This window comes from Lissotriton helveticus, chromosome 10, assembly GCF_964261635.1.
Source record: "Lissotriton helveticus chromosome 10, aLisHel1.1, whole genome shotgun sequence".
Lineage (NCBI taxonomy): Eukaryota > Metazoa > Chordata > Amphibia > Caudata > Salamandridae > Lissotriton > Lissotriton helveticus.
In genome coordinates, this window is record NC_136071.1 from 807,631,021 (window position 1) to 807,703,109 (window position 72,089).

At 42.0% G+C, this 72,089-nt stretch overlaps 1 protein-coding gene across 1 annotated transcript; it reads left to right on the plus strand.

The window, feature by feature from the left end:
- Window positions 1-6,827: 6,827 nt before the first annotated feature.
- Window positions 6,828-47,578, plus strand: LOC144784538 (patched domain-containing protein 3-like). The gene is made up of 4 exons (XM_078663401.1): window positions 6,828-7,923; window positions 26,410-26,531; window positions 38,903-39,048; window positions 43,188-47,578. The coding sequence occupies exons 1-4, from the start codon at window positions 7,171-7,173 to the stop codon at window positions 44,879-44,881; spliced, it is 2,715 nt and encodes a 904-aa protein (XP_078519527.1). The 5' UTR covers window positions 6,828-7,170; the 3' UTR covers window positions 44,882-47,578.
- Window positions 47,579-72,089: the final 24,511 nt, after the last annotated feature.

Here is a 72,089-nt window from a genome sequence, read left to right on the forward strand (position 1 = left end):
GAATGGGGCGTTTGTCTAACCTATGCAGTAGCCCTATTGGCCATGCACACCCGGTCTAACGATACTACAGTTATTAGCAAATTTACACTTTTTTTCACGACCCTTTAAACTGTGCTCACCCTTGACGGCAGATATTATATAAAGTTCCATTTGTAAACAAGATATGCCTGGAGTCTAACAGATTTGATGCAAGTTCATGAACTGCGCTATAGTAGCAGGCTAATAAAAAACACATTTTTAACTGTCGAGATATACTAACAAATGTAACCCTTTGAAAACCATCTGACACATTTTTCAAATTCTAATATGCACAAAAACTACTGAATGGATTAAAGTAAAACAAGCAAATGCACTCCAATGAATAAAGTTCTGGCTTCATGAGAAATTTAGTGTAACGCCGTTTCTCAGATGTGTTTTCGCCTTATGTCATTGTTTCATTGGTATTTGTACAGCAGAAGAAGAATATTTATTCAATCAATCACTTGACCATTGCAAAAAGGAATACAGTTTAAAATAATAAAAACTTCTCATAAAACAGCGGTTTAAAAATACTAGTTAAAAAACATTTGATCCCAAGACCCTTTAGCAGCAAACTTAATTATGAACAAATCAGATAACAGACATAATTCATCTGTCAGTGTGTACTAATGTGGGCATAGTCGGATTCAGAAAACAGTTACAATACATCAGCGTCAGTACAGACTTATATAAACAGTATCGAGATCATAATCTACTCCCCAGAGCAGATTTTATTATCTTGGATCTCCTCCACAAAGCAAATAACAAGTATCTGGAAAAAGCAAAAGCCAACCACCTCGTAGTGTCAGATGAGAATATTCTAAATGCCTCGGCTGGCCTACTACAAGACAGTAGCCTACAAACTGGTACAATCCATTGTCTACAGCAGAGGAGCGGGGGACCAAATCTTTTGGGAGCACTGGCTGAAACCCATCCTTCCAGGCAGCCTTGTTGACCACTGGACACCGCGCCTGCATCCTGCCGCTCTCCCCCGCCGCCGCAGTTCTCATCGCGGCCGCCGAGAGGGGGGAGCGAGTAAAAGACTACATTCCCCAGCGTCCCTTGCTGGGACAACGGGACGCCCACAGCAGCGCCACTTTCCCGCGCCCGGAGGCGCATTTAAACGCGGCGCTCCTCCCGCGTCGCGGGACGCGCGCGGGCGGAGCCCGGGCAGGGGGCGGGCCGTCTGTGGATGTCAGGGGACGACCAGGGACGGGACGGGCTAACCCCCTTGGATTTGCTTTTTGAAACTGAAACTGAAAAAACTTTCTGACTTTTGCTGGACCTTGGTATTGTATTAACCGATAGTAAAGCGATCCTTGATATAGGGGCCCATAATCTTGATTTGTTTAATAACACACCCCACAAACTATTGGGGAGGGTCGGATATGGCTACCAAACCAAAAACTCGCTCCAACAAAGGCAACCCAGGGACCCCATTGTCAACAAAACATGGAGGTTCTGAGATAAGTAATGTAGCGATGCATAAAAATACCCCGACTGTCCTTGATTTAATGTTACGGAAAGTTGCAGGGGAAATAGAACAAACGGAGAGCGTATCTCAACCACTTTAATAAATTTGCCTCTGACTCCCATACAAATTGCAGATTTAAATCTTAGCGATACCCCAGACATTGGCCCCCTAGAAAAGTCAGCTGAAACGATACCCTGTGCTCAGCCAGAAGTAGGGAATAATGATCAGAGAAGAAATGGGGGAAACAAAACTCCCAGGAAGAGAGGAAGAAAAAGTGGTAGCAAGAGTACACGATCAAACACGAGGAAAAGATGTAATAGAGGTAACGAGTGTAGAACGGTGGAGGATGAAGAACTGATAATAGAACCTAGATTCCCCTTAAACCCACCAGTATGGCTTGATGCCGTAATCTTAGACCTGCAAAAACATCTGGAGGCATTCATAACCAATCAAATTAAACCCTTAGTAAGCAAGTTAGATAAAATTAGCAGTGAACTGTACAAACAGGGTAAGGCCACTGATACTATACTTGCTAAACATCTAGATAAAGTAATGCCAGCAACAACTGTACCAACCCCTGCAATTAACAACTGTGTTAGCACTGAGCAAAGCATTACTGTGCAGGTGCATGCAGAGCCTAAAAGAGCTACAGAGTTGGGGGAGGAAAGGGCACAAGCAAATGGAAATGTGGGCGGGAAAACAGCCCAGGGACAAATAACACAAAGGCAACCACATATACCCCCCACAAGTAATCAAACGTATACTTCACATCTGAACAGGGAGCCGGGTGGGATACCACAGGATCCTTTACCCCGTGTAAACTTACCACCAGAAGCAAGCCCCTATGTTGTTATCTTCGCGGGGGTACCAGAACTTAGAAAGGGGCAGAGGGAAACCTACACAGATCTCAAAAGCAAAGTTACCACTTGGTTAAACATACACAGACCACTGCAGGGGGGGGAACCAGGAGAAATTTTACACCTACGTAGGGCAAGTTGGGTTGGCTCCAGAAGAAAGGATATAGAAGGTAACTGCATCATTGCAAACTTCAGAAACCCTAAGCTAGTGGAGTACATTGTAGACAACCACAATAGAAATGTAACTAGCACAATAAGGACAATGCCACTAGGGTATTTCTATCCCAGGAAATCAGTTTTACAGCAGTCACCATTTAGACAGGTGGGAAGGGGAAGGCCAATTGAGGGACACTGGGCAATGCTTAGGGAGAAAGGTGCCCAACCATTATTAAATCAGGGTGGGCCTCAGTGGCTAAATAGATTTAGTCCCCTACAATTCTTGAACGAGAATGATTGACTACAAGGAAGGGTACGAAGCAAGAAAAATGATCGGAGGGGGGCAACTGCTGAATGTGAGATAGAAGCGCTAGAGGGGGAGCAAACTAAGGAAGTATCAAAATGTACTCCCATTGGGAAGGTGGAAAGAGATAGGGATGGGCAAGTAAATAGGGCTAACCCCAGGCTAACTGAGCTGGATGCGAAAAGAGTAATAGGATTAGGTGGAAAGCTGAACATCATGTCATGGAACATAGCTGGCATAGCAGGCAAATTTGAAAACATAGATTGGCGGAACCAACTAGAAGGGTTCCATATAATAGCCTTGCAGGAGACATGGGCAGTTGATCCCTCGCATTATCAAATTGAAGGCTATAAAGGCTTTTTTGTGCCAGCAAAGCAAAGCAGAATGGGAAGAGCAAAAGGGGGGCTAGCCCTCTACGTCAGCCTAACCTTAGAAGGTAGATGGTCAGCCCCAGCATGGACGTCACAAACATTACAGGCAATAGGGTTCCAAGGTAGAGGGCTGAGGTTATTTGTACTCAATGTTTATAATTCAGGACCCGTAGAAGGAGAGAATGCTGTCCTGCGGGAGATAGACAAAAGACTGATTCAAGAGTCAGAACAGGAGACAGGAGGGGGAGGACCAATAGTAATATTAATGGGAGACTTTAATTGTCACCTATGCCAAACCTTGTCATCTGCTGGCACAGGATGGGACTCCTGCCCTCTAAAAAATGGTCCGCATTTTGAGCATAATAGTGAAGGTTCACTATTAACTGCACTAACAGAAACCCACTTATTAGTTCATACCATTGACCTGATTGTCCAAGAAGTGGAGGGTACGTACGTCCCAACATTTAAAGGGAGAGGTTGCTCCACCATCATAGATTACATTATGATATCTTCCTTTTCTAAAGCGAGGATTACTAAGGTTAGCACGGATTGGAGCACCTTCAGTGACCATAACCCCCTAACCATGGAAATATCTTGTAATATTGAAGGGGGTAAAACTAAACCAGGGGACACTAGCCTGCAGCCAACAGATCGGGGAGAAGACTCAGGTGGGCAAAAATAAATCCCCAGGAATTTTATAAAACCTTAATTCAAAAGGGTAGCAAAAAAGTTGAGGAGTGTTTGGACTTCCAAATTGAAGGACCCACTTTAGTGGCAGTGTTCAGGACCCTGACAGAACTGGCCGACAAACTATTGAAAACTAGGGGGCCAAGAAAAGGCAATGATCAACCAAGATGGTTTGATGCTAGTTGTTCAAAAGCATTGAGGAACCTAAAACTGTCCTTAAAAACTAAACCGAGGGACAAGGCTGAAGTGGCCAAACTCAGGCAAACCTATAAATCGAAGGTGAAAGCAAGAAAGATCACCCTACAAACAGAAGTCTGGGCAGACCTGCGAGAGGCAGGTGAAAATAGGGATTTTACTGAGTTCTGGAGGATAGTAAATAGACCATGCTTTCAAGATCACACTGCCCCGGTGATAAGTACAAACATCCTCCCGGAACAATGGGTTGCTCATTTTAAGGGCCTTTATAGCTACCCTAATGCAGAAGTCAATGAAGGGGCCTGGGAGGGTACCCGGAACTCTGAATCATACCTCTCATTAGAAGAGATAGTAGTAGCAATTAAGGGGCTAACCCCAAATAAAGCACCGGGGCCTGATGGTACTCCACCAGATCTATACAGGAGTAATATAGATCTCTAAGCCCAGATTCTAACAAGGGTTTTGAACGCAGCCATTTGTTCTGGTCTACCACGCTCTTGGTCCACCGCACTGATCGTTCCGATATTTAAGAAAGGGAGCAAGGACGACCCAAAATGCTACAGACCGATTTCATTAATTGACGTGTCTGCTAAAATACTTGGCCGTGTAATTCTGAATCGGCTGATGGATTGGACAGAAGAACACCGTACCTTGGTGGACGTTCAGTACGGGTTCAGAGCTGGTAAGTCGACCAGTGATCAGTGCCTAAACTTATACCTGTTAACTGCTAAGTATACTAAAGCTAGCAATGGTACGATTTACATGGGTTTTATGGATCTAGCGGCAGCCTTCGACAATGTAAATAGGTCAAAACTGTGGGCAATGATGCTTAATATGGGCATTGAGGCGGGGCTAATAAATATTTTAAAGGAGCTACACTGGAATACGACGGCTGTGGTCCGCTATAATTAGGAAGGGGAATGTACAGAACAATTTCCATGCACAAAAGGAGTAAGGCAGGGGTGCATCCTTGCCCCCTTCCTGTTCTCACTTTATATTAACGCCCTGGAAAGTGCACTAATTGCCCTAGCGGTGGATTGCCCCAGAATAGGATCTCGTCAAATCCCTGTACTATTGTACGTGGACGACGCGGTCCTGCTCGCCCGGACACCAAGGAGCTTACAAAAATTGGTGGACGGATTTGCTCAGTTTATGGCCAGTCTAGATCTGTGCGTAAATTTGAAGAAATCATTCGTCATGATGGCCGAGAAAAATCCCTCAAAAAAGTTTGTATACAAAATAGGGACATATACGCTGGAATCAGTGGACACCTTTCCGTACCTGGGCCTTTTGATGGATGGTAAACTCGAATTTAATCCTCTTGTGATGGAGCATTGCACAAAGCTAGTTTCCTCGAGTGGTGCAATATTAAGTTTTGCAAGTAGGTTAGGACGATGGTGCCCCGAACAAATTATGACCATGTATTCCTCAATTAGTGTAGCAAAAGCCCTATATGGAGCAGAAGTGTGGGGTTTCAGGGATCCTAAAAAAACTACAACTGGCAGAAGACACATTTTTCCCCAGAGTATTGAAAGTCCCACACTCCATCCCTGCTGAAATAGTGCACACGGAACTAGGGACCCAATACATCTCAGACCATGTCAAGATGAGGCCAATTATGGCATGGATAAGAATATGGTCCAATCCAGAGGCAGCACTGACTAGGGAGATTATTCTGGATTGCCTGCATAGAGAGAATTGATTAAAAATCCCGTGGCTAAAATATGTTAAGAACGCTCTAGAAAGTATAGATGAGCACCTACTCTTTAATGACCCTGTACCGAATTCTGCTGGATGTAAAGCAAGGGTCAAAATGCTGCTTGAAGAGAAATTTAAAACTGCAAGACGTGATGCTGATATGTTGAAAGGATCGATTGCAGCTCATTGTCGAGTCAGCAACGGGGAGGGTATGGAAGCTTATCAGTTCCTGATATACAACCAATATGATAGATTTTTATTATGTCGTTTTAGGCTCAATCTGTTACCCAATATTTTAGCGTATCCCTCAGTCACTGTTTAGAGTACTTGAATGTTACAGAGAAATGCTGAAACTCTCTCATTAAATATATTGCAGCACTGCTGAGAGTTGCAGGTAATCTCCCATTCAAATTAAAGAAGACCATGTACTCAGTACCAGACAGTGCCTGCCCATTCAAGCAATGTTCATACTAATATGCAAATGCTTCATCGCCTTCCAGAAATTGCATGTTTCTACCCTGCCACTAATGTACATTGCCCCATGCATTGCACCCTGCCATCTAACGTCATACGTTATTGAGGATCTACTCTTTGATACTCGCAGTACATACAGCTGTCACAGGTCATAGTCAGAGGTGACTCGTCCTTTTCCAGATATGCATCAGGTGTGATCTGAAACGTGCCCACTGTTGGTTTGTGTAATTATGGTATGAAACGTGTAACTAATCCTCTGTGCATCTAAATGTCAAAATGGCCATGTGGTTTGTGTGCACAGCAGCTAGCTTGTTGTGTCACTCTGTGAGTGTACCACGCAAGGGCCAGGCCTATTAGCTTTGACAATGCATGTTATTTGTGGCTTAAAGCGGGCACTCCAGCTGCCTGTTAAAGAAAATGTAAATGAGCTTCTTTTTGTTATGAACAAATGTGACCTTACTAAACCTGTCATGTGCACTGTGCTATAAAATTAGGAAGATCGATGGTTAATTACCCACGTCATCCTTATCATTGCCTCATGTCAATGGCTCTCTAAAAAAAACAATCAGCTTCCAAAGAAAACTGGGCGCCGCCCACTTCACCACAGAAGGGCTTAAGGTCGCTGGGTGTGTTTACTTTATGTCGCCACCGGGAAGATCTGCCGCTTTATTAACTTCCACTTTCCACAATGAGCTACTTCTTTTCTGTTACTCTGCCTAGTCCATATCACCCTGACTAGCGACCATTGAAGCGAGATTTTCTGATCAGATTTTTGTAACAGAGTCCCGCTGTTTTGTCTTTTTTCCTGTTTTATATTTATATATATATATTAAATTTGTCTTCTTATTTATTCAGCGTGCAGTCTGCGGCTGTCCGCATCATTCTGGTGCTCGGTGCTGAGGGTCACCGCCTGGGTGTGTAACCCCTCACCCCACCATGCCCAGCTGCCACACGGACTGCCTGGAGCGGCCCCTCTCCCGGGCCTTCGGCCGGCTGGGCGCACTGATCGCCAGGCATCCCTGGTGGTTCCTGCTGGTGCCCGTGGTGCTGGCTGCAGGGCTGGGAGCCGGGTTCTACTTCTTGCCCCAGAGGCTGTCCAATGACATCGAGGAGCAGTTCACTCCCGTCGGGGGGCCCGCCAAGAGCGAGAGGGCTGTCATCATAGACCACTTCCCCACCAACGACTCTGGGCTCTTCTCGGCACAGAGGCTGTACACCGAGGGCACTTACGCCTCCCTCATTGCGGTGACCAGAGACAACAATAACATCCTGACCCCTGCCGCCTTCGATGAGCTGCTGAGGCTGGACCGGGTGGTGAGAGCTGTGCGTGCGACCAGCATGAACCTGACCTTCGAGCAGCTCTGTGCCCGCAGCGGGGACTCCTGCGTGCCCCCCAACCCGCTGCTGCAAGAGGTGCAGGGCAATCCCGCTGCCATCCAGAGCCTCAACATCACCTTCCCCATGTTCCGAGGAGCATCGGCTCCTGGGCCGCAGTTCCTGGGGGCGGCGCTAGGCGGCGTAGAGCTGAAGCCCCAGTCTGACCTGGTGGAGCGGGCCAGGGCCCTCCGGCTGGTGTACAGCCTGCGGGAGGACGCGCCCGGGGACCGGGAGCAGAGCCGCGAGTGGCTGCAGAGCTTTCTCAGTACCGTCCCGGGCGAGCTGAAGACCTTCCAGTTCAAACACATCGAGGTGAGGAGCGTACATTTAGTCCTGTATCCCAAACGCGTGCTTGTGAATACAGATGCGATCCATTGTGGTATTCTACAGTGCAGAATAATGATGCTTTTTTTGTCGCCGCTATCTGATTGTACAAGTATTGATGACATTGTCTGATTCATGAATGTTTGCAAGCCATGTATGAGTTGTAGGTCTGTCACAAAGTCTATAAAGTAAAATAACACACTGTTTGAAAAGCATACACGATTTAAAAGACTGCGTCAAGTTGGGTAATTTTCAAATCACCTGTCAGTCACCCACGCTCACTCGAGTAAGGAAGGGACGACATATCTATAAGTTAAGCGCCGACAGTCCAGTAAGAGCGCTCACTTTACAGTGCGCATCGCTGCATATAACCAGTACTCCTTATCGTCTAACCAACTTTACAACACAGCGTGTCACAACACAAGCATACGCTCGCATGGACGATATTTTCATATTCTCATATAGTTACAGTACAGTAGTATTAAATCAGATTTCCTAAATCCGGGCTGAGTTGTTATGGAGACGTTTGATCACATCGCTGTCGCTCAGAACGACACTGAGAAAGGCTATTTTCAAGCAGCGATTCAAACCACACATCTGCAGTTTCAACGCGTTGTAAATCACAGGCGGCACCATTAACTAATCTAACAGTACTGCGCCCAAATGTTAGATTCGCCAATATTTCTTTGAAGAAAGCATCGCGTTTCTGAACGCGACTGAAAACTATGATCTTAAAAAGGGTCACTATTTACTATAATAAAAGGTTCAAATCTCGAGCGCTTTATTTTCCTTTTCAAGCCACAGTTAAGAACAACGATCCGCAAATCATTGTGGAGTGGTAATGTGTTCTGTTGGATAATATATAGCGCTTCTTTCGCGCTATACACAAAAGAAAATGTCGGGGCAGTTGTATATAGCGCAAACTCTACCCGAAGGTAGTGGAACGCTTTACATGAGCACCAGTTATTTTACACAAGGACACCTTCATTTTTCGGTAGGCAGAAGGAGGCCAGAATCACAGGATGTTGAGCCTTAGACCGAGACTCGAACATGGGTCCTCAGCTCCACAGTCGGCAACTCTGGCCGTTAGGCCAGACACTCTCAACCGTCCTATAAACATTTGCACTTATTCAATAGAACTGCATCTTGAGAATAGAGCCCATTGTTCCAAAGATCCTGCAAATAGTTCATGTATTTATATTAGAAATTAAACTGCAAAATAGGGGCTCTGCAGACTGCACATTTGGGAAGAATCCATCGTGCGGTATATGATTCCAAGACTTGCACTTGTTATATGAGCTACTCACCAAGGTCATTTAAAATCTCTTCGGATAAAAATCAAATATCACCATCATTTCAAAATTGCCTTGCACTATATGATTGTTTTATCTTTCTATTTTCAAGGAACACAGAGTCTGATATATCATCCGGGTTCATCAGGTTTGTGTCTATGGGAAAAGCGAAGATACAGAAGGGCCAACATATTTGGCATGGATTTAGATGTTTTTAAAGTCCCCGCGCATGAGTCAAATGTTGCAGATTGAAAGACACCTGCGTACCAATAGATGTGTCGCAGCTGAAGTCGCCACGTTATTTTACGTCACGTTCCAGTATCGACGAGAAGGCCTCATCTGGACCAACAATAATCCGATCGTAAATGAACAGCGAACAGGGGCACATATAATTTTACACATTTGCTTTCAAACGCCCTCACTTTTGTCTGCAGTGCACATTGCCAGCAACACTTTCTTTAAGGGTCTAACCAACACGTCATCTGAAGGTTTGCCACTTGACTTCAATCACTAACTCATCAGACATATTTTGAAACGATTACTGGCTAGACCAGAATGCCGCTAGACACTAGCCTTCACCGATCTGGCCAGTATTTATTGATATGTTAGCCTCTCCCCAATCTGTCCATGTTCATATTGTGCTCATGAGCATGAAATAAGTATTTTATATGTTTTAAACCTCCCCCTTTTTCCAATCACTGCATAAAATAAAATCATAAAAGATTGAGGTGCATTGGCAGAGCAGCAGTGGGGCTTACAGACCCAGCTCTCAAGCTATGCTCCACCTAAGTGGCTATGTCCTTGCTTATAAAACTATCTTAAATTAATAAAAGAAAGAATGAATAAATATCCCTAGAAACAGTAGCGTTTTTTGTGGTACATTGTCAATTCATAGACTCACAACACTCACAGTTACAAACTCATCGAGTTGAATTAGTAGACAGGTACAGTTGAACTGAGTACCATCTTAATAACACATAGCTCATCAACGTGCACCAAAAATAAATTAGATATTACATTGAGCTTAAATCTGTATTCAATGCTACAAAAATTCCTATTCATGTTATGAATCATTTAAAAATATACAAAAAACTGGGAACATTTTACTCAAGTTTCGCAAACCTTGTAGAACATTTTTTAAACATTCGGAAGATTTAAAAAATAATATTTTTTCTACCTGGTAAGGGGATTTAGAGTGTTAACCACTCCCTGCTAACATCTGCCCGTGAGGCTTGGGTTAAATGTATCGTCACAATCTGAACATTTCATCTTCGAAGGTTTGTAAACTTAGTAGTATTAAATGAGGCAAAAGTAACATTTGTTCGGTATAGTTCATAGAAATGTAAAAAAAAAAATCAGCTAATAAGTACTATATTAAAACAAACAATGATCATGTTTGTATTGATACATCATGCGGATAACGCTGGGTGTACACCCCCATTTTGTTAATATGTAAAAAAAAAAGGGAACTCTGCTTGCACCCAATGAAATTATTTTAAGAACGTATTGAACTGTAACTTAGTATCATAAAAAGAAACCAACAGAAAACATTTTTTATTTTTTTAAATGTATGCCGGGAACAGTTAAGATTCCTTATTGCGTAATTGATAAAAACATTGGAATGTAATGCTCAATAAAACACATACATGCAGGGAGCAGTTTTTATAATTATGAATTCCGAACGTCAAAATGTTTTCCAATTTTATTTTCAAAGTAATATATTAAATTAATTGAAAATGTAGTTCCAATTCATTTTACTCTGACCTTTATTCGGTGAGAATGCGATTCTCATGTTAAATGTTCCAGTTGATAAATTAGCAATTGATCACATTGACTTCATGGGTTTGTAACTCAATGACTTATAGTCCAAGCAAAAACACAGATCAGTTTATTTGTTAAATGTATTTCTACCCAACAGTGACATACGAATTCTAGGAGTTCAGTTCAGTTTAAATCTTTATCCGACTATCAAAAGAGGTAGCTATAAAAGTACAATCATATTAAATTTAAAAAATAGGTTTAAAAAAGGCAGGTACAATCACAGTTATTAAAATCATTTCCTTTTTAAAACTATACCAAGACACATTCTCATGTTAATAGGATCCATAAATAGACATGACATTATTATTGCTTAAAGGAAAATCAACGACGGAATTAATAAAATCAATTCAATTGTTTTATTCTTTAGTCGGATCATTTTTCTCACATTAATTGATTTCAAAATGAACAGGGCAATGTTGTAACATATCAGGGGGTCAACAAGTGTCACCAGAAATTTCATTGCTACTTTATGTGACCTAATGTTATGGGTGACAAACAATGGTTTGAGATAAAAACGCCTAAAATTCTGATAAAAGTTACAAAACAACAAAAAGTGCAATGTGCTCTGTTTACTTTTGTTATCGCACGGACATGGTACCTCATCAGATGGATAGGTCCTCATTTTTGGAAATACTACAAGGGAATGAACAATGCCACATCTCAATCTTAGTAGCGCAAAACTGTGCCAGGCATAGGTCACATATGCCAACTATTTATTGACTATGAGTTAAAACTTGAAATATATTTGCTAGCTGGACAACTTTTAGGCATTTGTTTTAACAGTTTTTCAGATTTCGCATAAACTTGCGAGTGCCAACTCCCCCCATTCCGGAATGCAATTCCTTCTTTTGGACCAATACTCTATTTATTCAAGAGTTTACATTTTTCCACCGCCTTTACCCTAAAACAAGCGTGAAAAATCACCTTATGTTTAGCACCAGATCTCCTGTTTTAAATGTTGCGCATAATAAGCTGGTCGGTATAAACACCAATTGGTTCTGTAGGGTCTTTGATTCCAATCAGTTTAGTTCCTTATTTAATTCGGTCTTGCCTCCTCTTTGGCTAGTTTTCTACAAAAATCAATTTATACAAATTGTTGTATGTAACAAATCATTGACAGCCGAGACGGTTAGAGAATCAGGAGGTATGTTAACATTCATATACCATGAGTGCTTACACCAGCCCAAAGAGCCATTGGTTTCAGATATACACTGAGTGAACAAGCAACAATGAGTACAAAAAACACAATGGGTGCAGAGTGTCACAAATATAACATTTCAATAAAAATTCAATGGTGGTGTCCGGAAGTTTGTTCAAAGAGATTCAAGCCTATGTCCTTATTGCTAGGATGTGGGGAATGCTTGATCACAATACGGAAGTGGCAGGACATCCAGGAGGTCTCTTGGCGGTCCTCACATCCTCCTGCCACTGGTACTTTCCAGATTGTGTTGTGGACAGTGTTTCAACGAGGAACAAGGAGTAGGAATAAGCTGTTGAGGGTCACCTGGTAAGATACAACCACCACCACTGTAGCACCCTCCAGCCACTGAGGATAGGGATCTTTCCCATCCCCACCTGTTTCCAACATTTTGAACTGGAACTGGACGCGCTTGGAGATCCTACCATCCGCCCTCCACCAGTACTTTGGGGATCTTCTCTTCAAGGTGGCACATAGCAGTGCATTGTGCACACACACCATGCAAAGTTCACCAAGTGCATTGCACTTGGGCCTTTTTGCTGGATTTCCCTGACCACTCTTCCTACTCAAAGTAGCACTTGCACCAGAACTGTGTGCCTTTTTCCCTCAAAGTAACCAGAGATAACCAGTGCTCCAGCAATCCTTGTCCCACTTTATGCACTCCGTGGCCTGTAAGTCACCTGTATGTCTGGTGCATTTTCATGCCTGCCAACTCAGACCGTGCCACCCTGTGACACACAATATCGTCACTCATAACACGGGTCTCCTGGTGAGGAGCCGATATCACACGGTGGCAGCGAACACAAGCTGAAAACCATTGTAAATAGTGGTTTTCCAGCTCGTTTTCCGAGGCTTTGAACTGCTAACATCTATTAAGAGGTCGGACAGCACCCAAGGGCATGGGCACTAGCCTCAACAAGCTTTTTTCTCTTTTTTAGTTGGGATGAGGGGTTTTGGGGGCAGTGAGGGGTTCAAAAGGGCCTCACAGGTACTTCTCAGCATGAGGCTCCTCCCCCTTCAAGGCCCCACCCCCTTCCTCACACAGTGAGATTGTTCTTCAAGTTAGCAGGTATGCATTTTAGTATTCTTAAAACTATTCGCTGTGAGATTGGCGCCTGGGGAATGTGCCTGTGTGATCCTTGACACTATGTTCTATGCGAAGTCTGCCCATATGCACCCAGAGTACAGTGTTATATAAAATAGTTCTGGAACATGGTGGGTGTAAGAAGCTCTCCACAAAGTTTTCAAGCTCTCTATTTGGCTCAAATTCCGACTGCCATTTTGAAAGGAATTAGTCTAGTTTCTTAATATGTCAGCAGTGATTTTAAGGGGCGGATACTCCGGTATTGGGTACCTGCTCTTCTTAAACTTGAAAGGGGGTGTTCCAGCATTTCTCAAAACGAGTACAAAGCATTTAGCAGGAGAGTACTGGCACTCCTCAGTCGAAAACAGGTACTCTGGACACTGAGTATCTGTACCTCTGCATTTTCACTTACAGCACAGTGGGCCAGATTTATCAACAATTGGCGCACCGCACCAAGACAACTTTCTTCACTGCATCAAATGGAGAGAGCAGGAATGCTACATAATTACTAACATATGGCGCATTCCTGTTCTATCTCTCTATGCTGGCACACTTGTGGATTCCAAGCGCCAACACAGGCAACCTCCCGCCATGGTGCAAGGGCGCTTGCTTTACAGGTAGGATTGTTTTTTTACAGGAACAAGCGTCAGAGAAAGAGGATATAACCAGGAGAAATAAACATAATTCTCCTTGCTATGTCTTTGTTGGAAAGATGTACCATTTTAATACATTTATAGGTTTACTAGTCTTAGTAAATCTGGGAATGAGGTAAAAACTATGGATTGATAGGTGGGAACACCATTCTTCATCAATGGAACTCCTTACCAATGTAGAGTAATGCAAGGCAGCGACTTGTGCTACATTGCATTACTACAGATTTACTATGCCATCTAGAGCCATGTAAAGTTACTCTGCGTGGCAGAGTAAATCTGAGTTAAGGGTTTGTGATGTCTTGGGTTGCCTTGATTGATGCAACGGGTACTCAAGCCCTTGATAAAACTGGGCCTCTGTATCAGGGACCACAGGAGTATTTAAACAGGTGGTGCTCACATCGGCACAGCTGGCGCACCACTGGTGCACTTAAGGCACACCTAAGAGAAGGGGCACTTAAGAGAAGCCCATCTGCACCTGTCTGCACCTGAATGGGCCCAGATGTCAGCCACCCACCATGCCAAAATCATTATCTTTCGTCCCAACAGCTGAAGACTTTTAGACAAGTAAGTCATCTTATATCTCGGAAAACTGAAAATAAAGTAGTACAACATGGTTTTAAAAACTCAAAAACATTTGACTGTATATTCCTTAAGCACTACCACAGGGAGCAGAACTCATGAGAAGAAGCTTGGCATAGCTTATTTTAATTAACCCTGGGCAAAGTACTACGCTACGCTCGCGTAATTAGCGAAGTTTGCGCTACTTCGCACTATGCAAATTTCACATTGCACAGTGCAAACAAGCGTAGCGTAGCGGTAATTGTTTGCTTGCTCGCGGTCCTCAATGTCAATTGGCAACCGCGAGCGAACAAAATGACATCCCGGTGAGACTTTTTCCTCGTTCGCGATCAGCAATATCAAGTTGCCGATCACGAGTGTGGAAAAAAAACCTCCCGGCGAGATTCTCAACGCGGGGAGGTCAGGATTCTCATTGCGAGTGGTCGCGTATTCTCACGACTGCTCGCGATGAGACACTACCAGTCCACGTTGAGAAAGCTGCCGCTCGAGTAGAAAACTACTAGAGCGGCAGAAAACGACCGCTTGCACTGTGCAAGATGCACTGATTGCACAGTGCGGACAAGCACCCGGCATTGTGCAATCAGTGCGAACAGGATTTTGCACAGTGCACTACGCAGTTTGCGTAGCTCGCGTAGTACGAAGTGGACTTCGCGTAGCTACGTGTAGCACTAGTACGCGAATTACACCCATGGTTAATTTTAATGCCCAATCTTTAGTGAAACAAAGATAGAGCCGAAGCCAAAAGCGGCAGCGGAGTGGGACTTCCAATGTCCTTATTTTGGGTAAATCACATAAAAGATATTGACGTCCAGGCTGGAGCCTAGAAATGGCTCCAGAACCATTCTCCTGGCTTACTAGCTCCTCAAATGTATATTGGAATTTGATAAGCAATGTATGAGCTGACCTGTTGGTAAACCATTCCTGATTAGCTATAATTGGAGATTCCAATTATTGGACAGAAGAACGTGAGTCTGGGATTACGAATATCACATTTTTGGAGTTTATGACTTTGCTTTGTGATTGGCAATTCCAAACAAGATCTAGCAAACTCTGCACTTTCGGCAATCCTCGTCCCAGCAAGTGATGTTGTGTTGATAGATGACAAGAGCAATACCCGAAGAAACCTCCAGGGCTGAACGTTGAGTGATAGGTACTCTTGTGTGCTCTGTGAGCATGGCCCTTTAGATTGAGGGCCCTCAGGGCCCCGTGGATGCTAGGCACCTAGAAATCTGCATCCATAATGGCAGTTTGCCCTCTGCACTCACAACATATTGCACTAAAAAACTGTTACCTATGTGAGCACCTTTAATGGTGTAACTTATGACTTACACACTCAGCAATTCGTATCTTTCTAGTTATATATCTGCAGTTTCACATAACCCTTATCAAAAGCATTTCCAATAACTCTCAAATAAGGGTTTCCCTCTCACAAGCTTACCCTATGCTTCCTCTAATAACCATAGTTTTTTTGACCTATACCTCTCTTGGCCACACTTCATCACACCACTAATAAACACTAACCTCCCCACAGTCTCCCTGCTAACCCTCAACAAACACCATAACAAGTTTTCTTCCAACAATTTGGCAACACAGCACATACCCATCCTACCATGCTACCTTTGAAACTCTCAATCCGTACACAAAACAGTCATTTACCCAACTGATTTGACTCCTATTTCCCTACACTTCACTTTATTGCTATCACCAAAACATTGATTTCCCAGAAAGGGGCTGTTTTCCTAGTTGCTCTTTTTGTCTATCTTGGTCAACCTCCCATTCCATGTCTGTAAATTGTTGAATACAAGTCTGTCCTAACAATCTCCCATTCTTTTTCACCTACCTCGGGCAAAAGATAACTATCCTCCAATCAGCTCCACTCTTGCCTTCTATACAGTGCTTTGTACCTTCAATCTTGACGCGAAAACACCCTTGGTTTCCATTCTCTTCAATCAACATCTGTCTGACCAATCCCTTTGTAACAAGCACATGCTGTCATTAGAGGGCAAAGCAATGGACTTTATTCTTGTCTCCACTTCATTAATATAATCAAGCCATTTACCACTGACTACTCTCTAATACCCGTTCCGATCAAGATGCTTTCCTTAATTTCTCAACTCTGAGGGGAGGAGTTGTGACCCAGGGACTAGAACTTCTGACCTTGGAATAAGGGGAAACAGAATCAAATCCCAGTCTCAGCTCAACGTCTTGTGATTCTGGACTGGTCTCTTAATCTCCATGTGCAGAAAATAAAGGGAAAATGGGTAACATAGTTTGAGTCAGTTATAAGGCTCTGTAATGCCCATGGGCCGGGTTTGTACTATAAAAACTTCCAAAAAGATGACAATTTACAGGCAGAAAAATCCCATATACACTCCTGAATATATGAACCACATACAGAAAGACCAGACTGATTTTCGGAAAGCCTCTCTTTTGACCTGTTCAATAACACCTTCCTGGCAACACATACCTTATATTATCTATGCCATGTACTGGGCACCTCTTTCCACTGTTCCCTATGTTAAACCCCGCCAACCAGCCAGGGCCCCAGGACATACAATTGCATTGATTTGCAGAGACAAAAGGAATCTTTTTACCAACAATGCACACAAAGAGGCACACAGCACTCTAACCAAAGCAAAAAACTAAATGGGATGCATCTCCTCTCTGAGCCATATCCAAAGAAACCTGCTCACACTATAAAAAGTTTCCTTATCCCAACCCTTCATTACATTTAGTCTACCCTCACTACTATTGAATCTGAACCATACATTTCTTTTATGATCTCCCTCATAACAACACACTCAGTACTCCTCTCCCGCACTCCCATAAACCTTTATAGACTCAGGGGCATATTATCAAGGGATTTATCTCCGCTTTTTTGGCTTTAAAAGCCAAGAGAGTGGAGATAAAATTATCTCCCTATCAGCAACAGGCTGCTAACACGCAAATTCGCATGTTAGCACCCTTTTTCTCTATGCTTCCCCTTGCATCTCTAATGAGATGCAAAGGGGGCGTTCCAGAGAAAAATAATAGGAGAAATGTTGTTAAGCAACATTTCTCCTATTATCAAGGATTTTGCTAACCCTGTTAGTGATAAATAAAGCAGCACTAACAGCGGTTAGCGCTGCTTTTTTTACACCTGGGATTTTCCTGACTTAGCCATGATATACTATGGAAGGTGTATATCATGGCTAAGTTTGTGAGCCCCTATCATCAAGCTAACGCCAAACTTCGAGAGATTATCGTTGGTTTTCCAGCGATAAACTCTCATTTGGCAGTTAGCGCAAGGATTTTATATCACTTCTGAGATAAACCTTGCTAATAGCAAGTTATCTCTGCGATAATTTCCGGCGATGCTTAGCGATAAAAAAATCGTTGCTAAGCCTCGTTAGCAATAAATATCGCTAATTGTTGGTAATATGCCCCTCAGATTTAGCCTTTGGAGTTTTTTCTTGCCTTTTCTTCGTCTTTAACAACCCCTCAACTTACACTCAAACTCTGAATGCTTTCAAATTGTGGCTGTCCTATTTTTGCTAATAGATAGAACGTATAGCCAATGACTCCTATCCTTATAAGTACAGTGGATCAACTTCCCTTGAGAGCCTAATGTTCAATTGGCTCACACACTAGCTTTTCCTTTTTTCCAACCAATTTAACCCTCTATGAACAGGCTTTTGTTAACTGTATTCTGTGGTAACGGCCATCACAAAAAAATGGTGTATACAATTTAAAATAGCCTCCTACTGTTATATTCCTGGGTAAGAACCATGTAGCGAAGCAGCTTATTTCTTTCATTGTACTCACAATAACTTTTCAGCTATGAACTTGTTCACACATTTGCATGCATGGCAATGTTGGATTAGTTTCTCCTAAACTACTTTGTTTCCACATCTAGCTTCGCACAACAATATCACCATGCCTCGAACATCATTTACTATGCTTCTTTACGCTCTATGTACAAATGTAATTCTACCGTCATCCATGGGGTGACAGGGCTATCTACATATCCATAACTTCACTAATCTAAATGTAAATCGCAAGACTGCCTTCTAAAAATAACCTGATAGATTAGTTGAGGAGGCACTTCAGCGGACACCGAGGGCCCCTACATGCTGAGACTTCACCATGCAGCGGTCTGGCATGTCCACTTTGTGACCAAGATGGGCTCCTTCATTCTCTGGGGTTGGCTCGTCCTTAGGGGGCATTTTTGGCTTCACACCTACATACACTCGAGGTACACTCAGGAGTAGGGTTCTGCATAGTAGGAGTATGCCAGTTCACTGCCTTGTTATATGCCTGCATACATACTCTGTTTTAGCACCTTGGTAGAACTCTACCTACTAATTAGACTGTTGGTGCATGTAATCACGTTCATCTGCTTCTGTCTATGATTATTGCAGCACATGTATTCTATACATTGGTTCAATAAGTATACTAAAAATGTACCACTGTGTATTCTGTATATTTCTCTGAGAACAAGAGAGCAGGTGTGGCTGAGGAAAAGTTTCTGATCTGTTTCCACGATCTCTTAGGGGTCAGGGTTGTCATATTCAGTCTTTGCCAGAAACCATTCGATCCCCGATAAGGTTAGGGGGCTTACTGTGGCACTATGAGCTAGCAGGTCTATAGGCCAACATATCTTGCGGTGGTGTCCAGAATCAGTCTAGGCACCAAGCCCTAGTTTATGTTGAACAACAAACGTGTAGATGCTATGGATTAGTTGGAACTACACAACTCTATCTCTGAAACATGTGTAAAGCATTTGGCTTTATTTCTGCTAATTTCTTATTTAATTTTTACACCCAGCTTCCTCCAATTAGATTATCATATATGTAGATTATCAACCGCATTATATAAGTGATGATCTACTTGGAGTGGAGCAGGATGGGAAACAACAGTAGTACATTCCCAATACAACGTGATTTATCATTCACACGTCATCTTTAAATATATTTTGCATTTGTTCTCAAATTCAATTTTCTATTTCCGGAAAGTGAACAAATATTTCTTCAGTTTTATTTATTTCATTTGGTTTCATTGCAATTTTTTTATTGTATTTTATACATTTATTTAGTTGCAATAACAGTTTGAACTGAAGTATAATACTTAGCAACAATGGCAATAAACAAGTGAACAATATAGGGTGGTTGACATATTTATCACTTTTAGCACAATGAATGTTATGCTCCCATATTCTGTTCTTCCTTTACAGTTAAGAGGATGTGAACATCACATCCTCTCACTAAAAGGAATTAATCCTTCTGTTGCTCACACAAGAGGGACTTCCTTTTGGAGCCGTTCATGTGCTTTTGCTTTTACTTTCACTTTGTTCAGTGCTCCACTGAACAGTTCTGCCTCTGAGCACTGATCACAACTAGATAGTTATTTTTGGATAGGGGATAGTCTTTCCTTTCCAGTGATACCTGTTAGGTTCCACCTCAATAGCCCGTACCACTGCAGGAACGTAGTATGGCCCAATCCGCTACTCCTGCCCAACTGCCGCTCAATGGAAAACCTCACACTGAGCAATCAGGTGAACATCGGGAGAGGGTGGGAATAACAAGGAAAGAGACAGGGGAGGGACAACGTCTGACCAGGATAATAGCCTCGACGTCGCTGCACCTAAAGAACAAGGCACAATGTTACTATATGGAAAAAACCAGGCTATGTCCCCAACCCTCGCTTAGCCATAACCATGTCGTTCGCTCTCGTTAATGAACACAATGACTCTCTTACCAGGTATCGGTGCACTGATGGTCCTGTGAAGGTGTCTTCAATGTTGAAGAAGTATAAGGGCCAGCGTTCAGTGTACTAATCCTAAAACCCGTCTCCAATATAGTGAGGGGGAAAAAGTCTACTAAGGACAGAAAAAAAACCCTTCCTCGACTTATTAGAACGTTAAAACCAGGACTCAAAGGGAAGAAGGGAAAACAAGAAAGAACAGGACCGTTGTATCTGCACTCCGTGGAGAGAACGCCAACTACACCCAAAACCAGCACAACGATGCCGCCAGGTTACTAAACATGCGGAAGTAGTGACGGAAAAACAACACCTGAATGCACAGCCGCGCATCAGTAACAACAATCTCCACTTCTCTCTTGAAACCTAAGGGGAATTGGAGCCTCGGCAACCCCGAAATCAGGTAGTCCATACAATAGGGTGCCTTCGGCAAAACAGCGGGGTTGGTAAGGGGAGAGGAGGGAATTCAGGAACACGATCACGGGACTGCAAGGCAGGGCAGGAAACAAATGAAGGAGGGTAAAGGCTGTGCTCGCGGGCCCGCGAGCAGACTAAATCAGGAACCAATCTTTCAATCATACATCCAGGACCTGGAACCAAACATGGAAAGATACCAAGTACTTTAGTACACGCTGTGTTTGGAAAGTGTCTACGCTTTTGTTAGTAAAGCGCGAGGCAGACTGTGGCATTTTGTTTAAGTATTGCTGTTAATCGGAGCCCGTAAAGGGGCTCTGATTGTCAGCAATACTTATACGAGAGGCTACAGCGGCTGGGGAACGAGAGGAACAGACGGCAAGATGGCATAAAGGCACAACAACGAGTGGGACAAAGGGCATAAAGGCACAACAACAAGTGGGACAAAGGGCATAAAGGCACAACAACGAGTGTGACAGAGGGCAGAAGGGCACCAAAAAGGAGTGGGACAGAGGGCAGAAGGGCACCAAAAACGAGTGGGGTAGAGGGCAGAAGGGCACCAAAAACGAGTGGGAAAGAGGACAGAAAGGCACAAAAAGCGAGTGGGACAGAGGGCAGGGGGGCACCAAAAATGAGTGGGACAGAGGGCAGAAGGGCACCAAAAACGAGTGGGACAGAGGGCATAAAGGCACAACAACGAGTGGGACAGAGGGCAGAAGGGCACCAAAAACAAGTGGGCAGAGGGCAGAAGGGCACCAAAAACGAGTGGGACAGAGGGCAGGAGGGCACCAAAAACTAGTGTGACAGAGGTCAGAAGGGCACCAAAAACGAGTGGCACAGAGGGCAGAAGGGCACCTAAAATGAGTGGGGCAGAGGGCAGAAGGGCACCAAAAGCGAGTGGGACAAAGGGCAGAAAGGCACAAAAAACGAGTGGAACAGAGGGCAGGAGGGCAACAAAAACGAGTAGGACAGAGGGCAGGAGGGCACCAAAAACGAGTGGGACAGAGGACAGAAAGGCACAAAAAGTGAGTGTCAGAGGGCAGAAAGGCACCAAAAATGAGTGGGACAGAGGGCATAAAGGCACAACAACGAGTGGGACAGAGGGCAGAAGGGCACCAAAAACGAGTGGGGGCAGAGGGCAGAAAGGCACAAAAACGAGTGGGACAGAGGGCAGGAGGGCACCAAAAATGAGTGTGACAAAGGGCAGAAGGGCACCAAAAACAAGTGGGACAGAGGGCAGAAGGATTCAGAAAAGGGGGTGGTGATGAACAGAGTGTCTGAATAAAGCAGACCACTCTTACCCAGTCCAAAGATCAGGGCTTGATCCATCACCGTTATTTAGCTCACTGCCCCATCCCAGCTCAGAACCTGGCTATATGCAAATTAGTCTGTCCCTGGCCCAGTGCATCATGGGAACAGGGCAGACCAAACTACCAAGCCAATTCTTCACCAGAAAGGAGACAAGCTACCGGGGACCGGTTTCTGGCATTTCAGCCTCGTCGGCCCGGCTTGCTTGAATCCTGATGGAGCAGTGAGCAAGGGACTCATGTCTGAGTATACCCTTCCACGCTTATGGTGGACAAAATGATTCAGAAAAGGGGGTGGTGATGAACAGAGTGTCTGAATAAAGCAGACCACTCTTACCCAGTCCAAAGATCAGGGCTTGATCCATCACCGTTATTTAGCTCACTGCCCCATCCCAGCTCAGAACCTGGCTATATGCAAATTAGTCTGTCCCTGGCCCAGTGCATCATGGGAACAGGGCAGACCAAACTACCAAGCCAATTCTTCACCAGAAAGGAGACAAGCTACCGGGGACCGGTTTCTGGCATTTCAGCCTCGTCGGCCCGGCTTGCTTGAATCCTGATGGAGCAGTGAGCAAGGGACTCATGTCTGAGTATACCCTTCCACGCTTATGGTGGACAAAATGATTCAGAAAAGGGGGTGGTGATGAACAGAGTGTCTGAATAAAGCAGACCACTCTTACCCAGTCCAAAGATCAGGGCTTGATCCATCACCGTTATTTAGCTCACTGCCCCATCCCAGCTCAGAACCTGGCTATATGCAAATTAGTCTGTCCCTGGCCCAGTGCATCATGGGAACAGGGCAGACCAAACTACCAAGCCAATTCTTCACCAGAAAGGAGACAAGCTACCGGGGACCGGTTTCTGGCATTTCAGCCTCGTCGGCCCGGCTTGCTTGAATCCTGAAGGAGCAGTGAGCAAGGGACTCATGTCTGAGTATACCCTTCCACGCTTATGGTGGACAAAATGATTCAGAAAAGGGGGTGGTGATGAACAGAGTGTCTGAATAAAGCAGACCACTCTTACCCAGTCCAAAGATCAGGGCTTGATCCATCACCGTTATTTAGCTCACTGCCCCATCCCAGCTCAGAACCTGGCTATATGCAAATTAGTCTGTCCCTGGCCCAGTGCATCATGGGAACAGGGCAGACCAAACTACCAAGCCAATTCTTCACCAGAAAGGAGACAAGCTACCGGGGACCGGTTTCTGGCATTTCAGCCTCGTCGGCCCGGCTTGCTTGAATCCTGATGGAGCAGCGAGCAAGGGACTCATGTCTGAGTATACCCTTCCACGCTTATGGTGGACAAAATGATTCAGAAAAGGGGGTGGTGATGAACTCAGATGCTCTGTCCATCACCACCCCTTGTTGTTAAATATTTTGTCCACCCTTAAGCGTGGAAGGGTATACTCAGATGTGAGTCCCTTGCTCATTGCACCATCAGGATTCAAGCAAGCCGGGCCGACGACGGCTGAAATGCCAGAAACCGGTCCCCGGTAGCTTGTTTCCTTCCCAGTGTAAGAATTGGCTTGGTAGTTTGGTTTGCCCTGTTCCCATCATGCACTGGGACAGGAACAGACTAATTTGCATATAGCCAGGCTCTGAACTGGGATGGTGCAGTGAGCTAAAAAACTGTGTTGGATCTAGCCCTGATCTCTTGACTGGGTGAGAGTATTCTGCTTAATTCAGAAACTCTGTCCATCACCACCCCTTGTTGTTAAATACAGAGGGCAGAAGGGCACCAAAAACAAGTGGGGCAGAGGGCAGAAGGACACCAAAAACGATGGGACAGAGGGCAGAAGGGCACCAAAACTGAGTGGGACAGAGGGCATAAAGGCACAACAATGAGTGGGACAGAGGGCAGAAGGGCACCAAAAACGAATGGGGCAGAGGGCAGAAGGGCACCAAAAACAAGTGGGGCAGAGAGCAGAAAGGCACCAAAAACGAGTGGGACAGAGGGCAGAAAGGCACAAAAAACGAGTGGGACAGAGGGCAGAGGGGCACCAAAAACGAGTGGGACAGAGGGCAGAAGGGCACCAAAAATGAGTGGGACAGAGGGCAGAAGGGCACCAAAAGCGAGTGGGGCAGAGGGCAGAAGGGCACCAAAAGCGAGTGGGACAGAGGGCAGAAAGGCACAAAAAACGAGTGGGACAGAGGGCAGGGGGGCACCAAAAACGAGTGGGACAGAGGGCAGGAGGGCACCAAAAACGAGTGGGACAGAGGGCAGAAGGGTACCGAAAACGAGTGGGACAGAGGGTAGAAAGGCACAAAAAATGAGTGGGACAGAGGGCAGGAGGGCACCAAACACGAGTGGCATTTGGCGCCGCAGACATGCGAGGTTTGGTTCCTGGCGCACATAGCCATGGTTGCAGCGCACAGAGACCCTCCACTGCCGCACACAGAGGAAAAAAATTAGAGGGAACATTGGTTGTCACTATTACATCTCTCATAATATTAGTAGCTCAGGATGCTTTTCAGTGAACATAAGTAGCGCTCATTCCAGAAAAGGTTGAAGACCCTAATGCATCCCATCGCAAGGATCATTGTAGGGCAGCAGGCGACACAAGTAGTGCCCCGAGACCACTTCAGGAATTTGCACTCATTCCTTGTCCCTTCAGGCACCTTTTTTAATTTTAGATGGGACTAGAGGGCATAAGCAGTGCATGGCTCAGGTTCACGTTATAGTTACCTCTGATAATTATAGCTGGCAAATTTATGTGTTTTATTTTTAGGTCAAAACGTTTTGTTAGCACTGACATATTCACCTAACTATAACGTCACTTTAAGCGTTGTTCTTTTCCTTGTATTTCAAAAAAAATTAATTTAACAGTTTCAGATCTATTTTTCACACTTAACTACAATGTTGCATCAACCTTTGTTTTTTTTCAGTTAATTTTTAGGGTTTAAAAAAAAAATATATATTTTATTACCATACGGAAAGCCGAGGCCGAGGGACATGGCGATTGGTTACACAGCATGGTCTGCAGCCATCCCCTTATAGTCAAGCATTCTAATGCTGCACACAGCTTTGGGGTTGGCTGCACTGAGTAGTCACCAAAAGTCTTATGATCAAGAGCTCCAAGCAACACAAGCTCCACAATGTAGCTCCCAATTAACATTTTCTGTCTTTTAATTTCTCACACAAACGTTTTCTCTACTGAGCCATCAGTATATGGCCCAAAATAAACTCACTTTATAATGTGTTCATAGCTTGTGATCCACATCTCATCCTTCCTTCTCCAGGCAATGAGGACCTCAAACAGGGTTACAGATGACGATTGAATTAAAGCAGAGAATATATGGGTTACTCTACACGTATCCTGCATAGCCTATATTTAGGCAGCCATTAATCTAAAAGCAAATTCTCAACGACGGAAGCGGAATTCATAGCTATTTTAAGCACTAAGGCAAGAAATACTCTTGAGAGGCAGCACTTTTCATGTGTTTTCTTCCAGCTAACTGCAGGATCTCTCTATCCTGGATCCTATCAAACCCATCCTTACTCCTCAAATATGAGAGTGCATTTTCCAAACTGAGGAAAGGCATTTAAGATTATTCTGGCCGATTTCATACTTTAGAAACACAAAGGGCTATTTTTTAAGATGTGTGTAAATTAAAATAAAATACATTTTATATGTCCCAAGTATGTCCCAGGATTCATCCTAACGGCAAGGAAATTACTGAAAAGTTGATGGATTTAAAGAAGGTACTTGACATTTAGTGTTAAAGGTAAGCAGTACCCTCCATGTGACCACCATGTCTTGGAAGGGCCTCATGGGTAGGAAGAATATTCTTCAGAAAATCTGCCTCAAGTAGAAAAGGCTTTCTGACATACCAACCCACTAGTCCTGTGGCAAATGGACCAACCCATCATCATATGGCTCTTGAACTTTAACTGATCTTGTGGATTTGGTTTAGTGGCTTAGAAGTCCATCTGCTTGCGGTTGATCTTCCACTCCACTAAACTGTAATGTATCTCCATTGGCCTTTCCTTCTGTCTTTTTCTCTCATTTTCTCTCTGTATCAGCACCACACTCGATGCCACTTTCTTTATCTCCTTTACTCCTTCTATCTGTTCGTTCCTTCGTAAATGAAGATATAGCCATCTACCCAATCACACCTTAACATGACTCTTGTCTAAAGAGAATCTCCATGCTTTACACCACAAAATATATTCACCAGATGAATACATGTCAGACCTATTGGTGTTGTCAATGGCATCTATAACTGTTGTAATATAAATGTGCCCAGAAAAAAGGATCATCGCCGTCACCAACAAACAGTGAAAAGAACAAGGATACAACAGCGGTTAAAAAAAGTCTTGGCATTTTTGCTTTATTTTACCTGGAAGTAACAAGCTCCAATCCAACTATTTCTTCTCCTTGTTACAGGTGACCTATTTTACATCGATATCCCGACAAGTAGAATTTGAAGGAAATACGAAGACTGTGATCCCCTTATTTTCCATCACATATTTTCTAACCATAGCATTTTCCATTGTATCATGCCTAAGGTAAGCTTTCACTTCTGTGAACGAAAGAGTTTGTCATTTGCATGGGGCTGAGTTTTGTGAGAGGATGTAACTTAATCTAGGAGGAGTCATCTTAAAGAGATTGACTACCTGGGCTGAAGATAACAAGATCATCTCAGACACCCAGTTTGGGTTTCGCCCAGGCCATTCGACCATGGCACAATGTCTTAATCGCTACCTGATCCTTGGAAAATACACCATCGCCCGCCCAGGGACAATCTATTTGGCCTTCATGGATTTGTCATCGGCTTTTGATTGCATCAATCGGGAAAAGCTGTGGCAATCCATGAGGAATATGGGGGTGGAGCACAATTTGGTGGACTTTCTGATGGAACTACATAGAGATACACGGGCAAATATCAAATACGCTTCTTACCTCAAGGTGACCAGGAACTTCAAAATAGAACGGGGGTACGACAGGGGTGTATTCTTGCACCATTTCTTTTTAATCTTTATATTAATGACCTAGAAGGAACTCTGCGGGAGACTGGGGGCGATTATCCATATGTGGGATGCCGGGGACTGCCTATCTTGCTATATGCGGACGACGTCGTCCTCCTGACACGTACCCCTAAAGGTTTACAGACCCTACTTGATGCATTCCGGGGGTTTATGGATGATAGAGACCTGGCCATAAACAACTCCAAATCATTTGTAATGCAGGTAGGGCAGCGCCCCAAAAAACAGTATCCTTTTAAGGTAAATGGAGCTAGAGTGCCTATAACCACAACCTTCTCCTATCTGGGCGTCCTACTGGATGACAAACTGAACTGGGCCGCTCTGCTTAACAAAAGAAGAGGTTATTAGGTCGTACGCAGCACTATTTAGCTTTGCTGCCCAAATGGGCTATCGCCCGTGGCCGCAATGCTGAAAATGTATCAAGCTAAAAGCATCTCTATAGCTAGTTACGGGAGCGATTTATGGGGGTAGTCTGGTCTTGAGGGCCTGCAAGTGACCGAAAACAACTTTTTAAAGCAGTTGTTGTGCGTCCCACAAGGGATGGCGAACCTAACGGTTCACGAAGAAACGGGTACCCCATACATCTGTGACACCTTGGCCATGCGTCGCCTAATCTTTTGGCTCAAGTGTGGGCTAAATGAACATCTCGACCTTACACACAAAATCTTAAAGGAAACCCTGAGCCTAGAACATATGGTTTTTATTCCTTGGCTTAAATATTTACAGAGGAGCTTTAGAGAGTTGGGATGTCCGGAATTGTTTGTAACACCTGATTGTATCACCAGGGAAGATGTGGACCTTGTAAAGAGCTCTTTTCTGTTACGTAAAAAAGTAGTAAGAGAGGAGAGAGAACTGTTAAAGAACAGTGTATGAAAACACATACTACTCAGGACTTCTCTAGAGCTGGAACCATACCTACAATGGCCGGTACCCTCTTATGAGCGTTTTCTGTTAATCAGGTTTAGAATGGATCATTTCCATCTTTTATTAGCTGTTCCTAGAGGGAGTCATAAGGGGAAAGTGCTAGCACCCTGTGGCTGTGACAATACGTCTCCACAGGATCTGCTGCAATTTGTGTTCTTTTGCAAGTTCTATGAATTCCCCAGGAACTTTTATTTAAAACCTCTTTTAAAAAAGTTAAATTTTAGACAGGTACGCCCCGCTCTCTATTACTTATTGTTGTTAAGACCAGAATGTATCCATTTTGTGGCAGGTTTTTTGAGATGTTCAATGAAACTTAGAAAATGTTTGGACCCCTAAAGGATTTGGAATATGCACTGTAAGATACATTTTGTCTTAAAAAAAATTTTTTTTTGAACACTGGAATCACTGTGTACTTCCCCACACACCCCTACTATTGAATACTTAGTAGAATTTTTGTACTGTACATTTGGGTCTGTACTTTTAATGTAATGAAATGTGTCTTGTGCTTTTTTAAATGGCTATGTATTAGAATTTGTAAGCTGTAACTTTTATGGTTTCATAATGTGTGAACCGAATAAAGTTTATTTGATTTTTAATTTGAACTTAATCTGTCAGATCTGCTCAATGGCAAAAAACATATTTTATGTCAGAGCAGAAAAATGCATGTTTGTAGATAAACTGTAAATACGATCTAAAGCTAGCTGGCAAGTAAAATATGTTCATCAAAATATTTCCTCAAGAGCAAAAATATGGTGTTATGTCATGTTGCACTGCTAATGGTGAGAGGTTTTATGCATCACGCCATTCAAATACTTTTGGCATGGCTAGTCGATCGGAAATAATAACTATTTAAAAAAAAATATTTGTATTGATACATTTTCTGAGAATACAAAACTTTGCATCATAAAAAAAGAACATCCTGGCACAACAGGTACATAGAATTAGATCATAAGTCGGGAAGAGCTAGAGCAAATAATTTAATCTCCCCTCGCCTCTTAAAACAAGCATTGGCATATAGCCAATCGGCCTCGCGTTTTGGACCTTAAACGTTTTTAGCTAAGCAGCAACTTATCATGGGACAAATACAAAACAACGTAAATTATGTAATTAAAAAATATATAAATCCAACCATCTAAGTTCCTTCATGACCCCTCTATGAAGCACAATCTATCGGATTCCCAGTTCCATCCTCGTCATTAATATCAGCAATCCAAAATGCACGACTAGTCCTTGGTACGTAAATAAACCAATTAAGTTAAGCTTTGCCAGAAACTCTATTTTACCAAAATAGTGGTGTGGTTGAGAAAAAAAACGCTAATGAACTGCAACATTTGTGGCTTATTATGTAAGAATGCAAGAACGCATAAAGCATGAGCATGGCGGCTGTCAATTCCCATCTCCAAGATGGAGGCCAGCCAGGTAAGCCCTTTTTGCTAATGAAAGAGCAACTTCTGTCATTTTGAATGTGGCTTAGTTTGTCCACAATGAACATGGGACGATGTGTGCAAGTGAAACAGGCCCACAAGGACCAGCTGGAACGGAAGTTCAGTAGCGGCCCATGGAGGGAGTGCTGTGGGGCAATGGGGCAGGGGAGGAGGAGGGTGGGGGTAATGAACTACAGAATTTGGCAGAACTGAGGTAAGTAAACAAATAAATAAATCAAATTAATTTCATTGCACGCACTGCATTGCCAAATGCGATGCAGCACGCGCAACAAAATTTGTTTTATTTATTTGTTTGTGTACCTACCTCTGTGCGGCTGTATTCCGAAGTTTACTACCCCCCACCCCTAGTCAGCGCCCGGCAGCACTCCCACCACAGGCCGCTACTGATTGTGACTGCCACGCGTTCTCTTTGAAGAAAGTGAAAGGACAGTAGCACGAACACATAGGGGCTGCCAGCGCTACACTCTCTCCTTATTTTTGTGGGATAACCTGCCATTCAGACTTATGCTTTGACTCTACTACCTCCGTGACAGTGTATGATTAGATACGCGAACTTGGTGAAGGCCTGAAGCAGAGGCACTGTGGTGATGTGAAAACAGCTTTTCACACTGCCTCAGATTTAGGAAAACTATTAAAAAGAAAAATCAGACGGGAAGGAGGAGAGAGGAGAGGACATCACACGCTGTATAGTGTGATGGCCAAACAGAACAATCATTTAGTGAAATCACCAGCGAGCCCACAAAGGAGGGACATTTAAGCAAAACAACCAATAACAAGCCAGCATTTGTCAATGACCCAGATAACAGCCAATGGCAATTGGGGGCTGTGCCAAACCCCACAGAAGAGATATAACAGGTCGAACAAGCTCGACCTAATGAATGTGTCTGTCTGTAATGAAATTGATGTCCATTTAAAGAGCTCTGATACCTGTATCTTTGGTTTGACTTTGTGCTATATAAAACCAAAAAAGTAATACAGTTACAAATTGGTGCTGGCATTATCCACATCAGACAGTTTTACTAGTGTAGTGTAAATCTCGACTTTATGTCTGAACAAGTGGGGGCTTACCTTCCCTCTCTCTTAGTCTGCAGTTAGAGGTTGTGATTCGCTAGAGCAGAAGTAATTATGGCCCTCTGTTCAGTGATCTTATTCCCAGTGCCCAGGTAATCTCAATGAAGCTGGTAAATGGAGTTAGCTGGTCTATCGGGATTACGAGATCTGTGAAACTTGGTGGATAAGGAGCATTTCACCCACAGATCAGCTGAAATGTCTAGGCGAAATGTTGTCCAAAACATGGACAAATCTACGTGGGAGCACAGATTGCAGCATGTTATTCCCTGTGCTTTAAATGGGCAGGTACTGTCTGGTACTGAGTACCTGCACTTTAATTTGAAGGTGAGGGTACCTGCACTTCTCAACAAAACACTGTTTCAATTCATTTAATAGGAGAGTACTGCCACCTTTCAGTATCTGTAAATAGTGATAACCTGCACTATATTTTTATTTGAAGCAATGGTTATTCCACAGTATGCTGTAGCTATGAGAATTTATGCTCCCCAGCCCTGCCTGCCTCCCCCATACTGTGACACCACCCCAGCCGGAAAGAAGAGTGAGTTACCGGACAAACACTGAGCAAATCGAGCAAATGTGCAAATAGACTTTTACAAATTAATCTCCTAATACAAAGGAAGGTTAGCTTATGTAAGCGCTCCGTGTAAATTAACCAATGCACTTTGCATTAAAAACGCAGGAGCAGCTCACTTTGTTAGATAAAAATACCAATTTGCAATAAATAAAATAGCATTACAGTTCTCAATCACGCTTGTAGACTGCACCAAGCACATTGTGAGTGGGTTCAAGTGGGGGATAACGGCAAAAAGGTCACCTTGTGACTGGTAAGATGATGCACAAGTGTGGTAAGCGTTCACAATGTAGTCTGTCAGTTTACTCTCTGCATGTTCATTGATGTATCAGGAGACTGTTTAGAAAGTGGCTTCTCACCAATAAGCCACACCCAATCACCGCACTCCCACCTGGGAGGCAAATATATCATTACACCTTTGAATAATATACACTTTTAAGCATGTCTTACCACCCCTGGCACAGCAAGACTGCAACACCAAACAAACATCACCTTTTGAAAGGAGTTTTATTTAACAAAATACAAAGACTATCACTTTTAGAATAAGGCTTGGGGTTTATTACATAATACTCTCTAATCAAAGGCTGTCTCAGATACCAAATGCATTAGATTCAAATATATGTAGCAAACCTATAATCTAAAGGCATGAATCAATAACTGAGCAAACGTATAATCTAAATGGAATGAATCAATAATTATACTGATTAATAAACAAGCAATAACTCACTGGACGTCCTGCAAGTGATCAGAAAGATATATATACAGAGTAGAGGATCACTCTGGATGTGCACCTCCCACACCACAAAGAAAACACCTCAAACGATCACAGCCACTGGCTCACATCACAATGGCAATAACCACAAAACTCAATGCATCACCTGATGCATACACTGCCCATTTCTGGCCGGGGGAAATCTTCACACAGCCGGGGATCAGAGCTCAGCAATCAGGGTTCAATCCGAGATCGACAAGTCTGCCCTCACTCAGAATCCAAACTCACAAACTTCCACCAGACCAGTGAAGGCTCCCCCTTTTAATACAAATCCAAACATAACAAAGCTTCTAGCAAGCCTCACCCTCTCGTTCTCATGAGAGCCTGTAACAGTCTGCTCCAAGGCCACGGCATCGGTTGATCAGGCCTTTGCTATGGCTTCGAGATGGACCATGTACATTCCTCTGATAAGAACCGGTTTCCTCCAGTCAGAAAAGTGCGAAAAACAGGAGGAAAGAAAAATATGGCCTCTTCGCATCTGCAGCTTTGTGCAGGACAGAAAGGCCCAAAGCAAGATGGAATTGAAAAGCAAGATGACATGAGAGCATGTGAAAGGCAATAGTCAGCACTGCCATAAAGAAAGGTAAAGTCAGAAAACAGAATGGTCAAAGCCAATAGTAAGAACTCACAATTCTCACCAATGCATAATACAATACACATTCCAGCACAACTGCACACCTTCAAATACACATCCCACACGCTCTGCTCTTGGCAAGACTGTTCCACTCCATAACAGCTCCCACTGAAAGACAGCAAGATTACAGAACAGAAGAGAAGCAGGCAAATGCAGGACCATCCTACATTAAGGCTAGGGTAAAATAACACACTAAAATCAATTAAAATTGTGGTAGTTGGAGGTCATCATAGGGTGCCAGACTACAAAAGTGGCTCTTTCACTACAGAGACAGAGATGCAGAGGAAGTGGAGGCCAAACCGCGTAACATGTAGATGCGATGGTGTGTTGTCCCTGACTCTGACCGTGAGGAATGCCTGTCAATGGGGCTGCACACCCATCAGGCCTTGTCTCTTGATTGATATATACAAGTATGTCTCACTACTCCCTACCACAAGGCTTTCATTGTGGACTTTGTGCTCTATACAATTCACCCATAATTTAGCTCACACCCCAGGCATGTTCTCCAAAGCTGGGCGTCATTAGCACACTGTGGACTTCCTCCTCTAGACTTACACCAGCCACCCAAGCCATGTGCCTGACAGCACTACGCAAGCTATGCACCTGCACCACAATTGTGGTTTTACACATAGCTTAGCTTATTTCTGTTGATTGTCATGGCTATCTCCTGCCTTCAATACCCATGCTGCCAATGGTGGCAGGCTGTACCCTGACAGCCCTCTCAGCCTTGTATTTCCGGCTAAACCTTTGCAGTGTCACCTCTCTACTCTTCTTATCATCATCATATCTAGTTTGTAGGAGGACCACAATGAAATAACATGAAATTTCCCTGGTCTACATCCTCACCTGTGCAATTTAAATGATCATGTACATCTACCAATTCACTGATGCTGCGATTCATATTTTCCCCATATGAAGACGTAGTATGTCACACTATTAGTCTATCCTACGGTGGTGTAGCGGGGGGCATGAGTTTTTGGAGGTGGCGGACCCCCTGCAGTTACAAGCAGCCACAGCGGGGCGGAAAATGCAGGGATCGCCAGCACCCCCCGCACTTACCTGAAAACACAGGGACCACCACAGTCAGAAAAAGGTCTAGCTATGCCACTGTTATTCTAGTATTTCCAGCACCCTTCCCCAGATGAAATGGCATAATCTTCAGCATTACTTTCAGGTGTTTCCTCTGCTTTGAAATGGCTCACAATGTCACTTGGTGCCCCTGTATTGAAAGATATATGGAGATTGTTACCCAGTGACTTTACACGGTGACATTGAGGAGTTGGGACCTGGGCACTTATAGGATGTGGTACAATTTTCATTTAATTTCTGAATTGTGTAAGGCACGTATAACTCCTGGGGTAAAACATTGTGAGAGGTTTAATGGAACAGTTTCCCTAGAAGTGAATATGAGTACAGATGATGGTAACTGCTTTGTCTGCATACATGACAGTCATAGGACACTAATGACCCATGTGATAGTCAAAAGACACGTATGCCTAATGCTTAGTGCCAATCATCTTGGGTGATTTGTATGTTTAGGACAACAATCTAGAAACTCTGATGCCCACAGACTGATTGAATACATTGGTAACCTCAGATCCTCATAAATGTTCAAAACACAAAGCTGCCCTCAGCCTTCACCTCATCTTTGCTGAGGTTCTCAGCCTCATCATCTCATTATTCCTGACTACCAATTTCCTGGTCCAATCATGCCATCATGAACGTCTGCGTTCCGAGTGATCTCAACATGGCATGCAGCACAGCCACACGTTTGACCAAAAACCTGAAAAAGATCAGCACAAACACTTTCTCTAAGTGGTCACTATTGCATAACCCTTGCATAATTCTTCTACATCTGACATACTAGCCTCAATGGATATGACATTGACGTCTACCCTTGACCCGCTGGCTCCTGTCCACATTTAAGAATGAATTGGTGCCTTCATTAAGTAAGTGGTTGTTGAATTAACATAGCCTACTGAAATTCCACATAGAAATCCTGGAATGATTCTGGTTTAAACAACCATTTCCAATTGACCACAATCTCATGCATCCACCATCAAGAAATACAAATCTGTCGTTTACCAAATTACCAAATTCCTCAAGGCTTTCCACAACCTGTCAAACACCTACTACTATTTGCCAAGATTAACCCATCAGAGCAACTGTGATGGATCCCCAGGGCTGCATTCCATGACATTAGGAAGTCACTAAGTTAAAATTGTCTTTCCCAAATCACCTCACATGATAAGCACAGAATGGTTTTCCTAACACATCTCATTCAGTGAAAAATCTTTGTGTGTGTTGCCAAAATATCTAGCATTATTAGCTCACTCAAAACCACACAAGCACCCAAGAAAATCTGCAGTTCTGTAGCCTTGAACATAGAACCCCATATAATTTTCACCAGACTCATAAGTGTCTCATTGAAACAAGTGCACGTACCAGTAAATAACATGCCCTAATTACTCTGCCTTTAAAGAAGTTCAAAGTCTACTGACATCCAAAGAGAACTGCAGATGAATTTCTGGCTTCCCAAAAAGATTCTTAAAATAGTTTCAAATTACAACCTCTCTGCTTACCTAGGACCTAAGACAAGTCTTTCCATCCTCAGCACACGTCACACCCATGAATTCCAGAGAATAACTGTTTGCTTCTTTTCATTAAGGACAGCCTCATAATTTCATTCCATTTGACATCTCTTCAAATTTTGACACATTTGACCACACATTACTACACAGTGGCCTCGTAATGACTGGTGTAATAATTGAGTTAGTCCACAAATCAATATCGCCTATTTCTAGATGTGAGAAATTAGGTAGGTAGTTGGTTGACTGGGGTGTGAGCCGTGGTCAAGCAACAGTTGCAATCCCTTGCAGGGTGAACCAGAAAAATTAATACATTTAACCATGTTTAATCCTGGGTACCTTGGCACAAGAAGCACTCAGGCTTAACTTAGAAGCCATGTGTAAGTATATAAGCAGCACAGAAACAGTAATAAAGAAAAAAAACACAACACAAGAAAAATCCCACAATTTTAATAAATTATTTGACACCGAAATGAAAAATAAATCCAATTAGGAAAGCAGGAGTTATGAATGTTTTAGGTTTTAGGAAAAATGAGTCACTAAAAGATGAAAGCGCCAACTATGGACATTTAGTCATGCGACACTGGGTCAAAGTAAAATAATAAGGCCTACCGCAATGGAGCACGGTTTGGATACAAGCAGTGGATTGGGCCTAGTCAGCGCTTACCATTGGACTTCGAAGAAAAGTTGAGATAAATGTTCTGAGAAGGTAAAGTTCAGTGGGGTAAGGCTGCAGGAGGTGTCCGAGGAGGGAATGTTGTAGTTGGATAGCCTTTATTGAAGCTGTGGTGAAGATTTGTACGCTCAGACCTAGTCACTTTTTTTTAAGTGAAAATTCCTAGAAGTGAAAATTCATAGAGCTGTAGCTGAAGACAGTTCCAAGGGGCCGGATACACCTCTAGCTAAAGTCTGTGGAACAAGATTTGCTGCAGAGGAAAATAAAGTAGCGGGAGGAACCGCAAAGTCAATCCAGCCAGTGATGCACCTTAGATAAATAGGTGAGCAGGTCTGTCTCAGTCTCCTCCTGGTTCTCAGAGCAGGTTTTGGCCATATAAGTTCTCAGGTTTTGAGTTTTCCCATCTGGGCACCTTTAGCACCACAACTAAGGGTCCAGGACTGATGGGACACCACTTGGGGAGTCAAGACTCACACTGGCTGGGTCCAGGTCCAGGTCCAGGTTAAAGATGGTGTGAACCTTTTGTGCCCCTCTGGCTCTGAATAGGAGGTCAGTCCTAGGTTTAGGTGAAGATGCAGGGCTCAATAGCAGGGCTGGCCTTTGAGGGTTCAAGGCAGGCTCCAGGCAACAGAACAGTAATTCTAGGTTCGGTAAAGCAGTTTTTCAGAGTACACAGCAGGTAACAACAGCAGGCAGTCCTCTGAGGGTCCGGCCACAGGTCTAGGAGTGAACTGAAGGGTTGGCTTGAGGTCCTATTTTCATACCCTTGTGCTCTCCTTCTGGAAGGTGGGAGAAGTTTCTAGACAGTGGCTTAGAAGGGTATGACATTTCCTGACTCCCTTTCCCTGGCTCCAAGCTGGCTGTAGTGACAGTGTGGAGGTGATAGGTCCTATGTGTGAAGGCAGAGCACTTCCTATTCAGTTACAAATGGGGCTACGCCCCCTCCATCCTTCCATGAAATGGCCCATTCAGGCACACCAAATCCATCTATTGTGTGACAGTCTGGGAGGATTTCATATCAGTTACACCCATTCAAATGGCCAAAGGCAGGCTACAGGCACAAAGGGGGTAAGGGCAGAAAAATACCAACTTTCTAAAAGTGCATTTTTCAAAATTATAATAAAGAAACAGACTTCACCATTAAATATGTTTTTTCTCCAGTATCATCCTATGGGAGGGTTAGGCATCATAGTAGTGAAACAACAGATGTAGGAGTTTTTCACTACCAGGACATGTAAAACTTAAGAGTTCATGTCCAACCCTTTAATTACAATTGCAATTGCCCCTGCCCTATGGGCTTCCTTGAGCCTACCTTGGGGATGCTTCTATGTCATAAAAGGGGAGTTTAAGGTTTAGCAAGTTTTTTTTTTTGCCAAGTCGACATGGCACTTTGAAACTTCTTTCAGGCTGGAGTGGCAGGCCTGGGACATGTTTTAAGATGCAACTTAAGTGGGTGGCATAATAAATGAGGCACACCTAGGGGTAGCATTTAATTTATAGGCCTGGGTATATTATATACCACTATATAAGGGACTTATAAGTAATTAAGAATGTCAATTGGGTATACGCCAATTTAACCATGTTTGAGGGCAGTGAGCATAAGCACTTCATAACAATAGTCCTGCGCACTCATACAAGATAATACATCATGTGGACGAATTTCGAAAGCAAATGGAACCAATCCAGCGTTGAGGGCTTTGATCTTTTTAATTGGTCATCAAACACAATACACACAGCCAGCCGATATGTGTTTCGTCAGAGAAACAGCGTTCTCCGACTCTTCAGGGCTCAGTGGCCGAATCCAAAATCAGTAATCCCATAGCCAGTAATAATTCCAACCCGGTGGGGTATTCTAAGTCTCGGCAGAAGGAAGGTTTTTCAGAAGTATAATAACAAGCTAATCAAGTATACGGTCGGGATTGACGCCAGTGCGGGTGGATAGCGGGATATTAATCTAATCTATACTGAAAAAATCACGTAAAATGAAGCAATTAGCTTCCAATTCTGTCCCGGTGATGCACGAGTACGTGCTGTCCAATCCTTTAGTTACGATATGGTGCCTGCATCCTGGCGTCTTCACTACAATCCAGCACTTTAGCTCTGGTTGGCAGTGGTAAAGTGCACAGAGTCCTATGGCCAACAAAAGTAAGTGCAGCAAAATCGAGGAGGTAAGGCAAAACATTTGGGGGAAGACCACCCTAAGGCTGACAGGTCTAACACTAGATAAGAGACCTAACAGGTTTAATTTGTTCCCTATCAGATTTGGTCCATCATCCCCTGCAAAGTCCCTCAGGACTCAGCACTGTCACACCTGTTTGAAAAGTGTACATATTCCCCTTGGTGAGCATGCTCAGCATTTACATCCGGGAGCGCCTCATTTGTAATGACAACGCTCAGATCTACATCAGCATTTCCAATACGTCAGGGGAATGTAGGTTCAACTTGACCAATGTTTAAACTGTTATGCAACAGGTCTGAGTCTGCCCCAGTGCATTAAACTCTGAAATATGACTGCTGGGACCTTGATATCCAACCACTCAACTTAATATTTAACCTCACTTGACAGCACCATCCTGACCATGTTCCCTCAAGTCAACAATATCATGAAAAATATATTGCACCACCCTGTGTGTCTTATTAGAATCCAGCCTTTGATGCTCCTGCTTGAAAGTAATGCCCTTGTTCTTGCAATGCTCCTCTGAACACTGACTCCTGTAAAACAATGTATCCGAGAGTCCTCTCCAAAATGATTGCCACGCTCCAGATGGTTTCAAGTCTTACAGATCACTTCATTCTGCTCCTGAAACAAATGAATAACTTCTCCCTTGATTTGTTCCAATAAACTTCTCGTCAAAAAAGAGTCAAATATAACATTCTTTGTATTGTATACAAGCTTAGAAACACAAGGTGCTCATGGCAAAGCTTTCTATCCAAAGTGTTTGATTCAGCGTGCCTGTTTAGTGCTTCTGTTAGGTTCTTACCTTTTACGTCATAATAATTGGGTAGCAGACTTTGCTGCAAAAATTGGCAAGAACTTACTTATTATACGTACTCGTTTTGTATTTGGTCAGGATTCCCAGCAAGCATTGTAGTGAAGCTTATTTCTGTTTTTTAGCACAGCCATTGTCAAGTTAACTTGAACAAGAATATGGATTAGCTTTTTGAATAATTGTCAATATGGTAATGTAAAACTGATAGTTATATACTTTACAGGTTGGACTGCGTGAGGAACAAAGTTTGGGTCGCATCATTTGGAGTGATATCAGCTGGAATGGCTGTACTTGCTAGTTTTGGACTGCTACTGATGTGTGGAGTTCCATTTGTCATAACCGTAGCAAACTCCCCATTCCTAATTCTAGGTAAGTGAATATTTCTAATAGTCACAGAGCAAGAACTAAAGTTTTGCCAAGTACTTTGTTTTTGGGTTACACAGCATAGAAGCAATGTGAATATACTCTATCATAGAGCCAGGTTTATGGACAGAAGGGTAACTTATGCCTTTCATGAGTTGAATTACACCTGTTTGGGTTGCTCAAAAACCTTTCATACCCAAATTCACATACCTTTTGATGGTCTGAAGACACAGGCATGAGTGTATGTTGGTTATTGATGAGTTTTCTCACATTGACTACAGCACTAACAACTGCATCTTTGAAGTTTATCTTACATAAGCCAAAATGTGGCAAGTGATGTTCTAAATGCTTGTGTAAAACAAAGGCAGTTACACCTGAGTGAATGATTACTACTTTGACACACGATTTTTCCAGTCACTCCTGGGTACTTCCCCTGTAAAACTTAAATAACACACACGAGTAACTACCAACTGCAGATGGGCCGAAGATCTCCAAATGACAGCAAGGGAAAACTATAAAAGGTTTATTATACTTTGAAAAAGTTAGAAAAAATATGGTTTTGTTTAATGTTATCGTAAATTGTTAACATTTATTTTAAATGCAGAACAAAAGAAAGAATCGCTACAGCACTATTAACTTAATTTTTAATTAAATCTTTAATTCATGTTAATATTTTAAATTAAATAAAAATATTTTACTGAAGTTTAAATCACACCATAAATTCCCGCCTAATGTATTTTTTTATTATTATACATCTATAATTATTGAAAGTGACGCATCAACTTACTTTAAAGTAATTTAATAATATTTTATCAAAAATGAATGTAATATTCGTTTTTACATTAAAGAAAGTTGTTAAACTATTATGCAATTAAATAAATAATTTTTTTAAACTATTTTAAATAATGTAATTTATTTTAACATTATTTCCTAAGGTGTTTTATTATAAGTCCCTACATCCAATATTGTCTGTAGGAGGGTGTTGTTAACCTATCAATGGTTGGACTTACTACTATTATTAGTATTTATTTTTGACAACAGTAACTAGGGGCCATATGTATGAAGCTAATTCGCATTCGCAAACGTTTGCGAATGCAAATTTACAAATGGCATGTATAAAGGAAAATCTGGTGCAAAATAAGGAATCGCAAAATTTGCGATTCCTTATTTTGCAATTGCATTTAAGGAATAGCAAATTTTGTGATTCCTTAAATGCAATGTATGAAGCAAAAAACAATGGCAAATTGTCCCTAAGGAATCGCAAATTACCACCAACTTCAAGTAATTTGCGAATTCCTTGAAAAATGTCCATTTTTGCATTTTTCAAAGTGCCATGTGACGCACATACATGCCCTTAGGGCATGTATGTACACCACATGTGCTCCCATGCTTATTTCAGGGGTGCAACAGGGTGTCCTTTGGACACCCCTGCACCCTTGAAATTATTCTCAATTTGCGATTTTCAAATTGCGAATCGCAAAATTGGGAATACCTTCCCATTCATTCCTATGGGCCTCCTGGCCCATAGAAATGAATGGGAAAGGATTCCTTAATTGTGATTCGCAATTTGCTAATCGCAATTAAGGAATACTAAGAATTCCTAAAATAAATGGGAATTTGTACATACATACCCAATTTGCGATTCTGAAATAGCTATTTCTTAAAAATTGCTATTTCAGAATTGCAAATGGGTACCTTGATACATATGGCCCTAAAACTTGTAAATTTTGCTCCACCCCATTTTTGAAGGAGTAGAGATATGTAAATCTACACTTTTGAGTAAATAGAAAAATGTTGCTAAAAAGTGTAAGAGTAAACTTACAAGAGTAAACCACTCCCCTTCTGCAGATGCTTCAGAGATCCACATCTCACTTTATCTTTACCTCCCCTGCTTTATTCATTAATGTTCTCTTCCTCATCATATTAAGTGGCATATCATTCCAAAACGTATGGGGTCCAATTCACAAAGAAAAGGTGAACACTCATGTTCAGTGTAAGCACATGTGTTTTGAGAGTTCAGAAACTTTCTCAGTAGTATGGCTGGTAAGTTGTGCCAATTGTTGTATTCCACTCCTACTGCAGGAATGTCATGTGACATCTGCTATTTCCCTAGTGTAGAGTTAAATAAAATATCATCATTTAGGATTGAGGAGCTGTAGCCTGATATGGAAATGCAAATTATTTTTTCTCCAGAGGGAATACATATGTATCTATGGTGAAACCCATTCTCACACACAGCCAAAACTTTGGCAGTGTCTTTTTTTTCTCACACTCTGGAAATTTGAGTTTCTTCAGCTCGTTGCTATGGAAAATCTCGAGCCATTTAAAGAGTGCAAAAGTATCAGAGAGAAGTTTATGAATGGTAGCACAAGTGTATATGTACAACTGAAGTTTTGTGAATCAGGCCCTATGTGTCTCTACTTCTTTTTTTCACTAAAACTCTTTCCCCACTCAGGTGGCACGTACACACGTATTGCTAATCTTGGATTCAATTTGGTGCTATACACTATTTTTCAATGTTCTTCAGGTCCGTTTCAGAGTACGATTATTTTTCCAAAAGTGCCGCAAGTGTTTTTTCAACTATTCTAAATTTGTTTCCAGTTTGGTATATTGACCGCAAACACAAATTTGGATTAATTGTTCTCAATTACTCTGACCCTTCTTTTTCATGTATAGCCCCTCGAAATCTCCTTCCCTTCATGCTCACTCATAGATAGTTCAGAATAAATGACACAATACTTTAGTGCTTTATGTGTGTATGTGCAACTAAGATGCTTTGGGTTCCATTTGCATAACTCAATTGATTCAGGTTTTATGAATCATGTATAGATTATTCACGATTGTATTATAACATTTCATATAAATTGAGGTCCTTATTCTTGAGTTATAAGACATGATCCACCCCATGCCAGATTTGAACTTGGAAAAACGCTGTGAACCATTTTGTTTTGATTTATGTTCATTATAATATATTGATATTTTAAAATAGTGATTATGAACAAAAATATTTTTTCATAGGGAACGGCCTGCAATGTATGCTGCATGTACTATGTTTGATTCCAAATAATGCATAAAATATATAATGTCAATGCAAGAGACGATCTTCTTCATACTATGTGCAACGTTTGGATACATTGGACCTGATTCACAAAGGTACACTTACATGTTTTGTGTAAGTTTACTCTTTTTCGGTATTCACAAAGCTGCAAATTAATAGTAGTAAGTGTGGAGACTCTTCAGTCGGGGCGAAGGACTGCCTACCTAAAAGACATGCCTATCCTATATTTTTATGTGCAGAATCCTCCTTCCCGACCGAGGACTCTCTGCAGTTGTAAAGTTACTATAAAATAGCAGTTTTGTGAATACTGAAAAAGAGAAACCTTGCACAAACGTCTAAGTTTATGTTTGTGGATCAGTTCCATAGTGCACACAAAAATGTGGACTTAAATATGAAAAGTCACTTTACCCATATGAGTGTTAGAGGAACAGGGAGGCAAGTGCAATGCAAACTATATAAACATTTGCAAAGTGGAAGCTTTCGGGAGTGTCTTAAAAAGTGTGAGAATTCCCTGACTCACTTATCTGTGCACATAACTTACACCAAAAAGATCAGGGAAAAGTTGCACAGAAAGTATGGGAACGCGCATGAACTTTACATGTGTGTATAGGATGTGTGAGCAATGGGATCCATAGTTACTTGACATGTTTCCAATAAGGGATATAATGTACAGTAAGAATTTCTGATATTTCCCTATCCTTTGCATGTGTAACATATACGTACTTTACAGTCCATACATATAGAGTTAAAATAGGTGTGTGTGTGTCAGGTACATACATAGCATATGGCTTGTCACATACAATATGACATAAATATTTGCAAATATTTAGCAGTGGAATGTAAGTGAATATGCAAACATCTGTGAGTTGAGTTTTGCCTAGGTGTACTGATTGCTCAGGCGTAGTTCACATATGTGCATATTGAAATCAGTGCAGTTGTGAATCAGCCCAGTGTGTTTATTTCTTTTAAAAATATAATAGATACGCATGACTTTACTTAGAAAAAAACTTTTGTGTTTTGCATACCCATAGTCTTAAAATGTCTGATGATACATAAATATTGTAAATATTCTTTCTACTTTCTTTAGGAGTTGGTGTTGATGACATGTTCATTATGATTGCTTGTTGGCAACAGACTAAAGTTAAAGACTCTGTTGAAGACCGGATGGCTCACACTTACGCAGATGCCGCTGTGTCCATCACAATCACAACCCTTACTACAGCCTTGGCATTCTACATTGGAATAATGACCTCTTTTCAGTCAGTTCAATCATTTTGTATCTATACTGGCACTGCCATTTTGTTCTGCTACTTGTTCAACATCACATGTTTTGGGGCTGCTTTGGTACTAAATGGTAAGCGAGAAAAATCCAACAGGCACTGGATGAGCTGCAAAAAAGTGGAAGAAGTACCTCAAGTTGGCCGTTCCTCTATATACAGTGCATGCTGCGTAGGGGGCTCCTATGACGCAACAACTGGTACAGAACAAGAACACCCTATTCCCAGATTCTTTAAAGATTTTTACGGACCTTTTCTTACCAATGTATGGACTAAGGTATTTGTGGTGATCTTCTATTTTGGATATTTGGCCTGTGGCATCTATGGGTGTCTGCAAACACAAGAAGGTATAGATCTTCGAAATCTAGCAAGTGATGATTCCTATGTCAGACCTTTTTATGATGATGAAGATTTGTATTTTTCCAGTTACGGCCCAAGAGTTATGGTCTCTATAACCGAAGATATATCCTACTGGGACCCATCTGTTCGTGAAGAAATTGGGAAATGCATGGAGTCATTTGAAAATAGCTCTTACATTGACAAAAGTCTTTCTGAATCATGGCTACGTACATATGAGCTTATATCTGGTCACTTTAAAATAGATTTAGACAACAAAAATACTTTTATTGGCAATTTAACAACATTATATGCTGTAAACCCAAACTTTAGGCAAGACGTTGACATAAAAAATGGGAACATTTTAGCTTCACGTTTCTTCATTCAGACGGTAAATGTGATAACTGCAGTTGATGAAAAAACAATGTTAACCCAAATTAGGGATCTGGCAAAGGGCTGCAGAGTCCCAGTAAAGGTGTATCACCCTGCATTTATATATTTTGATCAGTATGTTGTAATAGTGGATAACACTATTCAAAATGTTCTAGTCGCTACAGCAGTTATGCTAGTGATCTCATTATTACTGATACCGAATCCCCTTTGTTCATTGTGGGTGACATTTGCAATTGCCTCCATTATCGTGGGTGTTACAGGTTTCATGGCTTTTTGGAATGTTAATCTTGATTCCATATCCATGATCAATCTGGTCATCTGTATAGGATTTTCGGTAGACTTTTCGGCACATATCTCATATGCATTTGTCTCTAGTAAGGGATCCACACCCAATCAAAAGGCGGTAGATGCTTTGCATATTCTTGGATACCCAATAGTCCAGGGAGCTGTTTCAACTATTTTGGGAGTTATTGCATTGTCTGCTGCAGGAAGCTACATCTTCAGAACCTTTTTTAAGATAATGTTCCTTGTTATTGCGTTTGGTCTTCTGCATGGCATCGTTTTTATTCCTGTCTTTTTAACTTTCTTTGGAATATGCAACAAATGTAACAAAACATCTAACGGGGAAGCAAAAGTCAAGGAATCTAAAAAAGCACAGCATATGACTGCCAACTGCAAAGACAAATCTCACAATAACTATGAAGTTGACAATTACAATAAAAAACATGATGTGGTTATTTACAATAAACACGTTCCAGATCCGGATTGCCCGTGATCTGTCAGTGAAATGTGAAACATTAATATTTTGGAAACTATCTGAAAGTTGTTAAATGCACTGTCTTTAAACTGGAATTACCATGGCATCAGATTATGGCACAATATACAATTCTCCTTTGTCCTTTGATACATTTTATCAGATGCTATTTATGATGTCATCATAGATATTTTACAACTACTGTTCTATTGTTTTAATTATCTTGGCACATAACTCTTTTTCTGACTGTGTGCGTACAAAGTTTTAAGAACACAAGCATTTTTATATTTTCATTTAGACACACAGTGTTTAATAAAAATTGTTTTATTCGGACAAACGATCACCCATTTTGAGTGGAAATAATCTGAACTAAATTTCATGGGCTGACAAAGAAAACTTAAGACATTGTGCTTGTCAAGCATGGGTTTTCCTATCTCACATCTCTGCATGCACAAAGCCCCAAGAACACAGAGACAAAATTGCCAAGGAAAGAGTTGGTGCAAAAGAAGAGCCCAGCCCATCTATCGTAAGTGTTTGCAGGCCCTGGGATTAATACTCAATTTGCTTAGCCCTGTACTAAGTGCGACCACACCAAGATAACTATGGCATGCTGTTGCTTCTGACAATCACAGTACCAATTCCCTAAAGGAGAACTTCAATAAAAATAAACAAGAGTCAAGCACACATGATAACCTCTCTGGAAAAAGTAAAAAAGAAGAGTAAACAGAAATAAATTATAGATGATATTCAGACAAATTGAAATGCTAAAAAAAAGATTGGCTCCTCTTGGACACGTGCTGGAAAACATCTCAGAATAAGACTGATCCAATGGCTTTGAAAGTTAATGTATGCGGTTGTAGAAAGTCAGCCTTGTAAACCAAGAAGATATATTTCGCTGAAAGGATAGGACAGGTTGAAAGTCATTGCTCTGAAGTGGGTAACATATTTAGGAATCTGATGTGGGAGGAAGAGTCAGGCATCAGACAGCAACAGTCCTAAGTTTGCAATTCACTTAACAACTTGTTCCAGAAAAAAATCTAAGATCTTTGTGATAAACATGAGAAAGCGCCCACACCTTTGCAGCTCCTGAGGTTCAGTTGGGTCAGGGATGGTTGACTATCAACCTTTAACCAAAGAATCAAATAAAGGCCGCTTCCTTGCCACTGATAATTTCTCAAGTAAAGCCGTTGTGCATTGATGTGCACCTTGGTTCTTTGCTGGAAGTGGCCCTCACAGCTTTTATATGAGACAGTGGTCCAGCAGCAGAGATCCAAGCTACATGTACCCTACACTTTGTAGGCTTGAATGATCTGCTCAACCACTGGCTAGTTTCAAACTCACCTTTGCCTTTTGTGACTAAATCCTAGATTGTAAAGAAACATAACCACAACAGCATTCAATAGAAAGCTATTAAAGTGTAGAATGCTTATTATTTGATGTTTCTACTCACTAAAGGGATGCAGACTTTTTAGAATGATAATTGAAATCAAAATTTTGCGTTATGTGACGGTGAGCACCCAGCAGCAGTGACACCATTGAACCATGGGACCACGTTAGCCATTGAGGACAGTAGTGTAGTGATAAGCCAACTTGTAATCTCCATGGAGGTCACAGAGTCAATGTTGATTTGACTTCAATGTACATTTTTGCAGATGATCCTGACCTTATGGCATCAGTGGATTTAGGATGTAATTTATATTTTGACAGGCTATACCGTCCTACATACCATAAGTGCCTTATATCTTACAGTACTTGCAGTATGGCAGATGGGATTTATGTCATATTTGTGATTTAGTATCCTATCCGCCAAACTCTAAATCAGGCCCTTAGGTTTTCTAAGATGACCATCATGTAGGGGTCAGAGTTATATTCTGAGAGGTTTAAATAACGTCTAGTGTAACTTGGGATCAGAGCTGTTGCGCCTATTGTATACCTCCTGTTTGTTTTCATTGGCCAAATGATCATGTACTAGTGAACTATATCAACCTTATACCAATGACAGATATCCTGCTAAAGCAATAAGACGATTTAAATGGCAGTCAAAATATTATTTTGTGGCAAATATAAGTATGGGTACAAAATACACAGACTGTCTGTTTGAATAGTAGAGCATTAGAAATGTTGTTGCTTACATTTCCTATCAACGTTTTTATTAGCAGAGGGAAAGATAGAACTGCTTGTGATTTTTAGAGTCAGGACATATGACCATATGACACCAGCAGGGACGCAACAGAGCTGGGTGATGATTCAACAAGGATGTTTAGCATTTAACACACTGCATAATCTTGGAATTGATTAGACTCTGATATTTGGTGGCGAAAAGTGAAACATATACCAATCAAGACTGAGTTTTTTTGCCTTGCCAGCTTAGCATAGCTCATACCAGAAACAACCTGAAAACAGCAATTTGATGTTAGGAAATTATGTTCCAGGAATAAAGGCTTTGAATACATTCCCCAAACTGAAATGCACATGGTTACAACACTGTCAATGTTTGAAAAGAGACTAAAACTGTATTTACTGTTATGCAAACAATGCTGACGCCTGTGGATGGATTTTTGTGTTATTTAAAGCGTTATTGGTTCATTGTTTATTTTTGTTTTAGTTGAATAACCTGGATAGTAAATCATGTGGGAAGCATCAGTGGGTACGTAAAGTTCCTATGCTTGATGTGCCTTTGTTGCACTTCAAAAATAAATAAACTAAAACTAAACAAAACGTTTCTGCTTCGATTGCTGCTGCTCATGAAAGCTTGTGGTGCAGTTTCACTCTGTCTGGCCGTCATTCGCCTGGGAGTTGTGTATGCCGTGGTGATGAAGCGTGTCAGGGCTCTCTATAAGCTAATACAATCAGGAGGCACTCACAGCTACTGGCAGCACAGAGATGACCTGTGGAAGGTTCCTGTCCCTCTGTAAATTTCAAACTTTAATCTGAGTTCAGAAAGATAACAGAGCTCCAAACAGCAAAAGAGAGAGAGCGAGCGTGGGAAGGGGTGCCATGGCATAAGAATTATACATAAAGAAAGAAGCATTAAGGAGTTGAATGTTGTCTGTGTGACTAAGGACCTGATTTTGAGTTTGGTGGATGGCAGTAAGTCCAACATGATGGCTGAGGACTTTACCTCCGCAATCCAGAGGGACTTGCGCTGTCCTAGCAGACAACTCTATAAACTAACAGGAACCATTATCATGGTGGTTCCTGTCTATGTAGAAAAAGTTTGATGCCCAGCACCATCAAACCTGAGGGATTCCTGCAAACTTTTTCTACGTTACTTTTCCTCCCACAGGGGGGATCTTGTACACAGTCACCCCAAAGTATGACCTGTACCCACAATGTATGGTGATTAGTATTTTATACTGATACATGTACAAATGTAATATTGGCATGTCTCTATAGTGATAAGCCCCGGAAAGCTATTTTTATGGTGGAAGGCACTGGCTGTTCTATGAGGAAAACTAGAGTGCAGATTAATCTTTTCATTTTGCTATCTATGGTTGAGACAAGTGAAACATGTAGTTCGAACACCATTTCTCAAATTTATTTAAATCAAGATCAATGGTCTTTCATAAATATTTAGGAAATTAACCATCAGAAAGTTATTTTTTCCCTGCCCAAAGCTCATGGAATCTTTGCAATAGCCTACCATCAGCTGTCCCTGCCAGTGCTTGACCTTAATGAGGTGTGAAAACTGGTCCCAGAGCAGAGACAATGGCATAGAGCTTTTGACAGGAGGTGCATCATTCTTTCTTATTTGGTCCCTCCTTCCACCACTCCGTGCTGCCAAAGCATAAGCGTATCCCTGTGTGCCCCCTACTACTCCAACCACCATTCGGTTTTGCCTCGTCACATGTCCTTCCCCGTTATATTTATAGGGACCCATTCACTGTCATTCTACCTTCTTTCTTATAGATTTGCCCAAAATTATGACCAGTTAATTTTCATTTTTGGCCCTGCATGTCCCCCAGGTTTTCAGCCTTCTCAGTTCATGTTATTTGCGATGCGAGAGAAATCGTATGAACTCCTGTGGGATTTCAACTGCGTCACATGATCAGTGGCCATCATAACTGGGGTAGACATAAATACTATGTAAAAAAATGATATTGGACAGCTAAGGACTAGCTCATCACAAAACCTGTAAGTTCCTGTCGGAAAGTGCCCTTTCTTGGTATGGTTACTCCCCGATTTTTGCCTGACATCTGAGGCAACCCGACTTGATGTGCCCTGGGTCTCTGTCAATCAGGTTCCCATGGCCTGTGTTCTTTCCCAAAATTGTACCTTTGGATACACAATTGGCACATCCCTGGCCACAGGCAAACCCCTCGTAAAAGGTACCATGGGTACCAAGGGCACTGTGACAAAGGGAGGCTTCTGAGGGCTGCAGCACCTATCGTCCCACCCTTAGAGACCCTAAACTTTGACCCACAGACTCTGCTGCATCAGGCTGCGTGTTTTGATGCAGAGAAAAGTGAAGAGTCGACATGACACACACTCCTGCGTACCATGTCTGCAATCCACTGCATAAGGCCTAGGTAGGTCACCCCTCTAGCAGAGTACACGAGTCCTAAGGTGAAGGTACTGAGGAATGAGCCCTCTACCCCTACATTGTTTAAGTCCATTCATAGGCATTATAAATGTAGTAAAGACATAAAGAATATATGGTCTGGGTGTTGGTCACTACAACCTCCACAGCTCCATAATGGCTTTACTAAAAACTTCTCAGCACATTAAACTGACACTGATGCCAGTGTGGGATTTAATGTAAAACACACTCAGAGGGCATCTTAGAGGTGCCCCCTGAAAATTGACTAGCCCTTGTGTGGTTCCTGAATGGCTGCCCACCACTGCCACCCCCAGACAGGTTTCTAGACCCTGGGTAAAGGGCCTTCACTCTCTGGGTCCAGGAACAAAGCCCATCCTGGGCAGAGGTGTCATGCCTACTCCCCCAGGATGGGCTGCGCACATGAGAGGGGAAGCTTCAAAGGCCTGCCGACTTTGGCCATTGTCACTGCCCTTTGCTGCCCCCAGCAATTGTCTCCCACCGATTTTGACCCCCCCTTTTTGGGTGGGAGAATCAGCGGAAAATCCAAGCTAGGAAGAAAGGTGGGCCCAACCTTGCCAACCCCACCCCTCAGGCGCGGAAAGTGAGATGTAGCACACATCTCAGTCCCCTCGATCGTGAAGATGAGAGGACTTAGCCAATTAGGAAGAGGCTCATGCCCCCTCCCACAGGAGGGAAGCTTAATAGGGGATATACTCAATCAAAGGAAGGGAACCATTGGTCCAAACTGCACACCGCTTTAAGGCCCCTAAACTTATTATTTAGGGGCGTACCTGAAACTTGTCTCCTCAGATTCGAGGAAGAAAGAAGAAGGACAGAAGAGCCATGCTGACTCAGGGAGAAACCAAGGACACCAACTGACTTGGCCCCAGCCCTACCGGCCTATTCCAGCCACAATCTGCTTACAGCAAAGAAAATGGCGAGTCCAGCAGCAGAAGACCACCAGAGCCCATAGGACCTGCCCTCCACTCAACTAACAGAATCTGTTTCCTGTGAGCACCGGAAACAAAAGACTAACCTTCAGAGTCCAAACTCTGCGTTTCTGAACCACTCTGCACCTGGCCGAGACTGAGTGACCCTATACTCCAAAGAGGCCCCCCAGCGATCTTAAGTTGGGCTCTGGTGACCCCTGACCTTCCACAAGCTTTGAACCTAAATCTGCAGCCTTCACTTGAATGGTCCCCCTGACCGCGACCGAAGGCCATAAGACAACTATTCCCTTGACCAAAGTGGTCCAGGAAGTCCAACCGTGTTTGTCCGTCTGACGCTGACAAATCGTAGCCTAAGGAAAACGGACGCCTATGACACCCTATCCCTCAATGCCTTCCCGGCCTTGGGTGGCCCAGCCAACGGTGTCCAAGCATCCTCCCAGTCGCCGTCCCAGTCATGGGTCGCCTCCAAGAAGTCCCCCGCCACCGATCCTTCAGTAATCAAAGAGTATTTACTGTGCAACTCCAAGTATTCTGAAAAGCGAAATCAACCTGTAACTGTTGCAGTTACAAGAACAACTGCATTTCTTTGACCAGTCGTGCATTTGCAAGTATTTATTACCTACCTGTATCAAGTCCTGCTTGGTTCAATAAATAAACCATAAGTATACCCTTTTTTATACTTACCTAATTGGTTTTGATTCTGTCTGAGTGGGTGACATCAGCCTTGATTGCATGAATTCAATAAATGCTTAATACCCGCTCCTGATAAGCCTAGCTACTTGACCACACTACCACAAATAGAGCTGTTAGTGATTATCTAATTCAGCCTCTGCTATACCTATTGGCACCCAATTGACTCTGTGCACACTATACCTTACGTTGGTATAGTATATGCAGCTTCCTACAGCTCCAAAATATTGCCATCAATTTGTTGCCCACCTCTTCTGTGTTAGCTGCCCGACATCCCAATACTATGAGAAATATAACAAAACAAAGAGGCACGGTCTTACAATCAATTACATAAAAGGTACAACAAATTGCTTCCATAGGCCAAAACAATAAAGCTCCAGACATCTTGAACCGGTGTTCTAAAAAAATCAGTTCTTTTTTGCTCCTTCAATTCTCTTCATAAGATACAGCCAACATATTTCACTCATACACCATGAGATTCATCAGGGTTTATAATTTATGCAAATCTTCAACCAAAGATCCATAATCCTCCATATGTTTAATCCGGATAGCGAAATCTGGACACACTCTTAATCAGAAATGCTGTTTTCAGATCTGTGTAAAATGTTGTGTGGGGCATGTTTCTCTGTGTACCATAACCCTGTCCCCTTGTGAGACAACTGCCTGTGCGTGTTTAATACAAGTGCGCTGAGAGTTGTGCTTAAAGGAACTGGGAGGGCTTCTCTCACTCCTGTAGAGATCCTGGGAATTGCAGGTGAGTGGTGAATCATAACAGGACCTAAGGGCGAGGAATGTGACTCCTCCCAGTTCAGTAGAGACAGCTAGGGAGGGTCTCGGAACTTCGTTAACTTGAAAGGGACCAGGGGGATGCCTGTCTATTCCCAGTAAATTGAAAAATGAGACCTTGGAGAAGAGAAGCCTTTGTCCCAAAGGAATACTTTTCACAGTCATCAGCCAGTCAGAGAGGGAGTTGCCCCAAGAACCATTCTGGTGTATTGAGGAGGAGGGGCTGCTTGTTTTCCTAAACACACACTTTGCTGGCACAGAAGCCACCTCCAAAAGCGGAAGGTTTTTGCCATCTGCCATTTTACTTAGAACAGTGAACTGTATAAAAGTTTATAGTAAGGCAAACAGAATGTAATCTAAAAGTGAAAAGGTTCACCATAGGAAACTTTTTCCTCATTGATTGGGGAGCATCCAGAAGTAACCCCCGTTACTGGCTACTTAAACCTACAAAAGCAGCACCTTGTCCGTAGCTCATGGACCTGTGAAACAACAGAAGAAAGACAGCATTTGCTGTTTGAGATCTGTGAGGTGACCTGAAGGGCTAGACCTGCTCCTACTTGTACTCTATACAAAGAAGTGGACTCTGTAGCAAATTACCATCTTTTGCATGGTGTATGCCCAGACTTTTGTCTTGATTGTGTTTGCTGGTTGTAGAACTCTGTGTACTGGACTCCTGCTAACCAGTGGTAGAGTGCCTGTAATCCCTCTTTTAACATGATGACATTGGTAAACCCCTAATTGGTATATTTAACCTATCTATAAGTCTGTAGCATATGGTACAACGTGTAACTAGAGCTCATAAGTTAAATGTGATGAGTGGACTATAGCACCCATTGTGTCACCCTCTACAGTGACAATGCAAACATGACTGCAGAGCTACCAGTTTCATACTGCAAATTCAACCTGCAATAGTAACCCCTCTAGACAGGTCTAAACCTTCCTTTGAAATATTAGTAAGTCACCCATAAGTAGGCCTTGTTCCATAAGACAGGGTGCATGGTATTTAAAAGTAGGACACGCAGAAGTTACATTTTTCGTGTCCTTACAGTGAACAAGCCCCAAAAGCTATTTTCACAGTGGTAAGGCTGGCTGTAACATAGGAAAACACTGGGTGTACTTCAAGTGTCCCTTGGCAGGTCAAGTCAATAGCCCCCTTTATGAGGTGTGTAAATTACTCCTATAGCAGGACAAATAACATGAGTTTGGGGAGATGTTTCTCTCCCTCTGGCAGGATGGCCATCTGGGCAGTGACCAGGTTCAACAAGGCCTACCCTGTCATAGGCAAATGATAGCTGACACTTGGGCAGGGCCTTATTTTAGATTGGCCACAGAGGAGGGTTTTTTTAATTTCCCAGGCCATTGTTTGGGGTCTGGGGTACATAAATAAATAAAACAAGACAACTCTGGTTCACCTGGATTTCAATGAGATTTACTTGTATGTACTACTAGCCGTTCCCTACACATATTTTGAAGGTTGACTGGATTCATGCAACTACTCCTTTGTAGGGGTTTGCTAACATTTTGCCCCTTTTAAAGACATGATAGCGAGTGGCAAAGTGTACATTTCCCAGGGTTTGCAGTCCAGAATATTGAGAAAGGAACTATCAACCTATCTGAATATCATGGGCAAACTATTGAGAAGGAAAGTGTATGTAGGTAAGTATAGATATACTGTTCTTAACTCCACAAATACCACCTGGACTATAAAAATTATGTTAAGGTGGAGTTAAGTTTAGTAAACCGATACTTACCAAAATATACTTACCAGTTGTTATTTTGGCTACGATGGGCTGATAAGTTGGTATTCTATTCTCAATATTTTATACCTCCACCTACCCAGGAGTTGAACACTCATGACATTTACAAGGTTAAACATTGACTAAGAGCTGCCATGAAAAAATGTCAGAAAACCACACTCCTGGAATGAAAGGTGGCAGTAGACTCCTTGCACGGTTCATATTGAGAAGACACCGAGTCTGCTAAGAAATTTACTACAGCAACGGAGCTATAGAGGGGGACAATTACAGAACTCTTTAACATTCTCATTGAGGTGATCCCCTTTAAATTAGTGAACACCCAAGAACCTCTAGAGGGATGATATTAACTCAGATGATCCAAACGTCCTTTATTCAAAAAGTATCCTCTATTAGAGGAAGATTGCTGCTGGAAAGCAAGAGGCTAGGCTGTCTCGAGTTTTAGATCTGTCTGAGGGACTATAATTCTCTACTATACTCAAATTCTCATTTTCTCTGGTGTCCCATGTAGATATGGGAGAAGACATGGTAAATGTGAATGTTACCCTGTGCCCAGGTGTCCCTTGTATTTAGGCCCAGGTTAAAGAGCTCTGTCCTTTCCTTCTTAGCAAAATAGCTGAGCTTAATAAAAGCTCCTCATTGGAAAAAAGGTCACTACATGTTTCAAGCATGCCAGGTTCCTCCACTACTAAAAACCCCTCCATATTTTCAATTGATGCAGCATGTTATAGACTTATTTCTGGGACACAGTTCCTCATGTAAATCCTCATAAATGGGGTCGCAAAACATTTGAATGCGCACCTGAAGAAGAGGAAACTCTTGAGGGAATTGCCATCTGTTTTTCATCCTTGTTGCAGCTCAAACCCCATCTTCCCTTCCAATCATTCATTTATATGAATTCAGTTACAAATGGCCATAAAGGACTTTAAAACAGGCAACTGGAAGTCAGAGGTTTAGGGGGAGCAGCACTTCTGGCACTGCTCAATCTCTAAGCCATGCTCAATTGTCGTGAAGTTCCTATAAATCCTAAATAGGATCTGCACGTTTAGATAACATATACTGTAGGATTGGTGTCAGACTGATTCTAGACACCCCACCGGGTATGTTGGCCGTTGTACCAGCTAGCTCACAGTGCCACTAGAAACTCCTCTTAACAAGGAGGGAATAGTTCTCGGCAACTATCGAACATGACAACCCTGATCCCTCAGTACTGTGGAAACAGTGTACTACTTTGCACTCAGTCATTCGTGCTCACTAAGGGGGTCATTAGGATGACGGGACCGCCCACCATAAGGGTGGGGGCCCCGTGGGGGGTATTAGGATGTGCCCGCCACAGTGGCGGGCACATCCTGCATTTTTAGCATTGTGGTGGGCGGTGCTCTCTGCACCGCCCACCACAATGCTAAAAATGCATTTCAGAATTTGCATTAACAAAGCGGCAGGCACCGTGTTGTGCCTGCCGCTTTGTTAATGCAAATGAAGGGGGGGTACCACAGGTACCCCCTGTGTGCACCCCCACCTATACTTCACAGGGGGCCCCCAGAGTGAAGCCCGCATGCCTTTCCGTGGCGGCATCGCCGCAGCGGAAAGGCACCTAAAGACAACCATCATAATATGGCTGGCGGTGTCTGATAGACACCGCCACCATATTATTCCTTTTCCGCCCCTGCCGCAAGGCGACCGGGGCGGAAAAGCGGCGGACGGTCTTTCCGTCTGCCGAGGCCCCCCCGCCATACTAATATGGCGGGGGGAAACGAGTGTGGATGTCGGGCGGATTGCCCCTGCCAGACTGGCGGTGGCTACCGCCAGCCAGGCGGGGGCAATCCGCCCAACATCATAATGGGCCCCTTAGTCTCAGAGAGATACACAGAATAAATGGTATTGCCATTTTTCAATAAGCATTTATTGAGCAGTCATTATTCTAGTGTAAAATAGGTGTGCTGAAACAACCACTAGACAGAAACAGGTATAAATGATTAGAAGCACTATGAAAGTAAAAGAATGGTAGATTTCTACCATTTTGCTATAACCATGAATACAGGCAAGTATAGAAAATATGTGACAATAAAATGCGCACTCCTACAATGCATTGCTAACTAGATGTATCTAAGTGTACCTAGCATGTGTGTAGGTGTAAAGCCAAGAACCCCTCTAGGATAAAGTCAACCCTGTTACCTGAAATGAGGGACTGTGGAACCCCATCTTGGTCTCGAGTTGGACACCCCGCAAGGGATGTTAGACCTCTGCGAGCTGGAGTATCTGCATGCAGGAGCCTCAGTGTACCGTGTCAGTGTGTCGGCAGGGAAGTTCTGATCTCCTCTGTTTGTCTCAGCAAGATATCATGTTTATATACCTAAAAGTTTCCCCAGGGGTTCTACTTTTCCGTGCCACTTGTCAGACTTAAGATGACATTGGGACTGAACTCTATACATAGTTGTTATACAGGAGATGGTAGTCCTTCTGAGTTTCCAAGAATCCTTATGCATAATGTATGAGGCTTTTACCAGGGACAATCCTGCGTTATGTATGCATTTGTCATCTCTAGGTAAAAGGTCAGTCCCCAAGAACCGTTATGTGAATAATGTAGGGGAGAGTACTGGTGGAAGGTTACAATGTTACCTGAGCCTATATTGGGGTACCTATATGGAATATAGCACAATGTTATTTACTTCTGCTCATTAATTAAGCACCTACAGCGTGTTGGTGGCAAACACTATAATTCTCTTACATGACCCGAGTCCTTCATTGCTTATTGTTCAACCCAGGGATCCTTGGTGGAGTAGCAGTGACAATTATAGACACTGGATGAGTTGTCCCTCAAGAATCCCTAATTTCCTATGCTGTGCAATGTGTACATGAAGCCTACATGATCTCTTGACCTCATAGGGTTCAGGGCTCTGTGTCAATGCTGATGATATACAAATGTTGTGTTCTTTGAGCGGAGATGACAACATGTATTCTGGTGCTTTGTCAATCTAATGAAGATGATCTAGACTGCAGAAAAAATAGCACTCACTACCATTCTACGAAAATGCCCATTTTGAGTGATCACTCCCATGTTATGCTAGCTGTTCCCTGTTTTTTGACTGTGCACACTAGGACACTGCTCTTTAGTGCTCAGGGCTCAGAGGTGTGAACTTGCTCTGACCCCAAAAATATGTGAAAAGTGTCAGTACTCCTAATTGCCATAATTAACTTATCTATAAGTCCCTAGGATATGGTACAACGTCTATTCAGGATCTGTGAGTTAAAGGTCATTATTAGACTGCAGCAATATCGTGACACCACTAGTGTGGCTGTGCACAACATGACCAAAGGTCCACAACTGAAGCATGTCTGTGCAGTTATGAAATTGCAAAATCAACCTGTCAAAATAAACCCCTTGTGACAGGCCCAAACCCTCTTTTTAAATATTAAAAGCTCACCCCTAAATAGACATCAATGTCCAATAAGGCAGGATGCATGGTGGTTAAAGTATGGAATGTGAAAGTTTGATGTAAAACATTTCCTTACAGTGACAAGACCCCCCGAAAGCTATTTTCACTGTAGCAGTGTATGCTGTTCCATAGAAAAGCATTGTGATATAATATTTAAATTAAATAATTATATCTCTGCTGAGGAAACAAGTGCAAAGTCCATTCATGGATTTTTAAAAATATGTATTACAAGCCCAATTCACTGGTAAAGTCAGATTTGTGCAAAGTATTTTACAAAAGATAGCTTTAAAAAGTCACCTTTTTCCATACTAAAGCCTTTTGAACCTAATTTACTTGAGCTTACAACTGTCACCCAGGAGCTGAATAGCTCCTTTGAATAGGTGTCACTTGCTCCCAGGGATGAGAAAAATGCCTTAGGTGTGGGAGGTGTGCTATTCCTCTGACAGGATTACCATTTGGGCAGTGCCAAGGAACTTACTTTACTTCAAAAAGACCTATCCTGTCACTTGCAGATGCAAGTAACACCTTTGTTCCCCTGGTCAGCCAGACACCAATACCAGGGGGAGGGAGCTTCCCCAGAACCAGTTTTGAGTTACCACATTGGAAGGGTTGCTCATTCTGACCACTCTTCTAGGGTGGGTACAGGAGCGCTCCACAGGGGAAGAAAAGGTTTTGCGATTTTGGATTTAGGGAAAGAGGGGCACTGTTGTATTGCCTGCAGTAGGGCACACAGGAACCACTGCAAAGTGGGTAGGGTTACCCCTGAGATTTTTTTCCCTATTAGTTAGGGAGGGGGCAGGAGTAATCCCCACCCAGAGGCTAGTGCCAAACATAAATGTGCCACCCCTGGGCATCATCTTCAGAAACCTACTGGACCTGTGAAAGAGAGAAGAGGGACTTTACCTGCTGTTGATACCTGTGAGGAGACCTGAAAGCTGGACAGGCTTCCACTTGTACCCATGGCAAAGAAGTAGACTCCAAGTGTCAGTTGGCTGACCTACTGCTAAGCTACAGGTACACAATAGGCTGCTAAACGACCTTGTTCATGAATAGCCTAGCTGACCAGTTCCAACTGGAACTGCCCTGAATAATGCTGATGGCTTTTGTTGGAGTTAGTACTGATCTCTAAGTGCTGTTCCTAAGGTCCTGAGACCCTTCATTGTGTCAAAGTGTACTCCTAAAATTCTGAGAAACGTGGGACCTAGAAACCTTTTGGCTCCAAAGACCTCCAAAAGACTGGGACAAGCCTGACAATGCGACAAAGTGCGTTGCTGCAGATTAAGGTTGTTCCCACTCAGAGCTTTACTCAGCAAAAAATCTGTTTCAGCTGGATGTCACAGAAAGACTATCTGGTCTTGTGTAGCCCGGTTCTGCTGCAGCTTTCAGTCTTGCCCTGCTGGAGGAATCCAAGGTCCAGAAAGTAACTAGGTCCAAAGGAAGAAATCTTCACTGAGGCAAAGGACTTTCCTTGGGCAAGCATTTTGGATTTCTCCCTGAGCTCCTCTTCCAAAAGTCAGTGGATCTACTGGTCTCTACAGCTTTCATGCCTTGTGTAGCCCTTCTCATTCACAGCCTGCTGCCTTGCCCCACTGAGAATTCTTTACCTCCATTTCAGAGACTAAGTCAGAAGGTAAAACTTATGACTGGGATGAATCTTGTTTCTGTATCTTAGACTCCATACCCGTCTGTCTTAAATTATGCCTAGGTCCAGAGAAAAGAAATGACCAGGGCTATCGCTTAGTGATTTTGAGGAAGGTTTTTATTTAAAACTTACAAATTCATATAGCTGGTTCCCCATTATGCAATTTCTAAATGCTTTGCACATTTTCTTTTTTTTTAGCAAGTTTAAAAAATCCCTGAGGTCAATTTTAACAGCAGTATTAATATGGATTATCCTACCAACTGATTAAGACCTGCTTTCACAACATGTAATCAACATCGAAACTCCTGCACTACCAGGCATGATAGCCTCTAGACTTGATTACAGTGGTTGCCACTTTATTGATGTCACCAAAAAAGTGCAGAGTCACGCAAAGAAATTCCAGAACTTTGAAGCATTGGCTAAAACTGGTCTGAACCAACAAGAACATATTAGTCAAACACTTTGTAGGCTTCACAGACTCCTAATGTCTGAACACTTAAACTTTTGAAAGCTCACTACCATTTACAGAATAATTTATCACAGAATTTGAATAATTGGAAAGGGAAGTAGAGAATTTACAAATCTCTTTTGCCCATTCGATGAGCAGTAAAAGAGCAACAGGAAGCCTTAACCTTTAAAAGGAGTGTCTTTGGTAGGAAGTGAAGGCATGTTTTTGCTCATGGAATGATCTTGCACTGCATATAAGAAAAGTTGCTAGTTTCATAGAGAGATCTTGAAGACGTTTGAAGAACTATCCCTTCTAGGCGGTTCCAAGTGGTTTTATTGTTTCAGCACCTGTATACCGGTAGTTTTCGCACCTTATAAATGCCCTTGTGACTAAACTCAAGCCTCACGCATTGGCTATGAGTCACACTTCTACTTAGGAACATATATTTATTCTTCTGTATTCCCATTGCTTTTTGGGGAGTCCCAAGTCTGGGGGTTAGTACTGTTTCTGCTTAAGTATCCATTTGCTTCCAGAATGTTCATGTTTTACACATGTATATTGTTTGATCGTATTTCTTTTTTTCAGAGTTTTATATAGCGTGAACTTGACCCGAGGGTATCAGGTATCAGAGCCCTTTACATGAGCATCAGTTGCGTTCCATAAGGACACATTCATTTTGTTGTCAAGCACAGGGAGATTAAGTGAGTTTGCCAGAATTACAGCATGTTGAGTGTCATTGCAGAGACTCGAACCCGGTTCCCCAGATTTGAGCTTGACCCCCCTAGCCGTTTGGCCAGATCCACTTCCCTTTTCATTAGAAGAGCTGCATCTTGGTATTATGTTCCAAAGCACCAGGGGGCACCGTTTTGGGTGTAGAGAGGATCTAGTTTGAGTTAAATACACTGTTAACAGTCCACAACATGAAGAAAAATCTGGGTGCCACACTAGGAGAGATTTCACACATCTTCATAGCTGTCTTTTCCACTCAGGACTTTCCAGTCCTCTCTATAATTTCTCCTATAACTTCCTAACACAAGCATGAGAAGATAACAATTCATATGGGCAAAATAAAACCCATTGAGGGTACGGGCAACCAGGAGCACACATCTACTCTAATTCAATTCAGTATGAAAAGTTAAATGCACTATCAGCAACAGAGCTTAACAACTTGAAGTGGAATGGAGGGCTACTCTGCTGATAGAAGTGAGTTAGGGCAGGAGGAGGACAGTGCAGATAAGATCAGTGACATAGCAGTAGAGAGAAACAATGAGAGAAAGAAAGCAAGAGAGGTGTAGATAAAAAGATAAATAGAACAGTTGCAACGGACACTCAAGCTCTCCTATTCCAGGCAATAGTATTTCTAACAGTCCATTTGTAGCTTTGTCGTTAGCCAAGATCTTTAGATTTTACTAAAATATGTATAACTTACTAACATATATGGGCTTTCAACCACCTTTTTTCATCCATTGGTCTGACTTTGTGTCATTCACATTTTGCTTCTGTCCACTGCAGCAGCTAGCATAGAGCAATGGCTCAGCATATTTAAGTCACAGTTTGACTCCACTTTGAGTGACTTTATTTTCTTCTCTGGCAAGGAGCACATCAGCACACAAGTTAGTTCCCTTCAGTGCCAGTGTTTTTGTTTTGCACTGTATAAGTATTTTACAGTTACATTTGTGTGTAGAGCCTGATGTGATAGCAGGATATTTCTTGGTGCACATTCAATCTTTATCAAATTCCATCTCCTGTAAATGCTGTTGTAAATATCTTTTGTAGCATTTTGCTTTTCTGCCTGCTGCTATTTCACAGCATACCAGATTGTGTCCATTTAAAATTGTTCTTATTGAGTTATCCTCTCTTTTACATTGGGATGGGGCAGTGAGCTAAATAACGGTGATGGATCAAGCCCTGATCTTTGGACTGGGTAAGAGTGGTCTGCTTAATTCAGACACTCTGTTCATCACCACCCCCTTTTCTGAATCGATTTTGGCCACTATAGGTGTGGCAGGGTATACTCAGACATGAGTCCCTTGCTCACTGCTCCATCAGGATTCAAGCAAGCCGGGCCGACGCGGCTGAAATGCCAGAAACCGGTCCCCGGTAGCTTGTATCCTTTCTGGTGAAGAATTGGCTTGGTAGTTTGGTCTGCCCTGTTCCCATGATGCACTGGGCCAGGGACAGACTAATTTGCATATAGCCAGGTTCTCAGCTGGGATGGGGCAGTGAGCTAAATAACGGTGATGGATCAAGCCCTGATCTTTGGACTGGGTAAGAGTGGTCTGCTTAATTCAGACACTCTGTTCATCACCACCCCCTTTTCTGAATCGTTGCTGCTATTTCACAGCATACCAGATTGTGTCCATTTAAAATTGTTCTTATTGAGTTATCCTCTCTTTTACATTTTTACTCTCCAATTTCGTTCCTTCTTTCTTTCTTTCCTTGGCTTTTCTTACTCTTTCCTTCTTTATTTCCTTCTTTCTCTTTATTTTTCCTTACTTTCCCTTATCTTCTTTCTTCCTTCTTTCATTTGTTTGTTCCTTTTATCTTTCTTTTTTATTCCTTCTTTCTTTCCTTCTTATTGCCTTCTTTCTTTCTATTTCCTTATTTTGACTCTTACCTTCTTTCATTCATTAATTCAATCATTTTTTTCCTTCCATCTCTCGCTCTCTCGCTTGCTCTCTCTTTCTGTTTCTTTTTCCTTCCTTCTTTTTTCCTTTTTCTTTTTCTTTCTTTCTTTCTTTCTTTCTTTCTTTCTTTCTTTCTTTCTTTCTTTCTTTCTTTCTTTCTTTCTTTCTTTCTTTCTTTCTTTCTTTCTTTCTTTTCTTCTCCCTTTCTCATTTGTTCACTCTTTCTTTCTTTCTTTCTTGGAGGTGCGTTGCCAGAGTGATTAAGGTTGTAAGTAATTTCCTTGAGTGCCAGGGAGTATTATGGTAATGTGTGTGCTTTGTTGGGCCATAACATTTTTTGCCTGTAGCAAATGTCCTTTTTTTATAGATTTATGAGGACCTGAAATTTTCCGAAGCAAAAAAGGTTTTCAAAAACTATTATAAAACAAGAATTGCCAGAAGGCGGGTGGCCAATATCATACCTATTGGCTTTGCTTTCTGGTACATGCTGTCTTGTTTTCCCATTGTAAATAGAGAACTAGGAGCACAGAACTACAAAAAAAGCATCAGACTTGTTACTAGTAGGTGGTCATCTGAAATCTTTGGGTGAAGTAGAAGAGGGCATGTGGAAAGGAGGGCAATAATCAGTTTCAATTAGAATTTCTTAAAATGAAGTTTGAATTAGAACCATTAATACATGTTATGATTTGTTACATTAATGATTGGTATTATCTATTAATAGGATCATGATTAAATACAATTTCTTGAACTGGAACCTTATTAAGGATGTTAAGGTGATGTCAATAAACAATGGCACATTACTGACAAGGCTTATTTTTAATCTGGATTTCCTGAGCTCACAGGTATTGCTAGTGACTGGAGTGATGAGATTGTAAGCTGTTACACCTTATATTTTAGCCAAATCATTTTTCAGGGGTTGTAATTCCTGAAGAAAATGCTAAAAAAATGTGTTTCAGGCATTGTTAGCCTAATTGATGCACACTTCAATCAGTCCCACAATTGCCCAAACTTTCAGATGGAAGATATTGCAGAAGAAAACTAAATTTCACCACTTGAGATATCTGTGAGGATGAGGTGAGCACATCATCTAGAGGTTTCACAACCTCGGGTCAAAATAATGAAATGATTTGCATAGTCCGGCAAGGGAACACAGGATGATGCAAAACCTAAAATGAGATTTACCCAGCCATGAAGGTCCACCTTGTGTGGCCCTACATGACTTGCTAAATCTAGAATAATGCAGAGCAAATCGCTGCCTTGCTTTACTCTACGGCAGGGAAGCATGTCATGAGTGGAGCGTGGGTGTCCCTACACATCCACCCATGGATTCTGGCACATTCCCAGATTAACCAACATTGGTAGACATGGGAATGCATCAGAATTGTACCCCTCCACACCAGAGGCTCAACCAGCAGAAATATCATTATTTCTTCTCTTTGTTTCCTCTTCTACATGTACTACATTGTGGAGCACACATAGACAGAGGAAAATAGCCCTGATGATTATTTTTGGGCAAGAAGGTGTCCCATCCAGCACAAAAACAATCCAGCCTACAATGCAGGCACCCTTGCACCATGGTGAAAGGATGTGAACGTTGGTGGTAGGCAGAACATTGTGCACCAGTGCAGGCAGGGAGCAGGACTGTGCTGTATAATGCTAAATACAGTACATTCCTGCCCTTTCACACAGCGCATCACAGTCCCGCATAGCAAAGTGGTTTGCTGGATTGCACTGAGTAAAATTTAAATAAACCTGTCCCTAAGTCCCAATTCTGCAGGTCAGATTTTGACCAGCCAACTCCCAAATGAGCACCTCACAACAAAGATCTCAGTCTTTACAGGGATTGATTTGAGGAAGGAGGTCGCTATCCATTTGTCTGTGGACAGAAGACAACAGAAAACAAGCATCAGATTAGCCTATAGGTCTTGCCTTTATGATCTTATAAGTGTTTAGCCAGAGCTATTGGCTTTAATCTATGTTGTAGAGCAGTGTGGCTGCTGTGCAGCATGTTCAAAAGTTATATTAAAGTGTTATAAGAATTTTTGTTACAATATACATAACTAAGTGAACATCATATACAACTGTACGGAATTATTAAAAAAGGAATTACCACATACAATGTGTTCTAGTTTATCTGTCCTTGCAATACTGGCAACATCTTCTCGCCTGCTCTAATGCCTGTTAGCTATATATTATTTTTGCTATGGGGAGGTTGGGAAATTGTTCCTGAAATACAACACGAGCAGTGGAAAGATACTATGGGAGAATAAACAGGTGCCAAATTCAGAGGGCAGCTTGAGGTGATGCTGAGGTTGTAGTGTAGTTCCTATATTCCCAATAGGCTCTGCGCATTGGAATAACATAAACGATAGTTTAGACGTAGGACTGAGGTCGACTAGGTCTCTATTGAATATGTTAGATTTAATTATGAAATGCCAGCTAGCTCAGAGGTCCCTAGAAACTTTCTCGAGTACACAAGATGGGATTAGTTTCTGACAACCGCATAAACATGACAACTTTGTTCCCTCCAGAATAAGGAGTATACCTCCAGAGTCGCGGAAATAATAGATAGCTATTTTACTCAGTCAATCGTGCATGCTTAGTTTCACCATAAGAGCAGAGAAACAGGGAGACGGGCGTTTTCAATAAAAGAGGTTATTTATTGAACAGTCTTCTTTCTCATGCAAGAGAAGTGAATTGCTACAATTGCAATACTTGTCGTAAAGTAAAGTGCGTACAGTAAAAAGAGTATTACAAAGTAATACTGCAAAAGCATGGTATGGTTTCTAAGCCAAACGGTGTTTAAAATGGGTACAACACATACAATGATAAAATAAGTACTAAACGTACTCAACTGGTGCTTCTAAGATACGCCTACCCTGGTGTACCTAACCTAAGCCTAGTACGTGGGAAGGAGTAAGTGAGATATGTTTTTTTGATAAGGTAGTTTCTGCCAAGAATCTAATCAAGAATTCTCTAATGGTCTAATCAGCTCCGTACCTTGGTTATAGAATGAAGGAGGTCTTGTATCTCTCTCTCAGGACTCGATATCCCAGCAACCCGGAAGGGTGACAGGGAAAAACTGGAGCTAAATTTCTCGGCAGGAGAAAAGGCAGGTTCTCTCTCAGTGCGTCAACGGGAGGGTCGGCTTCCTTCGGCGCTTGCTACAGCAGGGCGTCGGGCAAGTAGATAGTCGATCTGCTCCAAACCACCGTGTGTCTTGCTAGGGCAGATCCTGGTATATTTATACCTGGAAGGTGCCAAGTTTGACTTAAGGTTGGACATAAGACGTCACTAAGAACTCGCAGTTCTTTCAGGACTCCAGGAGTTCTAGGACAAATCAATACAGAAGCAGGGGGATTTCCCGGGCTGCTGGAGGCTTGTTTTTTTTTTTTTTTTTTTAAATCTTTTTATTAAAAGTTTTGTTGTTACATACAGAACACGGCATTGTTACAAAAAAACAACTAATATCGCATTGAGAGAAAAGTCAAAAGTATAAGTAAGGTAATCACCTTGGTTAAAGAATGGACACAAAAGTAGTAGAATGCTATTCTAACATATTACATACATTTACATATACTTGTATAGCATTTATTCATGCTCATCTATTTAATCTCACTCTATTGAGTCCCTCAAGATGATACAATAATATTCTTCAATACCATATATGAAATCCTGGCTAAGTCTCATTTCATTCACATTAGATTTTTAATCTACTTCATCCTCTTTCAATCGTGTAATGGGACCCAGCTTTCTACCCCTTTTCCCTTTCCGTGCATATATCTCTTTCTCCACATTATATGTTGTTATTAATTTGGCCAACCAGTTATGAAAAGTAGGGGGAATAGGATCGATCCATGCAGAGGCTATACATAATCTCATAACTGATAATGCTACAAATAAGAATTCCCTCCCGGTTGATAGTTGTTGTTCTTCCTCTATAATAACCCCTTGTAGTATAGTTCCGGGAGTTAACACAATTTTAGTTCCTAAAATGTTATTTATGAAACCTTCTATTTCTTTTTTAAGTGTATCTAAATTAGGGAACGTTGCAAATACATGTTTTAAATCTGCGTCCAAGCTTCCACACCTAAAACAGTTAATACCCATAGTGCCCCCCCATTGTGCTATTTTAGCAGGGGTATAGTATAAATGATATAGCGTTTTATAATGTTGCGCCTGCAATGGTGCCGAGCATAAAAGAGAGTATCCATATTGCAAAAAGATGCCAAAACTTTCCCCATTAGTATTAGTATTAGTATTAAGGTTTTCTCTCCATTTTTCATTCCATTTATCATAATCATCCTGTTTTGATTTTATCAATTCTGCATAAAGCCTCTTAATAGTACAGTCTTCCCCCAATTGAATCATCTCCATAATTGGATCTTGCATAAATCCCAGTGGACCTCCCTTTTTGTTCTGCAAAAAAACTCCTAATTTGTAAGTATTAAAAAAATTGGCTAGTATGTAGATTGAATCTACTCTGCAGTTCTGAGAATTAGGCTACCCCCTGAGGTCCCATTACATCCCCTATGCTTCTAATTCCCTTTCTTACCCACTCACCAAATGTAGAACCCGAAAAGATCTCTTGTGGGAGATTTGGATTATCTATGAATCTATGAATCTAGTATATAGATTCTATTTCCCCAAGCCAACTCTTTTACTGAAGCTTTTCCAAATTATGTTTGCTGTTATAAGCGTCTTAAATTTTGTCTTTTTGTAGTAGCTTGGCTCTGTGAATTTCAACAATACATTCTCCACTTCAATTCCAAGAGTTAGTCCATATATTGCCAGCGTTCCAGATTCACACCAACCTTCTAGCTCTGCCCCTCCCAACAAGCCAGTCATGTTTTGAAGAGCTGCCGCCCAATAATAGAGTTTTAATTCTGGTACTGCCCAGCCTCCCCTCTCTCTCGGAAGTGTCATATATCTTAAGGCTCTTCTAGTTTTCCCCTTAGCCCAAATAAATCTATTTATAATACACTCTAATTTTTTAAAAAATTTGACATCAAATAACAATGGTATGGCTCTAAATAAATATAAGAATTTTGGAAGGATCAACATTTCTATTATGTTCGTCCTCCCTACAATTGATAAGTGTAAATTATCCCATCTATCTAAATCTCTCTCGACTTTCTTAATTAATAAGGAAGTATTCTTATCTACTAATGATTCCAGATCTGCCAAGATAGTTACCCCTAGATAAATGCCTGACGGTACCACTCGGTTATCTGTGCAAATAGTATTGGAATTTTTGATTATCTGTGTTTTTGATATGTTTAATTTATAGCCCGATATCTTTCCAAATTTTAGTGCCTCGCTTTCTACGTGCACTATAGATTCAGTAGGATTAGGAGTGATTACAGCAAGATCGTCTGCGTAAGCAAAAATTTTACAATGCCCAATGAGAGTAGTTAGGGGTGTAATCATCTCAGACGCCTCTATTCTGCGGATTAATGGATCCATATATATCGCGAACAATAGCGGTGAGCATGGACACCCTTGTCTTGTGCCCCTTTTTATTTGGAATTGTCGCGTATTGCCAGCATTCACACGCAGAGTTGCTACCGGGTTTAAGTATAAAGTCTTTATTGCATTAAGGTATCCCTGTTTAACTCCTGTTCTCTTTAATGTGCACCAAAGATACTCCCAGGAGACCCGATCAAATGCTTTTTCAGCGTCAAGTAACATTACTGCCATCGGGTCTCCTGTGACTGTTGTAACATCAAGTAAAGTTATTACTTTACGTGTGTGATGAGTAGTCCCTCTTCCAGGTATGAATCCGTGTTGGACACTACTAACTATTTTATGTATTACTCTAGCGAGTCTTGATGCTAATGCCTTTGAGAATACTTTCACATCTGCGTTCATTAAGGTGATGGGCCTGTAAGAGCCTGGTTCCTCCGGAATTTTCTCTTTTTTTAGGATTACTACCACCTCAGCGCTTCCCCATGATTTGGGTACTGAATCACCCAGCTGTGCGCACTGCATGGTCTTCATTAAATCTTTCTCCAATATATCCCAAAATACTTTATAGAACTCTATAGGTATTTGGTCAGGGCCCGCTGATTTCCCTGAGGGAAGTTTCCATACTGCCTCCTTGATTTCTTCTGTCAGCAGTTCCCCCTCTAAGCTATCTGCATCATCCTCATCCAGTATGTCTACCCGAGTCTGCTGTAAGTACTCCTGTATATCCTCTGTAATTCTCTCTGAGTCTCTCCCCGATAATTCGTCGTCGTATAGCTTCTCATAAAAAGTTCTAAACACCTCCCTTATTTCATTCGAGTCTGTGTGACCTCTGCCCGATGTATCTCTGATTTCTCTCACTATTCCCAACGCTTCTTCCTGTCTTGTCCGTGTAGCCAAAATTCTCCCTACTGACTCACTCAGTTCGTAACACTTCTCTCTTTTAGTAGTATAAATGTTTGCCGCTTTGCTAGCTATGTGGCTCTCTGCCTCTCCTTTTACTTTCACCAATTTTATCAAGGCATTATCCATTGGAGCCCCAGTTAATATGCATTTTTCTAAGTCCTCCTCTGCTTTGGATACCTTTTCATATAACTCTGCGTTCCTCAGTTGCTCCTGCTTACGTTTATAAGAATTAAAGCTCTTCGTTTCCCCCCGTACCCCTGCTTTAAAAGTGTCCCACACCACCCCCTGTTCAGCACTATCCCTATTAATTAGAAAAAAGTCACTAAGCCACTTATTCATATGCTCTATATACTTCTCCTCTTTCAGCAGATCTCTTTCGAAAGTCCAATTCGTGTATTGTCTAGCATTAGTGTTTGTTGCTATTGTGAGTATTAAGGGATTGTGATCACTAAGAATACGTGGCAACCTTTCAATGTTTGTGTTCGATATGTTGGTACTTGAGACAAAAAAATAATCTAGTCTTACACAGATTTGATGGGGGGCTGAATAATATGTGAAGCCTTTATTATCCGGTCTTTTTTTCCCCCATACATCTGAGAGAGCATTGTTCAGGATTAAACTGTGTAATGCCTGGTTAACCCTCCTTTTCCGTCCTTTATATTTTCCAAAAGAGCCCAAACCTAAACCGTTTGCACCATTTATATTAAGATCTCCAGCCAATATAATTTTCGGTGCCCAGCTAGCTAATTCCACGTCTAAATATTGAAAAATTTCGGGATCATCTTCCGTTGAGCCATAAACGTTTACGAGAGTTGTCCACTCTCCATCTATCAGACACTCGATCATAGCCCATCTTCCCCATTTATCCTGTGCTTTCTTCCTGGTGATGGTATTTTTATTTCTAGCTAAAATAGCTACTCCTCTTTTTTTAACACCTTGACTGGAGTCTACTAGTAAATGAAATCCTAGATGTCTAAGAAAGTGTATTTGTGTTGTCATGACATGTGTTTCTTGAATACATACAAAATCCACATTCATATGTTTTAAGGCTACCGATATTTTTGATCTTTTTTGAATATTGTTCAAGCCACACACATTCCAAGTTAAGCACCTAACACCCATACCTTAGCTTATAATATACCTTTTCCCACATCTAATGCTGGAGGCTTGGTTTGTTTAAGAACATGTTGTGCTTTCTAGGAGTCTATGGGTGTAGCCTTACCGTATTTGGACTGCATTGGCTATGTCTTAATATGGGTATGATTCCTATGCCTATATAAGGATATTATTTGATATAAACAAATAAGGGCATAAATCAGGAATATTTAATTAGAGTCCTAGATTCGTCTACAACACCCACTCCACGTATAATGTCCATCATTACTAATTACTAAGCAATTAGAAACATATCTAAGTATGTGTTTTCCATCCCACCCCAAAATACATAAAATGCATTTGAAATGGTATATACACGAAAATGAGTATTATACTGTACGTTTTTCAAGCAGTGTTATCATTCAGATAATGCATATATGGTACATTGTAATGTTGACTGAATGAATCACAAATATTTACATTTATGAAATGGCTCTTAATACAGAAGAGAAGGTCGAGACAATTTCATCACATATTTATACAAGACTGTACATGTGCTAGAGGCTAAGTCATAATATTGTCTCTAGAGTTATTCAAAATAGAAATCTTGTTCTCTAAGAATAGTTCTACTTTAAGCAGAGTAACATGTGCCAAAAAAAAGGTAAATATTTTGGGAACGGTCAAAATAATTTCGCTTTCAGGGCAAAAATAGTTCCAAAAGTTGTTTTTAGAAGTTTTGTTTATCAAAACTGAAGGCCGAATTCAGAGTTCAGGGAACGCTGTGTGCTCCTGTTTTCAAAAGTTATTCTCGTTGTTAGGGGAGAACATTAGCTCAGATAGGCTGGCAAAGAATTTGTCTACAACAGTAGGTGAAAGTTGGACCATGTCCGAAAAAGTAGAAATAGTGCATATGTGAGATGCATTGCCGTCATCGGTGTCTAGATCAGCAATGGTCACAGAAGATTGTACCTGTGAGCCGCTTTCATCTCGTACCTTACCGCCACCTAGTCATAATGGTGAGGTCTCAACGAATGCCGTCATCAGAATAGGTAGCCGCTGGAGACAACACGTTGCATGAGCCGTTACCGAACCAAGCACAGTATCGACATCCATAGGTACTGCTGATGGGAATGTGAGACAGACGTCTAACACGCATTCTTCTCCACAGAGCAGGCATCGTAGAAAAGGTAGGATGCAATCTTGCCAGATTGGTCTGAACGAAAGAAACCATGTAGTATTCAGATCTCTTAGCCGAGCCAAACCGAGGACTTTAGTAATCCAGGGTCTCTGTATCGCATTGCCAGGAACGTTTCTTCCATTGTAGCCTGAGTTTTGTCTGTGACTGGACTTGCCATATCGGAGCAGAAGGAACAAAAATAAGATTCCTGCTACGATACCAAGATGAGAGGCAGGCCGCCGAACACAGAGTGCACGAAATTTGGGAACATGCCCAGGACTACTTCAACCGGTGCTAACAGTCCCGAAAAAAATTGTCTTAAATACATGGGCGATGCCACTGGTATCAGACATGTTTAAGATTTGACTTAACATTTCTACGAAATGCACAGGGCAATTTGTTGATAATAATGCATGTATCTCTGCTGCTGTCCTTGCGACTTGCAGATCATACGTTTCTCTAGACGATGTTAAAGGCACAATTGTTTGTAAAAGAATAGACTTCATTCTGCTTAAAGTATCAATTCGAATAGAAGAGATATTCAGAGAAGGCCATATTGTTGCCTCCTTGTCTGGTTTGCAGTTTGGATACAATACTTGCATACAGCAAGTAACCTTGGATGTAACACTGACGAGATAGGCCCTTCCTGGCATCATGCCACAACAGCTGCGGTCACTTAACATAACGTAACTGCCGTTAGAAAGTTGTCTGAAAAAAGGCTCTATTTGTGTAGCAGGGGTGCCGTGCAGATGGCATGAAAGGTTATTTGATGAACCTTCGCAGGCTCAATGAAAGTTAATACCTTTACACAGAAGTGTACCGCTCAGTGAATTTTTACAGTTGTTACCACTAAGAAATACCTATTGTTTTCCCCCACTCCAACATCTATGTGTGTAAGGTAAAATCCAGGTTGACTTGATGTTCCCTTTACCCAACCTTTTATACAGGCCCGCTGGTATGTGCTTTTGGCAATATTGAAACTGAAAAGTTGTTATCGGAATTGTAATGGTGCCATGTATTATCCATTCAATGACAGGTCTTTCGGAGATTGTCAATGGTAATCTCTCGATTTTTTCAATGCTTAGCACCGTATAGTCTGCTCCTCCTCTGTGCCAAAGAGATTTGTTTATCTGTAAGGTTAAAGACAGAAAACAATGACGTTTTGTGTTGATTAGACGCCATGGCACGAAGCCTGAACGGAGATTTTGTAACGTCCAGCCTAACTGTAAAATAGAACATAATTGGGACTGGCCATGTTGTAACATTAGCATATCCTGTTCTTTTATATCAACAGCAGATGATACAATGCTATTCAGTGAATAAATTCTGGAGGACAGAGTCATTAACCCATTGTCCACTACAGAAAGTGATTTTTCCAAATGAATACAATCTTTTTGTCGTATTTTTTCAGCAGTTTCAATTTGCGTCACTTTCCAAGCTTCGTTGTAAGCAGCATATATACTGGCGAATATGAAACGTTTTGACGCTGTTTGCGAGGTCCCAATAAGAAATCTCGCAAGTCAGCACCTTCTTTAAGTAAGGTCAAGTGTTGATTAATTTCAGGTAGTGTGGATTTCTGTAGCCATTCGAGGCATAGTTTTCCCACACTGTATGTTGTTATTATCTCTGGATGTTGTCTCTGGGAATATCTTGGGTCTAGCCTGTTCTGTTTGAACCCCTGTGTTTTGTTCAGGAATCTATCTTGACAGTT

What these genes read in the sequence shown, in the direction of transcription:
- LOC144784538 (XM_078663401.1), top strand. Translation starts at nt 7,171, where the DNA reads ATGCCCAGCTGCCACACGGACTGCCTGGAGCGGCCCCTCTCCCGGGCC. An exon ending in TCCATTGTATCATGCCTAAG is followed by an intron (nt 26,532 to 38,902) that starts GTAAGCTTTCAC and finishes TATACTTTACAG; the next exon opens with GTTGGACTGCGTGAGGAACA. An exon ending in CTCCCCATTCCTAATTCTAG is followed by an intron (nt 39,049 to 43,187) that starts GTAAGTGAATAT and finishes TACTTTCTTTAG; the next exon opens with GAGTTGGTGTTGATGACATG.